At 32.2% G+C, this 72089-nt stretch overlaps 3 protein-coding genes across 3 annotated transcripts; 1 reads left to right on the top strand and 2 right to left on the bottom strand.

The window, feature by feature from the left end:
• The first annotated feature begins 26032 nt into the window (after positions 1-26032).
• LOC139865944 (uncharacterized) lies at positions 26033-28179 on the top strand. The gene is made up of 3 exons (XM_071854068.1): positions 26033-26416; positions 27053-27217; positions 27761-28179. The coding sequence occupies exons 1-3, from the start codon at positions 26069-26071 to the stop codon at positions 27857-27859; spliced, it is 612 nt and encodes a 203-aa protein (XP_071710169.1). The 5' UTR covers positions 26033-26068; the 3' UTR covers positions 27860-28179.
• Positions 28180-31059: 2880 nt separating this feature from the next.
• On the bottom strand, positions 31060-32538 carry LOC139865943 (putative ribosome biogenesis protein C8F11.04). The gene has a single exon (XM_071854067.1). The coding sequence runs from the start codon at positions 32497-32499 to the stop codon at positions 31243-31245; it is 1257 nt and encodes a 418-aa protein (XP_071710168.1). The 5' UTR covers positions 32500-32538; the 3' UTR covers positions 31060-31242.
• Positions 32539-38979: 6441 nt separating this feature from the next.
• Positions 38980-46479, bottom strand: LOC139867018 (protein PIGMENT DEFECTIVE 338, chloroplastic). The gene is made up of 6 exons (XM_071855327.1): positions 45556-46479; positions 39754-39828; positions 39609-39680; positions 39407-39487; positions 39201-39298; positions 38980-39109 (listed from the first exon to the last, which is right to left on the bottom strand). Exons 1-6 carry the CDS (start codon positions 46420-46422, stop codon positions 38980-38982), a joined length of 1323 nt encoding a protein of 440 aa, XP_071711428.1. The 5' UTR covers positions 46423-46479.
• Between the last annotated feature and the right edge of the window lie 25610 nt (positions 46480-72089).

Here is a 72089-nt window from a genome sequence, read left to right as displayed (position 1 = left end):
TCAACTTTATAGCCAACTTTTGATTTCGAATGATTTTGAAAAATCTAAAAGTGCAGCCTTGTTAGTAATCACATACGTGAACTACCTGCAAATTTTCAATCTCTAATTCTTCCAATCAAACTCGAATTTCGAAGTCAAAGTTTAAAACAAAAAGGTCAACTTTTTCTATAAAATTCAAATTCGTAATTTGGTTAATTTGTCTAGTTGAATTGATGAGTTATAAAGTTTTTAGTAGGGATTTGTAACCTAGTTTATGTTGAAAATTTTATCTAAAAACATCTAAAATTCAAAAATTGATTTATAGTTCATGGTCGACTTACAACGAGCTGTTCTTCATCTTAATTTTTTTTTTTAATTCCACTGATTTAAAATCCAAACGTATGTACAAGTGGTTTATGTTTCAGTTATAATGATAAAACAAATACAATTTGATGTTAACACAAATTCCTCTGGTCGACTGAGTAATTTCATGAAAGTGATGATATTATAATACGGGTTTTAATTAAACCGATTGGTTTTAAATCAGGAAAAACAAGAGTGGTGTGGTGGTCTGAGTGTTTGATGGGTTTTCAAGAGGTTGCGGGTTCGAGCCCGGCTCGGCACGTTTTGTTTTTTTAGAAAAGCTTTGAGGTAGTTTCTTTTTCTTTTAATTGTTATTATTATTATTATTATGTTATTAATATTACTTATTATTATTATTATTATTATTATTATTGTTATTATTATTTATTTATTATATTTATTATTATTATTACTAAGTATTATGTAATTTTATCAAAAATATTACTTTCATTATCCCTATTATTAAACTTTTCGTTTCATTTAAAAACTACTGTTACTATCAATATTATTAAGACAAGTTCTAGCATTAAGCATTATTTGTATTATTATTATTATCTTTAAACTTAAATTTGAAGATATTAGAATATTAGGAATAGCGTTAGGAAATAAAAATATTATAAAAAAGTTATGAATTAAGTATAATATAATTAAGATTAAGTAAAGATCATGATTTAAAAAGTATTGTTGTAAACGTTAATTCAAAACTTCGAATATAAAAAAAAATATATATATATATTTTTCTATAAATAATGTAAAGTAATATGTACAAATTTATGAATTTGAAACTATGGATAAGGTTATGATTTAAGTAAGTTATTAATAATTATTATCATTATCATCAATACTAATTACTAACACTACCGTTAATAATAATTAGTATTATCATTCTTAATATTACTAGTATCATTAGTATTATTAAAATAATTATTAATTATGTAAAACCATATCTAATATATATAACACAACACTATTATTATATTAATTAATTATTTAAAATATATAAAATAAATATTTTTAAGTTATTAATGAAACACATAATTTATTAAAATAACAATTATATTACTAATAATAATATATTTATGTTCAATTACAAATATGTGTATTGATATATGCACAAATGATATAGGTTCGTGAATCCGAGGCCAACCCTGCTTTATTCAGTTGTTCAATATCGTCAATGTATTTTTACTACAAAATACAGTAGAGTGAGTTTCATTACTCCCTTTTTAAATGGTTTTGCAATATATATTTTTGGGACTGAGAATTCATGCGCTGCTTTTATAAATGTTTTACGAAATGGACACAAGTGATCGAAACTACATTCTATGGTTGGATTATCTAATCGAATATGCCCTTTTTATTAAGTCTGGTAATCTAAGAATTAGGGAACAGACACCCTAATTGACGCGAACTCTAAAGATAGATCTATCGGGCCCAACAAGCCCCATCCAAAGTACCGGATACTTTAGTACTTCGAAATTTATATCATGTCCGAAGGAGGATCCCGGAATGATGGGGATATTCTTATATGCATATTGTGAATGTCGGTTACCAGGTGTTCAATCCATATGAATGATATTTTTGTCTCTATGCATGGGACGTATGTTTACGAGAAATGGAAATATGAAATCTTGTGGTCTATTAAAATTATGAAATGATTATTTATGTTAAACTAATGAACTCACCAACCTTTTGGTTGACACTTGAAAGCATGTTTATTCTCAGGTATGAAAGAAGTCTTCCGCTGTGCAATTGCTCATTTTAAAGATATTACTTGGGGTCATTCGTGACGTATTTCAAAAGACGTTGCATTCGAGTCGTTGAGTACATCAAGATTATTATTAAGTCATTTATAGTTAGATATATTATAAAATGGTATGCACGCCGTCAACTTTTGATGTAATGAAAGATTGTCTTTTCAAAAACGAATGCAATGTTTGTAAAATGTATCATATAGAGGTCAAGAACCTCGCGATGTAATCAACTGTTGTGAATCGTTTATAATCGATATGGACTTCGTCCGGATGGATTTGGACAGGTCTTGACACCTTAAGTGGTTTTACCAAAATGCCCTCAAAATATCTTGATTAAAAACAAAGTGAGCTGTCAGCCCGTAATGGCGCGGCGCGCCATAAGGCCGCGCGGCGCGCCAAATGCCCAGTTCAGCTTCTTTTTGCCTTTTAATTAAATACTACCTAAACCCCACAACTTGAATAACTTATACACACATATGTACAATAAAATATTCGGGTCTTATACTCAATAAACTCTTCATCAAGAAGTGCACCGCAAAGGAGCATTGTTATACCATTAACACTTAAGGAAGATGAAGAATAGAGGGATAGTTGATTTGTGTTGTTCTCATTATGTAATTGGTGATGGTACTTTTCTTCGTGATGTTCAGGGTCACAACAAGTATAGATTTGTAATCACAACTGACAACTCCACTCATCCGGTCAAAAAAAACAATGAAACCCAATTCCACATATGTAGGGTATGAGGGAGGTGAGACGTAGACAATTCTTCCTCTATCCTAGAATAAAGAGAAATCATTTCTACACTTGATAATGCTAAAAACGAACATATATTTCATAGCATTATTCCTCAAGAAAGACAAGCTTTTAGTTGCAACTGTTCTATTTACAAGTGATATTCGTTTAAATAATAAAAGGTGAAGACAAAAGACAGATTCGACGAATTGAAGACGCAAACGACCAAAAAGCTCAAAAGTATAAAATACAATCAATGAGGTTCCAATTATTGATAAGAAACGTCTCAAAATTACAAGAGTACAAGATTCAAAACGCAAAGTATAAGATATTAAATTGTACGCAAGGACGTTCAAAAATCCGGAACCGGGACCAGAGTCAACTCTCAACGCTCGACGCAACGGACTAAAAATTACAAGTCAACTATGCACATGAATATAATATAATATATAATTAATTCTTAAAATTAATATATATATTATATTATATTATAAAACCGTCGGCAGAAGAAAACAACCAAATGTGAGCCTCCCCAGCTGGCCATGCGATCGCATGGCCTTGAAGAGCAAAGCTCATGCGATCGCATGAGCTCCTTTTTCAGTTCACAGGCCTATAAATTCGCAGTTTAGTGAACGTAATATCCATCCTTTAATCTCTCTCTCAATATATACGTAATATATATATATATTTATATTTTAATTTTAATTTTAATTTTAATTTCTAATAATAAGGGTATGTTAGCGAATGTTGTAAGGGTGTAAGTCGAAATTCTGTCCGTGTAACGCTACGCTATTTTTAATCATTGTAAGTTATGTTCAACCTTTTTACATTAATGTCTCGTAGCTAAGTTATTATTATGCTTATTTAATCCGAAGTAATCATGATGTTGGGCTAAAAATATTAAAATTGGATAATTGGGCTTTGTACCATAATTGGGGTTTGGACAAAAGAACGACACTTGTGGAAATTAGACTATGGGCTATTAATGGGCTTTATATTTGTTTAACTAAATGGTAGTTTGTTAATGTTAATATAAAGATTTACAATTGGGCGTTCCTATAAATAACCATTTACACTCGATCGGACACGATGGGCGGGGTATTTATATGTACGAATAATCGTTCATTTAACCGGACACGGGAATGGATTAATAGCCACTAGAATTATTAAAACAGGGGTGAAATTATGTACAAGGACACTTGGCATAATTGATAACAAAGTATTAAAACCTTGGGTTACACTCAGTCGACATCCTGGTGTAATTATTAAACAAAGTATTAAAATCTTGTTACAGTTTAAGTCCCCAATTAGTTGGAATATTTAACTTCGGGTATAAGGATAATTTGACGAGGACACTCGCACTTTATATTTATGACTGATGGACTGTTATGGACAAAAACCAGACGGACATATTAAATAATCCAGGACAAAGGACAATTAACCCATGGGCATAAAACTAAAATCAACACGTCAAACATCATGATTACGGAAGTTTAAATAAGCATAATTCTTTTATTTCATATTTAATTTCCTTTATTTTATATTTAATTGCACTTCTAATTATAGCACTTTTATTTATTGTTATTGTATTTAATTGCACTTTTAATTATCGTACTTTTTAATTATCGCAAGTTTATTTTATCGCACTTTTATATATCGCAATTTCATTATCGTTATTTACTTTACGCTTTAAATTAAGTCTTTTATTTATTTAATATTTTACATTTTGTTTTAACTGCGACTAAAGTTTTAAAATCGACAAACCGGTCATTAAATGGTAAAAACCCCCCTTTAAAATAATAATATTACTTATATATATATATATATATTCGTATTTTTATAAATTAAACTAATATAGCGTTAAGCTTTGATTAAAAGATTCCCTGTGGAACGAACCGAACTTACTAAAAACTACACTACTGTACGATTAGGTACACTGTCTATAAGTGTTGTAGCAAGGTTTTAAGTATATCCATTCAATAAATAAATAAATATCTTGTATAAAATTGTATCGTATTTAATAGTATTTCCTGCTAAAATTTAATAGTATTTTATACCCCTTAGCTTACACTATCAAGTATTTTTGGCGCCGCTGCCGGGGAACCATCTAGCTTAAAAGCCGAAAGCGCAACGCTAAAAAGAAAAAAACAAAAAGATTTTTATTTTTAGTTTACTTTTATTAAAATACGCTTTTGTAAAAAATACGTTTTAATATATTCGAAAATATAAAAAGAAAACAAAAATATAAATATTTTTAAGAGTTTGTTAAATATTTAAGTTCTATAAAAGTTTATTTATCTTTATTTTATAAAAATATAAGTTTTATTTAATTTATATAAATATATTACATAAATATATAAAATAAAAAAAATAAAAAATAAAAAAAAACACTCGGAGCCTGGTACTGTAGCAGCCCACTCTGTGGCCCGAAACCCTAGCCCATGCGATCGCATGGCTGGATAACTTAGGACTCATGCGATCGCATGAGCCCGTCTGACACGCCACAGTTGACTGAGTACTGCATTAATTACAGTTTATAATTATTATTATTATATTTAAACCCTAATTAGGTTAGATTAGATAAATATTTAATTTAGTTATTTATTTAATTTGTATTTTTAAGTTTAATTAGTTTTATAAAATATAAAATTAATACTTTTATAAAATAAATAATATAAAAATAATATTTTTATAAAAATTGTATTTTCATAAACTTTAGTTTTATTTTTATATTTTGTACCTTTTTAATTGTTTTAGCGTAATATTTGTATTTTTCGCTCGTATTTAGTTATTAATTCATAGTTTTTGCCATAGTTATTTTTATTTCTAAATTTTTAGGCTCTGTCGTAAAATCTCTTAAGTGCTTTTTCTTTAGACTAAGATTTAGGTGCTTTAGAATTTTGCGACGCCTTTTTAAGTTTTAGTACCTTTTTAAGTTATTGCCATTTGGGATATAGTTCTACTTGTAAGCTTTAATATTTTTAGACGCCTTTTACCTATGTATCAATTATCATTCCAATTAGTAATCGCAATTTGCGATTATAATTTTAAGTTAGTGATAGTAATAAGGTTGGGTTAGTCAAGTATTTTTAAGTTTTATAAGTCACTCTTTTATTTTTCGACGCCTTTTTCAATTTTTTTTCTTTTTCGACTTTTTTCGACGCGCTCTTTTTCTTTCTTATTTCTCGCCATTCTAGTTTTAGGACATAGATTTTTATTTTACTTCTTATCTAAATTTCTTAAAATTACGAAAATTTATTTTAAGTGGTTAAATTGATAGACATCAAAATTTTCTGGTTCGTAGTAATAGTTGGATTTGTACGTGGACCGGGTTATTGGAGCCAAACAATCCTCAATTATATTGAGACCAAATGAATCCTGCCCCTCTGCTGCATCTTTTGGCTATTCGAAACGTGGGCAAAATCAGAAAAGTCTATTAATTGGATAACTTATATAATTTTTCTTTCCTTTTTAAAAACTAATAGGATATTAAGTGAATGCACCGAGCAAGACGTTCACCACCTTTTGTACGTTCACCACCTGTAACTAGATCAAGACATCTAGCAAATATTACCACCGTTGATTTTTCTTTAGAATCGTCATCCAGTCGACCAAGTACTCCAATTCAAATTTCCGATAATCCATTTTTTGAACCCGACCTCACAATTGAGAATCCGGAGAATATTCAGGGACGATTCATAGATCCTGAACCATTAAATTTTCCTCCGGAACCACCAATCATTCAAACAGAGATTGTTGAGGAACGAACCATTAAATCAGAATCCTCTAGTGATTCCGATTTAACAAATTCAATTATGGAGAATCTGGAACCTTTAAGTATGGAAGACCGAATGAGAGCTAAACGCACTGGCCAAGGTCACGCAATTACTCATCCTGACATTAATGCGCCAGATTATGAAATCAAAGGACAAATTCTACACATGGTGACTAATCAATGCCAATTTAGTGGTGCGCCGAAGGAAGATCCAAATGAACATCTTCGTACCTTTAATAGGATCTGCACTCTATTTAAAATCCGAGAAGTGGAGGATGAACAGGTATATCTCATGTTATTTCCCTGGACTTTAAAGGGAGAAGCCAAAGATTGGTTGGAATCATTACCTGAAGGGGCGATCGATACATGGGACGTTTTAGTTGAAAAATTTCTTAAACAATTCTTTCCGGCATCTAAAGCCGTAAGACTTCAAGGAGAAATTGTTACGTTTACACAGAAGCCAAATGAAACTCTATATGAGGCGTGGACAAGATTTGGAAAGTTATTAAGAGGATGTCCGCAACATGGTTTAGACACCTGTCAAATAGTACAAATATTCTACCAAGGATGCGACATCACTACAAGGAAAGACATCGACATAGCAGCTGGTGGTTCTATTATGAAGAAAACCGAAACTGATGCTTATAAAATTATTGATAACACTGCTTCCCACTCACATGAGTGGCACCAAGAAAAAGATATCGTTAGATCATCTAAAGCAGCTAGAGCCGATTCTAGCCATGACTTAGATTCCATTTCCGCAAAGATAGATGCTGTCGAGAGACGAATGGAAAAGATGACTAAAGATATCCCCTCAATACGAATTAGTTGTGAGCAGTGTGGAGGACCACATTTGACAAAAGATTGTCTCAGTATTGAATTAACAATGGAACAAAGAGAGAATGTTTCATATCTAAACCAAAGGCCTGGAAATAATTATCAGAATAATTATCAACCGCCAAGACCGATTTACAATCAAAACCAGAATTATAACCGAAATATTCCATACAACAACCAACAAGGTCCTAGCAATCAACAAGTATCCAATAATACTTACAATCAGCAAAGACCTAATTTTCAAAACAAACCACCACAAACCGATGATAAAAAGCCGAATTTAGAAGATATGATGACGAAGCTAGTTGAAACTCAAACGCAGTTTTTCACATCTCAGAAACAAACGAACGAACAAAATGCTCAAGCATTTAGAAATCAACAAGCTTCTATTCAAAATTTGGAACAATAAGTATGTAGTGACCCGAACTTTTCCATGTTTATATATATATATATTAAATGAAATTGATATTTACATGATTAAATGTTTCCAACATGTTAAGCAATCAAACTTGTTAAGACTTGATTAATTGAAATAGGTTTCATATAGACAATTGACCACCCAAGTTGACCGGTGATTCACGAACGTTAAAACTTGTAAAAACTATATGATGACATATATATGGATATATATATATATATATATATATATATATATATATATATATATATATATATATATATATATATATATATATATATATATATATATATAGTTAACATGATATTATGATAAGTAAACATATCATTAAGTATATTAACAATGAACTACATATGTAAAAACAAGACTACTAACTTAATGATTTTTAAACGAGACATATATGTAACGATTATCGTTGTAAAGACATTTAATGTATATATATCATATTAAGAGATATTCATACATGATAATATCATGATAATATAATAATTTAAAATCTCATTTGATATTATAAACATTGGGTTAACAACATTTAACAAGATCGTTAACCTAAAGGTTTCAAAACAACACTTACATGTAACGACTAACGATGACTTAACGACTCAGTTAAAATGTATATACATGTAGTGTTTTAATATGTATTTATACACTTTTGAAATACTTCCATACACTTATCAAAATACTTCTACTTAACAAAAATGCTTACAATTACATCATCGTTCAGTTTCATCAACAATTCTACTCATATGCACCCGTATTCGTACTCGTACAATACACAGCTTTTAGATGTATGTACTATTGGTATATACACTCCAATTATCAGCTCTTAGCAGCCCATGTGAGTCACCTAACACATGTGGAAACCATCATTTGGCAACTAGCATGAAATATCTCATAAAATTACAAAAATATGAGTAATCATTCATGACTTATTTACATGAAAACAAAATTACATATCCTTTATATCTAATCCATACACCAACGACCAAAAACACCTACGAACACTTTCATTCTTCAATTTTCTTCATCTAATTGATCTCTCTCAAGTTCTATCTTCAAGTTCTAAGTGTTCTTCATAAATTCTACAAGTTCTAGTTACATAAAAATCAAGAATACTTTCAAGTTTGCTAGCTCACTTCCAATCTTGTAAGGTGATCATCCAACCTCAAGAAATCTTTGTTTCTTACACTAGGTTATCATTCTAATACAAGGTAATAATCATATTCAACCTTTGGTTCAATTTCTATAACTATAACAATCTTATTTCAAGTGATGATCTTACTTGAACTTGTTTTCGTGTCATGATTCTGCTTCAAGAACTTCGAGCCATCCAAGGATCCGTTGAAACTAGATCCATTCTTCACTTTTCCAGTAGGTTTATCCAAGGAACTTGAGGTAGTAATGATGTTCATAACATCATTCTATTCATACATATAAAGCTATCTTATTCGAAGGTTTAAACTTGTAATCACTAGAACATAGTTTAGTTAATTCTAAACTTGTTCGCAAATAAAAGTTAATTCTTCTAACTTGACTTTTAAAATCAACTAAACACATGTTCTATATCTATATGATATGCTAACTTAATGATTTAAAACCTGGAAATACAAAAAACACCGTAAAACCGAATTTACGCCGTCGTAGTAACACTGCGGGCTGTTTTGGGTTAGTTAATTAAAAAATATGATAAACTTTGATTTAAAAGTTGTTATTCTGGGAAAATTATTTTTATTATGAACATGAAACTATATCCAAAAATTATGGTTAAACTCAAAGTGGAAGTATGTTTTCTAAAATGGTCATCTAGACGTCGTTCTTTCGACTGAAATGACTACCTTTACAAAAATGACTTGTAACTTATTTTTCTGACTATAAACCTATACTTTTTCTATTTAGATTCATAAAATATAGTTCAATATGAAACCATAGCAATTTGATTCACTCAAAACGGATTTAAAATGAAGAAGTTATGGGTAAAACAAGATTGGATAATTTTTCTCATTTTAGCTACGTGAAAATTGATAACAAATCTATTCCAACCATAACTTAATCAACTTGTATTGTATATTATGTAATCTTGAGATACCATAGACTCGTATACAATGTTTCGACCTATCATGTCGACACATCTATATATATTTCGGAACAACCATAGACACTCTATATGTGAATGTTGGAGTTAGCTATACAGGGTTGAGGTTGATTCCAAAATATATATAGTTTGAGTTGTGATCAATACTAGTATACGTATACACTGGTCGTGGATTGATTCAAGATAATATATATCGATTTATTTCTGTACATCTAACTGTGGACAACTAGTTGTAGGTTACTAACGAGGACAGCTGACTTAATAAACTTAAAACATCAAAATGTATTAAAAGTGTTGTAAATATATTTTGAACATACTTTGATATATATGTACATATTTGTTATAGGTTCGTGAATCAACCAGTGACCAAGTCTTATTTCCCAACGAAGTAAAAATCTGTGAAAGTGAGTTATAGTCCCACTTTTAAAATCTAATATTTTTGGGATGAGAATACATGCAGGTTTTATAAATGATTTACAAAATAGACACAAGTAAGTGAAACTACATTCTATGGTTGAATTATCGAAATCGAATATGCCCCTTTTTATTAAGTCTGGTAATCTAAGAATTAGGGAACAGACACCCTAATTGATACGAATTCTAAAGATAGATCTATTGGGCCTAACAAACCTCATCCAAAGTACCAGATGCTTTAGTACTTCGAAATTTATATCATATCCGAAGGGTGTCCCGGAATGATGGGGATATTCTTATATATGCATCTTGTTAATGTCGGTTACCAGGTGTTCACCATATGAATGATTTTTATCTCTATGTATGGGATGTGTATTGAAATGTGAAATCTTGTGGTCTATTGTTACGATTTGATATATATAGGTTAAACCTATAACTCACCAACATTTTTGTTGACGTTTAAAGCATCTTTATTCTCAGGTGAATACTAAGAGCTTCCGCTGTTGCATACTAAAATAAGGACAAGATTTGGAGTCCATGTTTGTATGATATTGTGTAAAAACTGCATTCAAGAAACTGATTTCGATGTAACATATTTGTATTGTAAACCATTATGTAATGGTCGTGTGTAAACATGATATTTTAGATTATCATTATTTGATAATCTACGTAAAGCTTTTTAAACCTTTATTTATGAAATAAAGGTTATGGTTTGTTTTAAAAATGAATGCAGTCTTTGAAAAACGTCTCATATAGAGGTCAAAACCTCGCAACGAAATCAATTAATATGGAACGTTTTTAATCAATAAGAACGGGACATTTCAGTTTGAAGTAACCTAGCAAGGTTAATAGGTGAAAGAAAACCGGGAAGTTTACCTAGTGATACAAATGCTAACCCCCGGAATGAAACAGCTAAAGCTATCACCACAAGAAGTGGTACAACACTTAAACCACCTGAAACACCTGTAACTTCTGATGAAGCTATTCCTACTCCACAAGAACCACAACCTGATCAAGATAAGGAAAAAGAACCGGTAGTTGAAAAGGTTAATGAATATAACACAGTTAAGACTAAACCATATGTTAAACCATACCAACCACCACTTCCTTACCCGAGTAAAATGAAAAAAGAGAAACTTGAAGCCGAGCAATCCAAATTCTTGGATATGTTTAAACAGATAAATGTAAATCTTTCTTTCATTGATGTGATTTCAGGAATGCCTAGATATGCTAAATTTCTGAAAGATCTAATCTCGAATAGAAAGAAAATGGAAGAACTCTCGGCTGTTACTATGAATGCTAATTGTTCAGCAGTGCTGTTGAATAAGATACCAGAAAAACTATCTGATCCAGGAAGTTTCACAATTCCATGTTTTCTGGGTAGTCTTAGTTCAATAAAAGCATTGGCAGACTTAGGTGCTAGTATAAATTTAATGCCGTATTCACTATACGCTAAACTAGACCTTGGAGAATTGAAACCAACAAGAATAAGCATACAACTAGCCGATCGATCAATAAAATATCCTAGAGGGATAATGGAGAACATGCTAGTTAAAGTTGGTACTTCAGCATTTCTAGTAGATTTTGTTGTTCTGGACATGGAAGAAGATTCTCAAGTTCCTCTCATATTAGGAAGACCATTCTTAAACACGGCTAAAGCAATGATAGACGTGTTCGGTAAGAAATTGACCCTAAGTATAGAGGACGAGAGTGTTACCTTTTCAGTTGATAGAGCAATGCAACAACCGCAATCTGCAGATGATACATGTTATTATATTCAAACTATAGATTCACATGCAGAGTTATTAGAAGAATTTCCAGAATTACAAGGAACAGGAGAATGTTCTTTAGGAGAAGGAACTGAACCAATTGATGAAGCTGAAATGTTAGCTACACTAATAGCTAATGGATATGAACCAACAACAGAAGAAATTCAAATGCTAAAAGAAGAAGACAGATATCGATATAAATCATCGATAGAAGAACCACCGACATTAGAGTTAAAGCCACTTCCAAACCATTTGGAATACGCTTATTTACATGGTGAATCTGAATTACCTGTAATAATATCGTCTTCTCTTACTGAAAATGAAAAATCACAACTCATTTCTGTGTTGAAAGCTCATAAACCAGCCATTGCATGGAAAATTCATGATATTAAAGGAATAAGTCCTTCGTATTGCACACATAAAATCCTTATGGAAGAAGGTCATAAAACGTATGTGCAACGCCAACGAAGACTAAATCCTAATATGCAAGATGTAGTTAAAAAAGAAATTATTAAACTGCTAGATGCAGGTCTAATTTATCCAATTTTTGATAGTCCATGGGTAAGCCCAGTTCAATGCGTGCCTAAGAAGGGTGGCATGACTGTCATTACAAATGAAAAAAATGAGCTTATTCCTACTAGGACTGTAACAGGATGGCGTGTATGTATTGATTATAGAAAATTAAATGGCGCCACCAGAAAAGATCACTTTCCCTTACCTTTTATTGATCAAATGTTGGAAAGATTAGCCGGAAATAGTTACTATTGTTTTCTTGATGGTTTTTCCGGATATTTTCAAATTCCAATAGCACCCGAAGATCAAGAGAAAACCACATTCACGTGCCCTTATGGTACTTTTGCTTACAAACGAATGCCATTTGGACTTTGCAACGCCCCTGCAACCTTTCAAAGGTGTATGATGGCGATTTTTCACGACATGATAGAAGAATGCATGGAAGTTTTCATGGATGACTTTTCAGTCTTCGGTGATACATTTGAATCATGTCTAGTTAAATCTAGTTCTTAATTGGGAGAAATGTCATTTCATGGTTAAAGAAGGCATCGTTCTTGGACATAAAATTTCAAAAGAAGGAATTGAAGTGGATAGAGCTAAAGTAGATGTAATTGCTAAACTTCCACATCCCACTAATGTTAGAGGAGTTAGGAGTTTTCTAGGGCATGCCGGTTTTTACCGACGTTTCATAAAAGATTTTTCTAAAATTGCCACTCCTATGAATAAACTCCTAGAAAAGGATGCTACATTCATCTTTTCAGATGAATGCATCAAATCTTTTAATATTCTTAAAGAGAAACTCACTAATGCGCCGATCATGATAACACCGAATTGGAATTTACCGTTTGAACTAATGTGCGATGCAAGTGATTTTGCAATGGGAGCCGTTTTAGGACAAAGAATTGAAAAACGATTTCAACCTATATATTATGCTAGTAAGACGTTACAAGGAGCACAAACGAATTATACAACTACTGAAAAAGAACTCCTTGCTATTGTCTTTGCTTTTGACAAATTTCGTTCATATCTCGTTCTAGTAAAAACGGTGGTCTATACCGACCATTCTGCTCTTAGAAACCTATTTTCGAAACAAGATGCCAAACCAAGATTAATCTGTTGGATCTTACTCTTACAAGAGTTCGATATTGAAATCCGAGATAAAAAAGGAGCAGAAAATCTCGCCGCTGATCATCTTTCTCGTCTTGAAAATCCCGAATTAGAAGTTCTAAATGAATCGGCCATACAAGACAACTTTCCTGATGAATATCTATTGAAGATAGATTATACTGAAATTCCATGGTTTGCAGACTATGCAAACTACTTAGTATGTGGATTCCTTGAAAAAGGATTATCGTACCAAAAACGAAAGAAATTCTTCAATGATATAAAACACTATTTCTGGAAAGATCCACATTTGTTTAAAAGTTGTCCAGATGGAATAATACGCCGATGTGTATTCGGAGATGAAGCTAGTAAAATTTTAAACCATTGTCACACAGGACCAACAGGAGGGCATTATGGGTCTAAACTAACAGCAAGAAAAGTTTATGATGCTGGATTCTATTGGCCTACAATTTACAAAGACGCACACCTTCTTTGCAAATCATGTGATGCTTGTCAAAGGGCCGGAAAAATAAGTCAACGTGATGAAATGCCACAAAATGTCATTCAAGTATGTGAAGTATTTGACATTTGGGGTATTGACTTTATGGGTCCATTTTCAAAATCTCATAATAATCTCTATATTCTCGTAGCCATTGATTATGTATCTAAATGGGCGGAAGCACAAGCTCTCCCAACTAACGATGCACGAGTTGTAGTCAACTTTTTAAAATGTCTTTTTGCAAGGTTTGGAACACCGAAAGCTTTAATAAGTGATCGGGGTACTCATTTTTGTAATAATCAACTTGAGAAAGTTCTCAAAAGATATGGAGTAACTCATAAAATCTCCACTGCTTATCATCCACAAACAAGTGGACAAGTTGAAAATACCAACCGAGCTTTAAAACATATTCTAGAAAAAACCGTAGGATCAAATCCGAAGGAATGGTCCATTAAATTGGAGGATGCACTCTGGGCTTTTAGAACAGCCTACAAAACTCCAATTGGAACCACACCTTTTAGACTCATTTATGGAAAAGCATGTCATCTTCCAGTAGAAATTGAACACAAAGCATTTTGGGCTTTGAAGACATGTAATCTTGATTTACATGAAGCTGGACGTCTACGATTAAGTCAACTAAACGAATTAGAAGAATTAAGACATGAAGCATACGAAAATTCGTTAATCTATAAAGAAAGAACGAAGAAATGGCATGATAAAAGAATCAGAAGTTCAAAAGAATTTAAAGAAGGAGACAGAGTTCTTCTTTTCAATTCACGATTCAAGCTATTTTCTGGAAAATTGAAATCAAGATGGTCTGGACCATTCATAGTCAAAAGAGTTTTCCCATATGGAACAATAGAATTAATAAATTCAAATGGAATTGAATTTAAAGTTAATGGTCACAGAGTTAAACATTACATAGATAGTCCGATGGAAGTCGACAACGAAGTTAATCACAATTTCGATACCACAGCTAACTAAGTGTGGGGAGAATCAAGTCTTTTAAGGATTTTATGTATTTCTGTTAGAGTTAGATTGTCTGTTTTCGTGTAGTTCTCGAAAATGGAACCCGAATGGTCTTTCCCTAGCAGACCCTAAAGAACTAGTCTTCTCCCCCCATTCTGAATTTTTATTTTTTTAGGAAATAAAGACTGCCTGTGAACTAAACCATGCTCTAATGCTACACGCTTTGATCACTAAACGTAATAATGACACACTTCCGAGTGAAATAGTATCAGTAATCAGAGAAAGATTGGACGGAGTAAGAAAAGAATCCAGATGCGAAGATAATAAGTTACAATTTGGTAAAGGAAAATCAAAATCCGCAGCGAAAAGAAGAGCACGACACCTTGAAAGATGTCACAAATGCGGAAAATGGTCACATGGAGGTAAATGTTCAAATAATCAAACCTATTCAAACACCGAATTTGTTACTTTATGCAGAGACGGACCGTTCATATGTTTAGAAGAAAAAAAACTGAATGCTCGAGGTTACGCCTATGTAGCTATGGAAAACCAATTAAACCGACTATCTTATGAATGGGATAGATCATATAACTAAGAATACTATCTCACAGGTAAGTCTGTACAGTTTTTATTTTTTATTTTTATTTTTAACCTTTTGATAATAAACGCTAATTTGTTCGTTATAAAGTATTAAATTGGTATTGAATAAAATTAGGTTTGGCGACCGAAATTATTTTACCGAGTTAAATATTTCAAAAATTTGTCATGAGTTAAATTAGGTCATGGAACCGAAATTACTTTACCGAAAAAAGGGGCGCATATTTTTGATAATATTTGATTGATTAAAGTGGGATAAAAGCCAAAAAGATTTTTAATTTTATTTTTTATCATGTTTTTAAAATTAATATATAAATATTAAATTAATATTTTGAACTTTGTAAAATTAATATATTTAAAATTATAAAATATTTGAAAAATTAATCTTTTTAATATAATTTTGTATGTATAAAAATAAAAATATAATATAAGTTTGGTGTGAATTTATAATATGAATTTTTATTTAAGTTTGGTGTGAATTTTTAATTTTATGCATTTTTAAATTTAAGTTGTGCGAATTTAAAAACAAAAATTTACTTTATTTCGCTAAGTAAAAAATATGATTTTTAAAATTCGTCGTGAGTTGAATACTAGGTCGTTGAACCGAAATTGCTTTACCCGAGGGAGGGACGAGAACTTTTATTATCATTATTTTTAATCTTATTGAATTAAAGTATGCCAAAAACATTAAAAAACACAAAAATCTTTACTTTTAAAACCGCGCTTTGAATTGACAAATTTTAAAATTTTGTCGAGAGACGGACTAGGATATCGATCCGAAACACCCTCGCTCCTAAAGGAAAACAAATTTTTAAAATTTAATTAATTATAAGTTTTATAAACTATAAGGTTTTATATATATATATATATATATATATATATATATATATATATATATATATATATATATATATATATATATATATATATATATATATATATATATATATATATATATAAAGCCCAAAACACTGTAGCCGGGTACCCATGCGATCGCATGGGAATCACCCTATCCCTCCATGCGATCGCATGGAGGCAAAAATCTGGCCTGATACATACAGACAGCGAGTCTGTCTTCTTCACCACAACACATACACAAACACGAAACTCTCTCAAATCTTCACCAAATTTCATCAATTTTCCACCGTAATTCGTCATTTTTCTTGCTCTAATCATGCCTAGATTCTCATTCTTCAGCAAAATGATAAAAATTACACCCCTAAACTCTATAAATTCCTAGTTTTTGTGATAATTACCAATTTTTTACCTAATGCAATTTTGTTAATTTCTAGTGTAATTAGTGTTAAATTGTTAGTATTTTATGCATGTATAACCTAGATTGATGCTATTTAACATGATTTGAAGCCAAAAACTTCAAAATTTTTAGAAATCTAGGGTTTGTGTTCTTGAGCAATTTGGGACTTTTTGATATAAACAGGTTATGGCCGATTTTTGTCATGAATTATTGTTAAATTGAGTAGTGTAACATGTTTAGATAGTTAAATGATCCAAACATTGATCCTAAACATGATTTTTGGAGATTAAAGTGGACTTTTTAAGTCTAAAATTCATGAACTTGATTAATTTGATGTAATTGCCATTTGAGACTTGTTTAATTATTAGTAATGAATATTTTGACATGTTATTTGAGTTAAAAGCTTATGAACTTTGTATACATTTTCATATGTGCTTATTTGAAAAGTGTAGAATTGTGAAAAATTATGAAAATGTGTATAAGTTTAATTTTGATTTAACATGTTATAGTGATTGTTTTAAGTTGTTATTTTGCTAACACTAATGCATATTTGGATGCACAAATTTTGTGTTTAATGTGTTTTGCAGAAAGCCGATACTGGAGGTTCAGGAGCATCATCATCTAGACGACCAGCACCAGCACCAGAACCAGAACCAGAAATGCAACACGAACAGGAACAACAACAACAGCCTGATCAGCACGTACCTTATTATGATCTGGTACAGTTTGTTGATGAATTCATAGTATTCCCAATGAGGCCGCCAGTAGAATTCCCAACGATTCCTGAGCACACTCTGCATCCTAATCTGAGATTTGATAGGAGATGGAGAGATTACGAGACCTATCAAAGGAACAAATTCAAATTGGTAACAAAAAATGTAGAGGTGCCAAGGGTAATCGATTGGGCCCCTTTGGAAACGGTCCATCTAGCTGACCGTGTTAGACAGCTTTTAGTTCAAAGGTATGGCAGTTCTTCTTTTACAGATTGGGAACGTCTTTTCACCATTCGTAAACCTGTATATAAGGAATGGTGTGTTGAGTTGATGAGTACTGTATCACTTGATACAAATATAGTTAGAATAGATGATAGAAGATTTCTTAGGTTTATCCTTGGCGGTAGGATGTACAGAATGTCCATGCTGGACATGGCCAGGGCCTTACAGATATATACTCCTGGTGAGTTGCTATTACTCGATTGTACAAATTTGATTCATTATGGTGAAAGGGTAGATAGTAACTTTGACGCTGACGCCATTTGGAGGTGTATGTCACATTTTGATGTTTTTACACGAGCAGGAGGACACTCCTATACACATATTGACAGAGCTGAGCTTCGTATTATTCATAGATTTTTGGCTAACTCAATTACACAGAGAGGTCACAATAAAGAAAAAATTACCTTACATGATTTATTCTACCTAAAGTGTATTCGGGATCCTAGAAGCTTTGTCAATATCCCTTACTGTGTTGCTTTTTATTTATCTAAAATGGTAGAGGGAATGCAGGAAGGGAGTATAATAGGAGGATGTATTTTTGTTACTCTCATTGGAGAGTATTTAGGTGTTGATAGGAACCAAGGGGGTCCATTGCAGCTTTGTAGAGAACAGGTTGAGCCCTTAGGATTGAAAGTTTATGTGGGTGCTAAGGTATTGAAAAGTAGACGTAACCAGGCAGTACCCTATGAGGGATCTCATCCTCAGGTAGAGAGAGGCTCAGACGAGGAAATGGAGGAGGTGGAAGACATTAGGGATGTCTTTCGAGATGCTATTCTTGATGTCCACGTTCGTATAGATGAGGAAGCAATGACGAACGCGGCCAGACATAGTATGTACGAGCAATGGAACTCCGAGTGAGTATACGAGGATTATAGGCGACGCCAACACGATAGCTGGGTAGTTCATCAGCACCAAATCATGAGCCAGCTATCATATCAGGTACCAAATAATTATGTGCCTACTCGACCTGCTCATTTTCTGCCACACAGCCCCGATATCCGACCACCCTTTAACCGGTATGACTATAACCAAGCCTATCAGAACACTTATAACCAACAATGGAACCCACCTGACGAGATGAACTGGAACTCATATCCAGACTGATTTGGTTCCATTTGGTTATTTATATGATTTTTATGTTTTTATCTTTTTACTTATTCATGTTTAAACTTATGTTATTGAATATACTTATGTAATCTTTATCATTTTTATTATTATTGTGTACTAATATTTCACATTTAGGATTTGAAAGTGGGATATTAAGTCCCATTTCAAATTGCCATGCATGTTTATATTTGTATGTATGTATATTGTAAATTGTACAAAACAGGGTAAAACAGCGCATTTTCAAAGACTGGCATTAAGTTCAGCAAAAGCTACTAATTTTGACGACAAGATGACAGATAAATGTGATGTAACAACAGACGGAATGAACAAATGATATGCACCATTTATCATTCAGCAAACAAACGCCAATATGTTTGAAAACTTTGGTAAAATTTAATCATTTTTCTACGCTAATCACCCTCAATAATTTAAATTGTTACTGATTTCTTGCAAATAAGGGCATTGCAAGATCTTAAGTGTGGGAAGAGGTTAAATTCTTTCGGATTTTAAAATTTTTACTTTATACACTTGGTTACCATTAGAAATACTAGTAAAGTAGTAGTTGTATTAGAATCTAGTGCTCTCTGATAATAAAGAACAGCCCTAGTCTTATATACCGACTACCCAATTCTAGTAAAATTTTTCAAAATTTTCAAATAAATGAACTCAAAATCATGTTTATACATATTTATGAACGATAAAACTAGGTGTTAACACCGAAATTATTGTTACCTCGGAAAGGACATAAATTGAGAAACAAACCAAAATGTTAGAATTCATTTAAAATGGAATAGAGGACAATAAAAAGGAAAATAAAAGCCAAGTGTGGGAAAAATTACCAAGTTATCTTAAATATATGTCACATATTTCTGTAACAAATAATTGAAGATACTTTTGCTTTGGACTAAACTAAACTGTTTTACCCGATGAAAGAAAAGAAGAGATGGATCTACACGATGAATCAATTCCATCATTTAAAGGAAGTAAAGTCTTCCGAAAAAGACACGCGCTTCTTGATTTAGGTCATGAAGTTGTCGTCCAGACCAGCTGTAGGTTGATGAAAAATCTAGAAAAGTCATCTCTAAAATCAGCAGGAAATCCACGGACCTCGGCATAAAACAGGGTCACCAAGTGGTCAGATTTATCCTAACCATGAGAAGGATTTATCTCGTACAATGGGGGGGCACCGTGCAAATTAGCTTGATAAGACTAATAAATCAGATCCCCAGAAAGGATAATCTCCTTAAAAGATCAAAAATAAGCTTTTAAGACTGATATTACTCAATCCTAGAGATTGACCTTAAAGATTGAGAATTACAAACTCATGGAATTCAATGATATCTAAACTCGAGCTTGAACGAGAAAATATTTTGATCAAATTATAAACCGATTTGTTTTCTGAAAACCCATTTTCAATGCGTTCATTACCATTGAACGTAAAATCCTAGGAATTCACCTGGAATTCATTAGGTCACCTGAACCAAATCGGGTGTCAACCGTAAGAACGGTGGTTGCATAGCATGGTCGAAGACAGGACCTTGTGCCAGACCGAAAAATCATAAGGGTGAGCTTTACTATTGCTCCTACAAAGGATAGTAATTGCGTCTGACACGTTATAGACCATAATTAAAAGCATGTCAGGGGACATTGCCTTAACAGTTGCTTGTTCAACGCTTTCCTTTATAACCGGACGGTAGTTTACCGAAAGATAATATACGGAGCAAGTATACTGGACGTGTTGCTTTCCTAATACAAGGTTAGCAAGTGGGTGACACAAAACCACAAGTTTTGAGCTAAAATTTTCAAATCTGAAACCCACCAAGCCCACAAAAATATTTTGCAAACACCGGTGAAGGGTTATTCCGGAAAACTTATCTAGGGTAAAAACTAGATTTAATTTTCAAAAGATCAAATGTTTTCATAAAGATCCAATTTCCTTAATGGATCTAAATTTTATAGTCATGTGGGACTGTAAACCACATCGTTACTACCATTGTTTATACCGCCGTAAAGAAATCACTGATGTACAAAGTGTGAAGAATAAAGAAGTGATTCTAGTATTTCAAGACTATATTGCTTGAGGACAAGCAACGCTCAAGTATGGGAATATTTGATAATGCTAAAAACGAGCATATATTTCATAGAATTATTCCTCAAGAAAGACAAGCTTTTAGTTGCAACTGTTCTATTTACAAGTGATATTTGTTTAAATAATAAAAGGTGAAGACAAAAGACAGATTCGACGAATTGAAGACGCAAACGACCAAAAAGCTCAAAAGTACAAAATACAATCAATGAGGTTCCAATTATTGATAAGAAACGTCTCAAAATTACAAGAGTACAAGATTCAAAACGCAAAGTACAAGATATTAAATTGTACGCAAGGACGTTCGAAAATCCAGAACCGGGACCAAAGTCAACTCTCAACGCTCGACGCAACGGACTAAAAATTACAAGTCAACTATGCACATGAATATAATATAATATATAATTAATTCTTAAAATTAATATATATATTATATTATATTATAAAATCGTCGGCAGAAGAAAACAACCAAATGTGAGCCTCCCCAGCTGGCCATGCGATCGCATGGCCTTGAAGAGCAAAGCTCATGCGATCGCATGAGCTCCTTTTTCAGTTCACAAGCCTATAAATTCGCAGTTTGGTGAACGTAATATCCATCCTTTAATCTCTCTCTCAATATATACGTAATATATATATATTTATATTTTAATTTTAATTTTAATTTTAATTTCTAATAATAAGGGTATGTTAGCGAATGTTGTAAGGGTGTAAGTCGAAATTCTGTCCGTGTAACGCTACGCTATTTTTAATCATTGTAAGTTATGTTCAACCTTTTTACATTAATTTCTTGTAGCTAAGTTATTATTATGCTTATTTAATCCGAAGTAATCATGATGTTGGGCTAAAAATATTAAAATTGGGTAATTGGGCTTTGTACCATAATTAGGGTTTGGACAAAAGAACGACACTTGTGGAAATTAGACTATGGGCTATTAATGGGCTTTATATTTGTTTAACTAAATGATAGTTTGTTAATGTTAATATAAAGATTTACAATTGGGCGTCCCTATAAATAACCATTTACACTCGATCGGACACGATGGACGGGGTATTTATATGTACGAATAATCGTTCATTTAACCGGACACGGGAATGGATTAATAGCCACTAGAATTATTAAAATAGGGGTGAAATTATGTACAAGGACACTTGGCATAATTGATAACAAAGTATTAAAACCTTGGGTTACACTCAGTTGACATCCTGGTGTAATTATTAAACAAAGTATTAAAATCTTGTTACAGTTTAAGTCCCCAATTAGTTGGAATATTTAACTTCGGGTATAAGGATAATTTGACGAGGACACTCGCACTTTATATTTATGACTGATGGACTGTTATGGACAAAAACCAGACGGACATATTAAATAATCCAGGACAAAGGACAATTAACCCATGGGCATAAAACTAAAATCAACACGTCAAACATCATGATTACGGAAGTTTAAATAAGCATAATTCTTTTATTTCATATTTAATTTCCTTTATTTTATATTTAATTGCACTTCTAATTATAGCACTTTTATTTATTGTTATTGTATTTAATTGCACTTTTAATTATCGTACTTTTTAATTATCGCAAGTTTATTTTATCGCACTTTTATATATCGCAATTTCATTATCGTTATTTACTTTACGCTTTAAATTAAGTCTTTTATTTATTTAATATTTTACATTTTGTTTTAACTGCGACTAAAGTTTTAAAATCGACAAACCGGTCATTAAACGGTAAAAACCCCCCCCTTTAAAATAATAATATTACTTATATATATATATATATATATATTCGTATTTTTATAAATTAAACTAATATAGCGTTAAGGTTTGATTAAAAGATTCCCTGTGGAACGAACCGGACTTACTAAAAACTACACTACTGTACGATTAGGTACACTGCCTATAAGTGTTGTAGCAAGGTTTAAGTATATCCATTCAATAAATAAATAAATATCTTGTGTAAAATTGTATCGTATTTAATAGTATTTCCTGCTAAAATTTAATAGTATTTTATACCCCTTAGCTTACACTATCAACACTTAGAGTGAAATACTTCAAGAGTAGAGAAAGTCCTCCCTCTCTTAGTTAAAAAGAAGGTAATGCAATAATAGATGTTGCAATGATTCTATTACTTTTGAAGATGTTTATGTTATTTATTGCTTGGCCAAAAATCTTATTTCGATACCTTAAGTTACCGATTTCAGAACACACTTTCTTCTAGGTCTAAGGCATGTCACAGTTTTGAAGAATGTCAAGACAATTGTTGTTATTGTCCTTGTCACGAAGAAAAAGAAAGGTTTTTTGTTTGTGTTGTCCGCATGTGAATGTTTATGTGAAGAAGACAAGCTAAACCGAAAGTGAAGCTATTTAACGTGCAAGACTCGGCATATAGGATATGTTGCAAAGGATATCCTCGCATAAATTAGTCGATGAGATTCCTCAATTAAAGAATGTTCGAGAAGAGGTAATTTGCCAAAGAAGTCAATATAGAAAGTCACACCATCTTCAATGTAAGAAATACAACGAGTCAGAGACACATGTTGCTTGATTTGGTTCACACATATTGATGGGGCCAACAAGAACACCTAGATATAGTGATCATTTCTATGTTGTGATGTTGATAACTGACGGGTTCACTCAATGACGTTTCTAAAGTAGAAGAATGGAGATTTTTCAAAGTTTGTGAAATTTAAAGAAGCAGTTGAGGCTGAATTTGAGAGAAAACTGTAAGGTCACAAGATTGACAATGGTAGAGAATTCATGATATAGTTGGAGTGTTGTTAATGTTACATACTTTTTGGATTAAAATAAATTATATTAAGAATAAGAATTAGGGTCCGGTTCAAATTGACAACTTTATATTGCGATTAAATTTGTAAAACTACAATATAATATAGACAAAATTTCATTACTTGTTCTTGAACTTTACTTCAAATTTGACTCCATATCATTTTTCTTTTTTTTGTGCATTCCTCATCCCTAATGTATCAAAAATCTACATCCCTCGTCCTCCCGTCTACTTTCTGTCAAAGTCAGCTGTTATCTCTTATCACGTGCTTATCATGTGGGGTATTATTGTCATTGTTTTTCTTCTTCTGTGATATAAACCCCCATTTCTTCACAAACCCAGATCAGGGTTTCCTCCCCCCTTAAATCAAAATTTTTATTTATAATTTTTATCCTTCTCTCTTAACAAAAATCAAAACAAATTTCATCTCTCGCACAGAATTATCATTAGAAATCCTTCTTTACTACTCGTACAAACTAGTTTATGGTCACCAATTTACACAAAAGTTCGTTCATCTTCACTTATTTATTTTTTCTGAGAATTTTGTGGAGTAAGTTTCCAAGTAAATAGTACCAACTGTAAACTAAAATGAAGGCAACTTTTAGGATAAAAAACTCATTTCCTTCACCCCTCTCTTACATTTGCTTCACCCCTTGTTAGATGTTTTTTTTAGAAAAGCTATTCAATGAATAAATCATCAACAAATAATTCCGGCCACAAACAAAATCCGGCCACAATCTGGTAACACTCTCAAATCTTAGATCAGATCTGCTCCAATTTAATTAATACCACATGTAACCGCTGCATCGTGGTGCTCCGCCGCCTCTACGCCGATGCTCTACCGCCTCTTCGCCAACTCTTGGCCGCTGCACTGCCCGCATCACATCTGTTTACGGTACCAATTGAAAATTCAATCGTCGTAGCGTATTTGTTAATTTTGTTAGTAGTAGAAAATTGTGGTAGCGTATTTGTTGATTTGTTATCCAGAATTAGTGATTATAGTTTTTATATGGATTTATAATTTGATTTTGTTGTGATTTATAATTTTGTATTTGTAATCGATTTATAATTTGATTTTGTTATCCAGAATTAGTGAATTTTTAATTGATTTTATATATATTTACTGTATAATTTATTTTGTTGTCATTTATAATTTTGAATACATTTATCATTTGTTTTGTTAATTCTATAAAATATAAAACTAGGGTTTTTCATTTTGGGATGATGAACATGAGAGGAAGAGGATGAGGGTGAAAATATAAGTTATATAAAAAAGAAAAGAAAAAGAATTAAAAGATTAAAGTTTTCACATGACTAAGCAAACAGCTAATTTTGATAGAAAGTAGACGAGAGGACGAGAGATCTAGATTTTTGATACATTAGGGACGAGGAATGTAAAAAGAAAAAGAAAAAAATGACATGAAATCAAATTTGATGTAAAGTTCAGGTATAGGGAATAAAATTTTGTCTATAATATAATTTTGATGTGAAATTTCAATGGTAAATCACAAAATTATTTGATTCGTAGATAAAAATACAGAATTCATTCAACATAATTTCTTACATACAAATATTTAGACAAAATAAATTAAGAAAAATAAAAGGGAGAAAGAGACATGACATTATGATTGATTAATTATCCATATGTAAACTTGTTGATGTGAAATTTGAGTGGCATAGAATATCCATTGAGTGAACTTTTAATGTGAAATTTTAATGGACATACGATACGATAGTGAGATTTTCTCTAGATTTTTACTCACCTGAAGCTACCTTCCCATATTAATTTAATTGCACTTACATAAAAAAAATATACTACCATTTAGAAAAAAATGTCATAAAAATAATTCTATCCATCTACATCTACATTAAAGAACATAATAAAACCTAATCCTTTTATTATTTTATATTTAATATTTATATTTATATTTTATATTTTATATGAAAGTCGATAATAATATGGGATATTCCAAAATAGTACGGTAGATAATAAATTAGGCGACGATTTCAAAAGCCCTAGAAAATGACGATTTCAAAACCCCTCAAGGAAAACAAACAAATGGCGAGCCAATGCATAGACGACGATATACTAACGGTGTTATGGACGCCGGACCAAATTTCACATAAAGTTAACCACTTGGCATCTCAAATATCTCACAATTTCTCCTCACCGGATTCTTCTTCTCCGGTTATTGTCGCTGTTGCCACCGGCGCTTTCCTTTTCGTCGCCGATCTCGTCCGCAACATCAAACTTCCGGTCACCGTTGATTTTGTTCGAGCTGAATCGTACGGCAGTGGAACTGTTTCCTCCGGTGCTCCTAAACTCTCCTGTGATTTGAAACTTGATGTTACCGGAAAACATGTCATTTTGGTACTCTTTTTTTTTTTTTTTTTTTTCTTCTTCTTCTTCTTTCAAATTGTGCTGCATGTAGTCAAATTATGTAGAGTAGTTTCAGTTGCATCATAATTTGATAAGATGATTAGCATATCCACTAAATCATGTTACTAATTTGAATGCTAAAGGAGATATCATATTTTTTGGTTAGTTTGCTTAATTATTTTTTTGAATTGCTGCTATTTTTGCTTAATAGTAGAGATATATAATAGTAATTAGTTCTATCAAGTGAATTGTTGATAACTTAATTATAGTTATTTAAGTTCATTTGCACATTAAACGTACTATAAGTTCAAGTTTGCCTTTAAGACCATTTCCAACCCCGCGTTTATTTACACCGTCAGTCCCTGTTAGCACTAACTGACGATAACTTGATGGATCATATTGGTTTTGTTGCAAGTAGAAAAACTGCAAATTGATTTGATTGAAGAAAATAAAGGACCTACTGGGCAAAACTGAACTTGAACTCTTTTTAGGTCCTTTTAACGTGTAAATGAACTTACATTCCCTGTATCGAGCGTTTTTGGAACTCACATTACCTTTCTATGGAAATTTCCTTTCTGAAAATGGAATTCTAATTGGGGGTTTATTATGCTGATCTGTTTGGGTCAGGTTGAAGATATTGTAGATACAGGGAAGACTGTTTCACGTCTAATTTCTTACTTGGAAGGTAAAGGGGCGACCTCTATTTCTGTGTGCACTCTGCTTGATAAACCAGCAAGAAGAGAGGTTCACTTTAAGCTCTTGGGTGATGGCAACTTCTATTTCGGTTTTCAGGTACTAAAGTACAAACTTGCACTGTGTTAGTTTTTCATTTGGATATGTTTTTTTTTTTTTTTAAATTCTATTGTTGTAATAATCTTCTTCAAATTTTGATTATTGTTCATGAGAGTGACTAGTCTAAAGACCTGTAAACTCAAAATCATCTCATATGGAGTATATGGCAACCACAAAAAGTAGTGCTTTGAAGGCCATTGTAATTTTATTTGTCTAACTAGTTACTAAATAAGATAATAGATAATGACTTGCAACTTGCTACTGAAAGAAACTTATAAACCTTTCTTTTCGTTCAACTTATGTAATGCATTAGTAGAAGTGTGTGCCTAACATTATTACTTTTATATGTGTTTCTGGTTTTCTGCACACTTGTTAATATAGTTATAATGTTGTGACATATAAACAACTTAAGTATACTAAAGAAATTTTTGGTACTAATATAACCAGTAATATGTTATTGTTACGCTGCTCTTTACGTAGTCTAGGATTTAGCATCTTGACTTTAAAACGTGTATTTTCTTTTCTCATTTTGGTTTCTTGCAGTGCCCCGATTCATTCGTCGTGGGATATGGGATGGACTTCAATGAACAGTACAGAAACTTGCCTTACATTGGAGTCTTGAAGCCTGAAATATATGAATGATTATCATAAGACATATATTTCGGGACAGATTTGGCGAGTTCTAAATCATTCTTATATGACGCAAAAAGAAAAAGAAAAAAAAAGTTAGTATATGGCGTTGTTTTTTACTTGTTATTTTCTTTTTTAATTGTCACGATTGGTTGTGTTTTTATGTATCGGATTTAATTATCAAGTATAGACTAGATTTGAATTCGAAGTTATTGATATGAGTTCGAGCATGCATCATGAATACTCATCCAAATAACGAGATGAGCTTATTATAAATGAGTCGAACCGAGCTTGACCTCCTTTGAGTTCAAGCTCAACTCAACTTATTGCATCCCAAGCTAACAGTACTATTTGCAACCGTTAATAATCAATAAAATGGCCTGATGGAAAATCAATGTAAGAGTGTTGTCTAACTGGTTTTGAAGTGTATTATACTAGCTATTCTAAGCCTACTTAACGAGCTTGAGATTTGTTTAACGAGTTCGAGTTTTTGCTTAACAAATCGAGCTCAATTCGAGCTAAAACCCATTAAAGTTTTTTTTTTTTTTTTTTTTTTTTTTTTTTTTTTAAATCAAGCTATTCACGATCCGAGCTCGCGCTTTTAATTTGTATAACGAGCCAAGCTCAGCTAAGTGTTTTATGAAATTTAAATAAGTCAAGCACGAACACTACTAATTTCGGGCTCAGCTCGGCTCGTTTACACCTCTACAAACGACGATAAAATTACACTTTAAAATTATAATCCCTTCATTAACCCATTAACCCATTTATTTATTATTTATTTATTTATTTATTTATTTATTTATTTATTTTTTATTTATTTATTTATTTTTTATTTATTTATTTTTTGTATACTAAATGTGGTGGGAATAAGTGTAGTTTCAATTATATCGGATTGTAGTTTTAAGTTTGCGTTCACATTACAAACGGTCCCTCAACTTCGGATATATTTACACAACGACACTTCAAGTTTACACTTTCTAAAAGTGTAAAAATAAAATATTATTTTTGAATAAAAACTAATTTCACCCGAATTTATAACGGGCCTTATCTTCTCGCTCGGTGCGAGTTAAATTTTTTCGAGACCACCGTTCAATTATGAAAAATCTTACGAACCCAACGGGACTAACTATACGTGAAACGGACAATTTTTTTTAAAAAAAAGCTAAACACAATGATAACCCGTATCTTCCCGCTCGTCACGGGTTAAATTTTTTCGACAGGCAGCGTCAGACTCGAAATAATCTTATGAACAAAACGAAACTAACCACGTTCGAAACGGACACTTTTTAAAAAAACGCTAAACACAACGACAGCCCGTATCTTTCTGCTCGCCAAGAGTTAAATTTTTCCGACAGCACCATTACACTCGAAAAAAATTTATTAAACAAAACTAACTACATACTTTTTAAAAAATGCTTAACACAACGACATATAAAACGTCGCTTAACACATGGGCCGTGTTCCCCTCTGTAAATACACAACGCTACGTTAAATATGAATACGCAGCTCGAAAGCCCCCGCCGTATCGCGCGGGCCGGACCAGACTAGTTTAAATGTAAATCGCTACCCATTATGTTATGCTTATATACGGAGTATATAATATACCTATGATGATGATGATGATGATGATGATGATTCATGGGTCAGCTTAAGTAATTTCGGAAATCATCCATTTTACTCAGGGTCATGTTGGAACATATGTTCAGTTTTAGGTTTCTACCACAATCTAAAAAGCTTTAGCTTTCAATTTAAATAAATATCTTTTATCATCGCCAATGACTTTCTTTTTTTTTTTTTTTTTTTTTTTTTTAGCGAAACACAAGAACCTGTATAAAAACTCGAGAGCATTCATTGAAAAGATGAAGCCTCAAAACAAATACACCCAAAGGCAATAAAGCCAAGCAAAAAAGAACGATAAGAGCCGCGAGACATATCACTAAAATGATTTTTTTCAATATAAAAGGATCCAGATATTTTTTATTAGATCAACAAAGAATAATTACAAGTTACTTTTACTTTTAACTTGTGATATCACTTAATAGTATAATTTTTTTTGGATAATAACATCGGATTGTGTAGTTTTTTTTTTTTTTTTTTTTTTGAGTTTTTAACGAATGGCACCCGTGACTACGGTTCCTAGCCACTGGTCACTAGAACTAATTTAAGAACCAAAAATAACAACCAACAACTACGATTGTTAATACCTAGACTATTAACCAAAATACCATGACGATAAGCAATACTATTTATACTGCAACCATAATCATTCAAATATTCAATCTTCAAATCCCAATCTTCAAATATCTACAACTCTTCCACCCCATTACACCATTACCCAAAACAACACCAGAAACTTTCACAACCACATTACCAACAGTTAGACTTTTTTGCATTGACACAAAGTCAACTTTGACATTGAACTTCTGAAAAAATAGTTATCCATGACCAAACTCCCAAACAAACAACTCTCAAAACAACCATCATTCCAATCATACCCCATATCACCAAAATCACAGCAACTAATCTTAGCACATAAGTGACCAAAATCAGCTTTAGTGGTCAAACAGGACAAGTCAAAAGATTTCCTATTAAAAAAGAATACCCTGTCCATAAAGTCTCATATTTTGCCACAAGGATATTAACATTATACCTTTTCATCCATAAATTTGCAAGACTCCAATTAGTAGAACATATAGGACCAATTCCATCCTCAAAATACACACAAATTGACTTAGAACAGTCAACAAAATGCTTCAGCAGCAGAAAATATAAGGAACAGCAGAGGACCAATTTTCAGTATAACCATCACCCTTATATTAACTCATTGCCAAGGACTTGAGTGCATACACCAAGGCTCGCATAAATAAGACTCTTTCGATAGAGGGACAAGGCTGCTAAATAACTAAATTATATGTCGATAAGTAAGATGGTAATACACAAAATAGATTATTTTCGCAAACGTACCAAAACCCGGCTGAATGAACTTCAAATTGGTCATAAATAAAATGTAGATAGAACAAGCAAAGTACTAATCGTTTTAACCCAAGCATAATAAACTGCAACCACATTCTAGCGAAATCAAAAAAACTTGCAACTTTTAAAGAAATCCAACATGCTTTCAATGACAATTTATCCAACATGATGCATGGGTCAGTTAAGAAAATGCTAATACATCTTCTTGCAACAAATGTATGCATAATCATTGTAAATTTTTAATATCACAAACAGACATTCATTTGTGAATAAAATCTTGCACTAATACAACCACCCAAATAAACTACATAAACCAAAATTTAACATAACAAAAATGAAGAATCCATATTCATTACAAATCGAATTCTCTATCAAGTATCATTAGCATAACTGAAATCAGACTCATCATAACTAAAACCTCAAACTCTTGCTACTGACCTCCCTTTCTTCTTTTCCTTCTTCCCAGTTGAATCACCTTTCTTTTTCTTCGATTTTTTATCACTCGTTTTCGCCACGTCATCCTCTTCAACAACATTCCCCTTCCTTTTCTTCTCTCCTGTTCTTTTCTTCTTACCCGAACCACCATCAACATCCTTTGCACCATTTTTCTCTTTAGATAACTTTTTTTCCGGTTTCGCTACAACCAATTCATCATCTTCAACTTCTTCCTCTGCAACCAATTCATCATTTTGAATTGCTTCATCTTGTTCATCATCAATCACCTCAACAACATTGCCCTTTCTTTTCTTCTTAGCATCCTTTGCTACCTTTTTCTCCTTTTTCGTCGGTTTCGCTACAAACGATTCATCATTTTCGACATCTTCCTTTTCGTCCGATTCATGATTAACCTCATGAATCCTCCCTTTTATCAAACTTTTCTCATTTCCCATTTCCTCAACTTCTTCCTTAACTTTACCTTCAATCTTTAGCTTAATATCAGGCAAACATTGATACAAAGGCAAAGCAACCGAATCCGAAAACTTCAAATGAAAAGACCTAACACCAACCAACTTTTTCGGAACAAACTCAATCGCGCCCTTAATCGCAGCATTCACATTTTCAACAATCTCATCTCTTTCCATCGAAACTTTCGCAACACGAATTACACAACAAGTCCCTGTACTAAAAAACAACAACCCAGATGAACACCCTCTTTCAATTTGTTCTTTCCAATTCTTATGGGTCAAATCAATACCTAAAGGCAGCTTCTTTTTTCTAAAAAACTGTTTTCCTATCAATTTAGGCAAAAGTGGGACCACCCTTTTATCAGCAAAAAACATCTCATAAGAATCACAAAGCTTTCTTTTAGCTTCATGGGGTTTATAATTTGTTTTAAGCTTTGAAAGCTTAATCACTTTAGTAACTGAAACCCCATCAGCTTTAATCTTCTTTTTAGCTATTTCTGACGTCAGCTTCGAATTGGGTCTGTCATCGATGATTAAACATATTTCTGAGAACGAATTTGGGGAAATTAAAGGGTGGGGTAAAGGGATTTTGTTAGGGTTTGTTCTTGCTCCATTGATTCCACCTTTTTGCGGGATTTTTTTGAGTGTGAGGATGAGATAGATGAAATCATCTTGGGGTAATAATTGGGGGTTACCGGAACTCGATTGGGTGTTCTTCCATTTGAGAAGTGCATCGACGGCGTTAGCGGCGGTTGATGGTGTAATGGCCATTTGAGGAAAAACAGCGGCTGTTGATGGTGAAGTATAAGGTTTTAGGAAGAAAGAAGGCAGGGGTTAGGGTTTAGAGACGTATAATTTTATAAAAGTTGGAGTAATTACTAACATGATCCCTCAACTATCACGCATTTTAAAAACTAGACCAGTAATATCGTCATTGTCATACTCATAGTCATAGACATAGTCATACCAGGTTACTACTATATACTCCGAATATATTTATAGACTAGCTATCGAATATGTATCAATTTTTTTTTTTTTTGAAAGGCAAGTAGAATTGAAATAAAAACCAACCGAAGAACAGAAGAATGAGAAGGACCAACAAAAGAAAGGCCCAACTCAAAAAAAAACAAAAACGCAAGAGCTAATTTGCAAAGATTGCAAAAAACCAATACACGAATCTAAGTCATACTAAGATAAACACTAGGATTATTCAACCAAGTCAACCAATCGAAATTTTTTCCTTTTGTTCTTCTCGAAATCCATTCGAAGGATTTAATTTGAATTTCATTTAGAGCCACCGGAGCGGTCCAACTTTTACCGCGGAAGACCATATTGTTCCGATTTTTCCAAATAAAATATGCACAAACCCATTCAATTGCTTGCCAAATTTGTTTCCCAAACTCGGAAGCCATACTCGATAAGTTTCCACGAAGAATTTCCCCAACGCTTAGGTTTGAAAATTGCCCCAAGTTCCACCATCCATATACACGATTCCAAAGCTCCATTGAGTGTTTGCAGAAAATCAGAGAGTGATCAACGGATTCTAAGTCATCATCGCATAGTGGACAACGCACGGTATGTAAATCGACGCCTCTTTTATCAAGTTCACACCTCACCGGTAATCGCCTTTTGAGCGCACGCCAAACAAAGATTTCCAACTTTCTAGGAACTAGTTTATTTCGCAATGTCTCCATGTTCCCAATATGGTTCGCTTGATACTGATCATTGATGAGTTTTGAGAGTTTCTTGACCGTAAACAATCCGGACGAAGCAAGAGACCATTGCCAAGAATCACGTTCCCCCTGATGAAAATTGTGGGCCGAAATAAGAGTGATAAGGTTCGCCAGCTCAGTCTCACTTCTGCCAGTGGGCCTGCGAGCCCAATCCCAAATGAAAACAGGCCCTGCATCTGTGATTTGAATACGAGAATTAACTGTAGCTGCCTTGGTCCTCTCTAGCTGATATAGTCTTGTGAATCTGGAGCTCAGTTTAACATTCCCGATCCACAAGTCGTCCCAAAATGATGTTGAGTTTCCGTTTCCAATTTTTTTGACGAAAGAATTTTTGAAACTAATGCCAAGATCTTCTATTGCTTTTCCTGCAACAATAATGTTATACCAAGTGCCCGGAAATGAAACCCGAAGTGAATCGGGATCCAACTCCAAACCACCATTCGAACCATAAATACTACGAATTATTCTAACCCAGAGTGAATCGGCTTCGGTTTTAAACCTCCACCACCACTTTCCCAATAGAGCAAGATTTTTGTTATTTAAATTCCCAATATTTAACCCCCCATTTTCAAAAGACATAGTGACATGTTCCCATTTAACCCAAGAAATTTTAGAACCCGAATCTGACCCGCCCCAAAAGAAAGAACGACGTAACATCTCCAGAATTTTTAACACGCATTGCGGAGCACGGAAGAGTGAGAAATAATACAATGGGAGACTAGATAAAACCGAGTTAATAAGGACTATTCTTCCCCCAAATGACATCGATCGCATTCTCCAACTTGATAATCTTTTTTTAAACTTGTCAATTACCGGGATCCAGTCACTTGATTTATTCATCCTCGACCCAATTGTTAAACCAAGATAAGAAAACGGAAACTTTCCGACTTGACAACCAATACGATTAGCCACATGATTTACTTCATCAAAATCTACACCAATACCATATAGGCAACTTTTTTGGAGATTAACTTTTAACCCCGAGGCCAACTCAAAGCATTTTAGGAGGTTTCGAATACTGTAGACATTTTCTCTAGACCATTTCCCAAGAAAAATAGTATCATCGGCGTATTGAAGATGCGATAACAATACTTTATCCCTCCCAATTTCCACACCTTTTAATAGGCCCGAGTTCATAGCCGCTTTGACTAAAATGTTCAACCCTTCTGCGGCCAGAATGAATAAAAAAGGAGATAGCGGGTCCCCTTGTCGTACCCCCCGACTTAGGTTAAACTCGTTTGTCGGCGACCCATTGATGAGAATAGAAATGGAAGCCGAACTCAAGCATGCATATATCCACTTCCTCCATTTGACACCGAAACCCATACTTTTCATTACTTCCATAAGAAAATTCCAATTAAGACAATCAAACGCCTTTTCAAAATCGACTTTAAAGAGAACACCTTTTTGTTTGGATGATTTTAAAAAACCGATGCTTTCATTAACAACTAAAGCCCCATCAAGAATAAATCTATCTTTTAAAAAAGCACTTTGTTCCGGACCAATCAAAGACGGAATAGTCTTCCTAAGTCGGTTAGATAGGATCTTTGAAATGATTTTGTAGTAACTACCAATAAGACTGATGGGTCGATAGTCACCAAACCCTAATGCATCAACTCTCTTAGGAATTAAAGAGACAAAAGATGCATTACATCCCCTTGAGAATTCCGACTTATCCCAAAACCACATAATTGCCTCAATTAACTCGACTTTGATAATTTCCCAATATTTTTTAAAAAATCTCATGTTAAAACCATCGGGACCCGGGGCTTTGTTACTTCCACAATCACAAATAGCATTGAAAATTTCTTTTTCATCAAAATGTACCTCTAGAGCATTTGCTTCATCAATTGAGAGCGATGGATATGATAAATCTTCAAGACTCGGTCGTTCAAAATTTGATTCTTTAAAAACATGGCTAAAATGTTTGTGTGCTTCAACTTTAATATCCTTAGGAGAGTCGTTCCAAACACCATTTATTTTCAACCCACGAATATTACTCTTGTTGTTGTTTCTTTTTATTACCGAGTGAAAAAATTTAGTATTTTCGTCCCCTTCAACAACCCAACGGACTCGGGCTTTTTGTTTTAGCATATCAATTTTGATTCTTTCTTTGTCTCCCCATTTCTTTCGCGTCTCCCTCCATAGATCTAGGTCGGGCCCGCTAAGAGGTCCATTTTCAGCTTGTAATTCGAATTCCATTGCCACTGATCTGAGATATTCTATTTCAACATCTAATTTATTGTATTTGCCATTACTCCACATTCTTAAAGCATTTTTTACATTTTTGAGTTTGTTCCGAAACACACAATCTTTACGAACGTTATTTTCCACCGGTAATACCCACGCATCACGAATAACCGACTCAATTTCTTCATCATCTAACCAAGCATCAAAAATCTTGAACGGTTTAGGACCGAAATTCCTATCTTCATCTTTTAAAATAATCGGGCAGTGATCCGAGTGATGCCTATCTAAAGCTAAAGCTGTGAGATCTTTCCACAAATTGACAAAACGTTGGTTAACAAGAAAACGATCAATTTTACTAAATTTAATACCATCATCACTAACCCGAGTGAAATTACGACCTCCAAGAGGGATTTCGATCAAACTAGTATCTGTAATAAAATCATTAAAAAGACGAGCTCTATATTCAATGAATTCACAATTTAGTCTTTCATATTGGTTCCTCACTTCATTGAAATCACCACATAACAACCACGCTTCATCATTACCATCAATTAAGTTGTGTAGGGAGTTCCACAAACGCTTTTTATTAATGTCATCGTGCGGACCATACACGTTAACAATGTTGAAACTAGCACCCGAACTTTTCCAAACCCCTTTAATGCCCATGAAAAAGTCAGAGTTAATCACGTCAATACCTTCAAAATCAATTGTATCCCAAATAAGCAATTGGCCTCCCGATTTTCCCACCATTTCCTTTTGGATGAAATTACAATTAGCCGATCCCCATAGAGATTGAATCCAGTTCAAGTCCACAAGGTGTAGCTTCGTTTCTTGTAACGCCAAAAAGGAAGGTTTTTCTTTAACTATTAAGCGTCTAACCCACCCAACAACATCAACCTTTCCCCCGATTTTAAAACTTCTAATGTTTAAAGATATAGCCTTCATACTGACACTGATTAAGACGAACATAAAGAAAACCAGGCCAAAGGAATTAAAGAGAAGTTTTTTTAACCTTCCACTTTAATCCTATCTTGGACCCATATTCCTTAATACCCATAGAATCCAACGAGTCACTACAATAATCAGAGGAATTATGTTTAGCCGTACCTGATGATAATTTGTCAGATGATACCTTTATTGCACATGAAGAGCAATTCGAACGAATAGGTTGATTATCAGGACGCTTCTTTCTCGCTGAGTTTTTTGCATTCATGAATATGTATCAATTTTAATCGATCTTTGGTTAATTTTATTTTTTATGCCAACAAAAATTATTACAGCTTTGGAGTATGCATATTGTGAGTTTTTCCTATTCGGGAGCTTTGGTACATCTATTTATTTATGTCACTAATTTCAATTTCATTAGACACTTATTAGTTGTTTAAGCCTATACTAGTGAAATGACCCGTGGAAGCACGGAGTTTGTTTAAACGAAACAGTTTAATGATATGTTTTAGGTATTAAGTGAGTTTAATGACCCGTGAAACCACAGAGTCCGACTAAAAAACTCGTCAGCTGAACATTTCATCAAACACCTAAAATGCATATTAAACAATCCACATCCAATTATAAGAGATAATATTGGTTGTCATTTTATTTTAAAATTCGAAATTAAAATATAAATTTAGAATTGGTTTTCTTCTGCCTAGCTTTTATACCTTCTCGTTGCAATTCAAAATAATTAATTAATATAATTCAAAATTATTTAATTTTAATAATTAAAATAATTATTGATAAGATTTAATAATAATAATTAATAATTAATTAATAAGATTTAATTTTAATTCAAAATTATTTAGATTAATGACATCATCCACCATGCTCAGATGTTTTTCTTTTATTTTTTGATTTTTTTAACAAAGAAATTAGCCTAATAATGACATCATCATTATAGGATTTTAATAGAAACTATAGATGAACAAAGGCTACATAGATTTGATGGATGAGCTTGTTGTTCATATACTGTATATACATTAATCATAATCAACAATTAAATGGATGTGAATGAGTTTTTTCTTATTATTCCATTACTACATAACCTACTGGTTGGAGGCCTAACATCCAGCAAATGGTCTGAAATTCGAATCTTGTGATGGTCATGTAAGGATTGGAAACAGAGCATTCAGCAGAGTATGTAGTTGAACTTTTCGCGCTCCCGAGTAACCCGAAGGAATAATCATATACACATAACCTGATATCTCATTATCGTTTTTGACTCTAGTCTCATTCAAAATGTACAACTACTAATGTTTCACCGGTTAATCATTAGAGCACTGGGTGTCCGTGTCCCTTTGCCAAGGTCCATTTCAGTGTCAAATATAGACCTTGAAATTGACTAAAGTGGGGTATCGTTCGGTGTTCATTTTGGTGTCTATTTCAGGGTCGATTTTAGTCGTAGACCAATAAGAAAATAGAATAATTAAAAAAGAAAAAAAAAGTAGAAACATCACCGTCGCAACAGCAACGGTGGGAAGGGGTGGGAAGGGACGGCGAAATTGAAGCTGAGGCGGTATCCATGTCCTTTCATCGTCGGTGATGGACGGCGGAGTTGAAGCCCGGACACCGCATGCTCTTAGACCATCCACAGTCAACAAGTAACTTCCATACATGATTGACATTTAAGAATTAGTAAGGAAATGAAGTTCACAATTAACAATATCAAGTTTGTTTTGATACAAAGATCATAAAAACTGCATGACTCTGACTTACATTGGCTTGCTCCCGGAACACTACAAACAACAGATTTCGTGTTTACACGAACTATCAAGAAGAATCGACAGATACAAACAACATACCAACAAATACCATAACTTGTTAATGAATCCATCAATAAACACGATACAATTTTGGCTTGATCGCCATCACTTTCAAAAAGCCTCCATTTTTTCTTTCTTTTTACATCGATCAGTCAGCAATAAAAAAAAGGTTATAGTCATCAATTTGATTCGTTACCTTGTCCGAATTTAAACCATTTCCAATTTGCATACATTTTTTCTTCATCATTAAACGGCACGTCATCCAATGGAACGTTTTGTAACTTTCTAGTAGCTGAAATGGCTGGTAATTTCTGCCTGTATTTCTTTGCCATTTCTGCAGCTTCCGAAAATACTTTCTGCCATAACGAAAACAATTTCAACGCTTTCAACAAAAATAATGAAAAAAAAAACGCACCTTTGGAAAAAATTAATTATGTAAACAGTGAAGTACCTCCTTGTTTGATAGGAACAAACCGGGTTCACTCTCTAGCTCTGAAGTACTGTGTACGACAAATATCAATATTTAAAATCTCGTTACAATTAAAAAGCATATGTATACTTCAAACGTGCGTTTACCTTAGAGAGATTTTGTCAGGGAACATTGACTTGACGACCAAAACTTTGACCTTTTCATCAACTGATAGTACATCATTGACTGAAACAATCTGTCCTCGAGTAATATTCGATATATGCAACAATCCACTGGATAAAAATAGTAATAGTAAGTGCGATTTTTACCAACATACAAAAAAAAAAAAACATACGTATGAAAAATATCATAGACCTCGCTCACCTGCGGTTACTTTCACCGATCCGTATTTGAGCACCGTACGGGAAAATTTTCCTTACTGTTCCTTCTAAAAGTGTTCCCTCCTTAAGGTGTATAGCATTCTGTAATTATTACATTACATTTATTTTAATAATTTTAATTATTTAAAATAAATTGGTAATAATAAAAAGAAATGTGAAACTAATGATGCGGTTAAATTAAATGCCAACCCAAGCTTCTTTTTCACTGAGAATCAAGTCATTTGTATCTTCACTTATTCGGGTAATTTGCACGTACAAGCGACGTCCAACCTGCATTCATCAAGACTTGCAATTAATTAATCAATTAATGATTAAACTAGAAACGTAAAATTGAGCAAATGATAATTTAATTTTGAGAATAATTAGAGTAAGAAAAGGTGTATTAGCTTACATTTTCTTTCAACTCGGTGAAGTTATTAACACGATTAACGAGTTCAACTTTAGGAAGAAAAGCACGTAATCCCTACAAAGAACAACTCTTAGATTAAAAGTTCAACGAAAATCCATAATTTGAGAGTAATGAAAATAAGTCAAACCTCGATTCTTGTAAGAAGACCGCCTGTATTCCACTCGGTGATTTTGACCTCTATAGGTTCGTTGAATTGCTTAATCTGCAGATAATCAAAGTCTTAGTGCAACAAAACTATGCTATGTTTATTACTTGTAATTATAACGTTTTTAAACAAAGTTTTGTTTATGCACTTTAGTCATCGTGTCGTCGGATTGTTTTTGTCAATATCTGAATCACAAAAGAATGAATTTGTGACTACAGACTGAGGGCCACCAAGGCTGCTAGTGTTCTTTACTTATCGAGTTTAACTACTCTCCATATGTTTTGCTTTGTAAAAACCTGTCTGAAATCTAGTGAAGTACTTCATTATTTTGGGGTCGCGATACACTCTTATTATAATCAGGGAGCTGTGTTATCATTACTTTTAGATAAGTCTCACTATTATTAGGAAAGGATTTAAGAATCTTATTTGATTAAGAAAGTTTTAAGGAACAAGTTAGTTAGTCTTTATCAGAGGGCTTGATAAGTGTAATCTTTTTATGCTGTATATCATCATTAATTTTGGTATATAGATGAGTTGGTTTACCTCTCGAAGGTAAATCGTATGAGAGCAAATCGACCTCTCAAAAGTTGATTATCTATCTCAATTACTGTTTTAGTTTGTTTTTATCATGATACAAGCATCCGATTCATATCAAATTCCCGCTTCTAAATGTAGCAACGCATACAAGAAATACACATTATAGTTTCAGTGAGGTTTAGAGATGACATTAGGCAGGGTTTAGGTCATCCCAGACCCAAACCCGATTAAAAAAACATGTCTCAAACCCGGACCCGCCAGCTTCCCATTTAATTACTAACTAGCGGGTAAGCGGGATTCCGCACGGGTATCCCGGTCCCCACCTATTTACGAACTATCCAGTAAAGGGGTTTTCCCATGGGTATTCGAGTCTTTTTTTCGGGTCACGGGCCGGGTAATTGGGTATAGGGGCCGAGTGATTGGGTTTACGAGTCGGGTATATGGACTCGGGTCTTTTTTCAGGTATACGAGCCAGGTAATCGGGTTTGTGTCTAAAATCATCCCCGGACCCGGACCCGGACCCGGACCCGCAAAAAAATTAAAAACCATTTCCATACCTGGCCCTAGACCCATTTACCCGGCCCAAAAATATCGGGTTTCCCCATCGGGTACAGGTTTTTTGCCAACCCTAGTGAGGTTTTTATTTAACAATCAAGGAATACCGAGTAGCAATTATTCTAACTACATAGAGAAAAAGAAAAACGCATGTATCCGTAACAGCAGGATAACAATTTTGCATACAATAATAATAATCGACTCATTTGAATGAACTTTTTGTTCTCCTCATGCAAACTAATAATCGACTCATGGTAACATAACCAGTAAGCCGATTGATGGAACTCCCTCTAACTTAAAGGAAGAGTCTCATGATATTGATGCCCATAAAATGCCCAGAAGGAAAAAAACAGCCAATTCGTACAAGTCTGATTCATCCAATTGTTGTTGGAAGTCAATGGGTAATTGGAAAGCATCATCGAAAATTCTACACGCCAATAAATCATCAAGAAAAAGATATAGTCAAGAGGCTCATGGTGGCGTTAATTGTGTTACTTGTGGTAGTCGTGCGAGGAGATTCGGAAATTCCAATCAACAGGGCCTCAATTCGAAAAGCAATTCTAGTTCGTCTCGCAACAGTAAGAAGGAAGAGGCTAAACAGTTGATGTCGGAAAGCAGTATAGGGTTGGAGGAATTCGGTGCAAATCTTGGTCTAAAATGGACCAAGAAAGCGCTGTAAGTACTTCATCTTCTTCTATCGTATTTTTTTCTTTTAAATGAATATTTTGTCATTAAATGTTCGTGGGTTTGAGTTCGGGAAAGAAAGTAAATTTGGTGATGTGCGTAAATTATGTATTGCGGAAAGACCTTCCATTTTCGCACTTCAAGAATCAAAATGTCATGCTAAAGACGATAGTTGGTTTTTTGGGCTTTGGGGATCCAAGGATTGTGGTTTTTCTCAAAAAGAAATGGTCGGTAAATCGAGCGGTCAAATTATTATTTGGGACAAAAATGTTTTCGAGGTGAATAGTGAGCTTATAAGTGAGTTTTTTATTGCAATTCGAGGTAAATGGAAAAACTCGGGCCATGAATCTATCATTATAAATGTATATGGACCGCATGATGATTTGAATAAAAAAAGGATGTGGGAATCTCTTGATATGTTGCTAGGTAGTACCAGGGTCTCTTGGGTTATTTGTGGAGACTTTAATGAAGTTAGGAATTGTTCAAAAAGATTAAATTGTGAATTCGTTGAAAACCGGGCCAAAATGTTCAATGACTTCATCGATAGAAATATGCTAGTTGATATTCCAATGGGGGGAAGGAAATTCACTAGAGTTAGTGATGATGGAGTTAAGATGAGCAAGTTAGTTAGATTTCTTGTATCGAGTGACTTCCTTAGTTTGTGGACGGATTTAAAGGTCATTGCTTTAGATAGAAAGGTTTCGGATCATTGTCCTATTATGATGTCGGATGGTGAAGTCAATTTTGGACCTAAACCGTTTAAAATCTTTGATGAATGGTTGTTGGTGGATGGTATTGGAGATGTAATTGCCGAATCATGGAAAGGTACGATGGAAGGTAATCGAAAAGATTGTGTTTTCCGTAACAAGCTAAAAAGGTTAAAAGGGGATCTTAAAGAGTGGAGCAAATCTCATTTTGGGAATCTTGATGTAGAAATTGAAAATGCAAAAAAAGTAGCGATGGATCTTGAACTCAAAGCGGAATCAGGTTTTTTAAGTATTGAGGATCACGAGAATTGGCGTGCGTCGAGAAAAACTTGGCTAGAAAAGGAAAAGGTAAAAACCGGAATGTTGAGACAAAAAGCACGGGTACGTTGGATGACCGATGGTAATGAAAACTCAAAATATTTTCACAGATGAAGCGATTAATCATTTCAAGAAAATATTCGACGAGAGAGATATGGATCGTCCCAGCCTAAAGGGGCTGAATTATTCATCGATCTCAGAATTAGAAGCATCAAGCCTCGAAGTGCCATTCTCGGAAGCCGAAATTTTGGAATCGATAAAGTGTTGTGGAAGTACTAAAGCCCCCGGGCCGGATGGTTTTAACTTGGGTTTTTTCAAAAAAATTTGGCACATCATCAAAGAGGATCTAATCGAGGCTATTAATTGGTTTTTGGGATCACGGTGAGTTTTCCAAGGGGTGCAACGCTTCGTTCGTATCGCTTATCCCTAAGAAAGTGGATCCATTGAATTTTGGAGATTACCGACCGATTAGTCTTATTGGTAGATACTACAAAATAATTGCGAAAATGTTGTCTCATAGGATTCGTAGAGTCGTGCCGCGCCTTGTGGGGATGGAACAAAGTGCCTTCCTCAGTGAGAGATTTATCCTAGATGGTGTCTTAGTGGCGAATGAAGTGGTTGATGATCTCAAGCGTAATAAAAAACATGGTCTTATTTTCAAAGTCGATTTCGAGAAAGCCTTTGATTCGATCAATTGGAACTATCTTCTAGAAGTTATGACTTGTATGGGTTTCGGGGTTAAATGGCGAAAGTGGATGGCATCTTGCTTTCAATCAGCCTCAATTTCGGTCTTAATTAATGGCTCCCCAACAGGTGAATTCCATCTAAGGCGGGGTGTTAGGCAAGGTGATCCCCTATCACCTTTTCTTTTCATTATCGCGTCGGAAGGCCTTAACATTCTTACTAAAGTGGCGGTGGATAAAGGCATGTATAAAGGGGTTGAAGTTGGTAACGAGAAGGTTATTATTTCCCATTTACAATACGCGGATGACACGATTTTTTCGGGGAATGGAGTAAGTGTAATGCTCGAAACTTAATGTATTTACTAGAATGTTTTGAAAGGGCTTCGGGTTTAAAGGTGAACTACAATAAAAGTCACATTTATGGGGTAGGTATTAGCAACTCAGAGGTGGAAGATCTTGCCTCATGGTGTTCTTGTCAAGCGGGTAAGTTACCTTTTATGTATTCGGGTCCACTGGGTAATAAGATGAAGAAATTGAAAGATTGGTCCCCGGTTATCGAAAAGTTCAACAATCGGTTATCGGAGTGGAGAGCTAAAATGATTTCATTCGGTGGTCGTTTGACTCTTGTTAAATCGGTTCTCTCTAGTTTACCACTCTACTATTTCTCGCTTTTTCGTGCCCCTCCTTGTGTGCTAAAATGTCTAGAGAGTGTGTGAGACGTATTTTCTTTTGGGGTGGGTCGGGTTCAAAATCTAAAATGTCTTGGGTCAAATGGGAAACAATCCTTCTTCCTCACGAAGAAGGAGGCTTAAATATCATGTCACTCAAATGTAAAAATCTTGCCCTTCTTTGTAAGTGGTGGTGGAGGTTCAAAACCGAAACCAACACTTTGTGGGTCTCGGTGATTCGTAGCATTTATGGTTCTAATGGAGGACTTGTGTTTGGTAACGGGCCTGCCCGTAACCCATCCGCTAGTCTTTGGTCTTTTATTTGTGATGCAGGAAAACAAGTTGATAGGCTAGGGATCCCCTTCTCTAGTTCATTTACTCGCGCAATTGGCAATGGGGCGGACACAATGTTTTGGGATGACACTTGGATTGGGAACGTTTGCTTCAAGGAAAGATTCAACAGGCTATTTCGACTTTCACTTGACAAAGCAGCAACAGTGCAAGAGATGGTTCACAACTCAAATGGTGGGCTGTTGGTTGGCTGTTCTTGGGCCCGTGAGCCCACTGGGCGAACTGCAGCAGAACTTCAAGAACTGCGTGGGCTAATTCAGCCCATTAAGCTGGTTAGCGAAAAACAAGATGGGTGGCAGTGGGCACTAGACGAAAACAAGGGGTACACGGTTATGGTAATGTCCAAACTCATTGATACTATCACATTGGTTCGTGAAAATTCGGAGGTAGAGACCTTGCGTAAGAGATTAGTTCCAAAAAAAGTGGAGATCTTCATTTGGCAAGCGAGAAGGGGGCGCATTCCGGTTAGACTTGAGCTAGACAAAAGGGGTATTGACTTACATAGCGTGAAATGTCCGGTTTGTGATGGGGGTATAGAGTCAGTTGAACACATTCTTTTTTCTTGCCAATTCGCTCATGAGGTGTGGTTACTAGTTCTAAATTGGTGGGGATACAATACGTCAATTTTTCGGCTTCGACGACATCTTTAATGGGACTTTTGGTTCGCTGGCTACAGACAACAAAAAAATTTTGTGGCAAGCGGTTTGTTGGATTGTTTGTTATTTGCTTTGGAAGAATCGTAATGAAAAGGTTTTCAAGAACAAAATTGGGGCGGTTCCTTCACTAATCTTGGAGATTCAAACCCTATCTTTCGACTAGCTTTCGAGGAGACAAAATCGACATAAGCTCGAGTGGCATAATTGGTTTTCTAACCCCATATCGTGCTAGTTGCAATCTTTGCAACCTAATTCGTGTGTAGTTTTCTGTATTTTCTTGTTGTTTTTTAAGTGGCCACAATGGCACCTTTGTACTTATATCGTTGATTAATATAATTCCTACTTGCTTTTCAAAAAAAAAAAAAAAAAACTAAAGATCATATATTATCATATACGTTTGTCGTTTCAATACTTATAATTCGTCTGAAAACTTTCAAGTAAGAAATCAAGGAGAGACTTTGAACATAGTATGCAATGAAGAAAGGTCAGTCTCCACTTACATTTCCAAAAATTCATCACAACTCTGTATTTTAACAAGAAAAATGTTCTATTTGACAAAACAATTAATCACAATATTTCTAACTTAATAATATCATGAAAATAAAAAGAAAGCTGAGAAAAGAACCTGCCTCACTCGATGCCAAGCCAACCGACGAAAAAGGCGTCGTGTAGATATCAAAGGTCGACCACTAAGCGTTCTACCCAAAACCTCCGCAAATAAAACCGTTCCATGCTCCACAACTGGCTGCCCTGCCACCGGGCCCCCACTTAACGCCTCTTCGTTTTTCACAACTCCCATCTTCCCTTTCATCATAAACTCTTGACCATTATCATCCTCAAAATCACACAACAAAAAATCCAACTCTTTTTCATATAAAGGAAGCACTTCTTTAGTCAACATTGTCCCTAATAAATCAGCCCCAATATTAACATCAAGTTTATACTCATTCCCTGAAACCACAACACCAACCACAAAATCGCCCGGTTGCGGATCATAATACTCTACAAAAACCTTCTTATCTTCTTCTTCTTCAACCTTTTCTTCTTCATTCTCCATTACAATCTCATCTTGTTCTGAATCACTAGTTTCTAATTCTTCCCCAGTAGACTTACCATCTCTAAAAAACTTATAAAATGGCTCTAAAACCTCATCTTTATCAGGCTTATTGTATTCAATTTCAACTTGTGGTGGTGGTGGTTTTGGTACACTAATGGGCTTTGGTGATGGTTTACCTAATAATCCAAGCTCTTCAATTTCATTTTCATTATTTTCGGTCAATTGGTTGTTTGTGAATCCATCAATTAGCTCATTGTTAGAGCAATTTAAAACATGAGTGTTTTTAAAGATTGAAACTTTAGTAAGAAAATGCAGATTATTCATTGGTTTTGGGGTCTTAGGGCATGAAATGAATCTGTTAATGGGGTTTTTGCAGATACTGAATGTTTCTAGAGGGTTAAAAGACTTACAACATGGATGATGAATCAGAGACATATCTTCTTGCTGTTGCTTATCATGTGTGTGATGAAAAGATTCTTGTTATGCAGATTAAATTTTCGAACAAATTTTTTTTTGTTCTATCCAAACATAGAATGACTCCTTATCTAAAAGTTACGGTATTTAAATGGGCTTAAAAATCATGATTGGGCTTACTAATCATAAATTGGCTTTTGAGTCTCAAATACCCATCTTTGAATTGTTCTTTTAGGACACTTTTCTACATTTACATTTCTAACTACATCTTTAAATATGTACTCTTTTTATTCAAAGTGTTAGGACAATATACATTTTTTTTACAAGAAAATAGTAATATGCACTATTCAGTCGAACACTTTCTTGATCTACTACATCATATGGGGGTCTACCATAAAATTTTGCATGTAGTCAACATCAATAAGGAGTTGATCGACTAAAACAAGGAGTTAAGCGACTATTTAGTCGAACAGTGAAACACGGTAGTCGAACATATTTATGTTCAGTTACATAGTCGAACGATGGAACACGATAGTCGAACATATTTTATGTTCGATTATCATATTTTTCTCACTATTTTGAATCAGTTTTTTAGATATGATTTGATGAATTTTGGATCAGTTGGGAATAAATAAATAAAAAAAAAAAAAGATGTGTCAGTTCATGATTTGATATCATTTTATCACATGATGAAAACTTTGATGAATTAAAAGCTGATAAAGAAGCGAAATTTGAAGAATGGTTAGAAGGAGATAATGATGATTCGCATAGACAATGGGCTGATGAATAATGGGCTTGGTTTGGTGCTCTTTATTAAAATTGTAAAGCCTCGAGTTTACATAAAAATAATTACAAACGAAAGAGATAATTTATAGGGTTGAAATTCTATATGAAAACGTCAAGAAAATCGTATCTAAAATAAATCAAATCACATCTAAATATTTGATCTAAAGTAATGTGAAAATTATGATAGTCGAAATATGTTCGACTACCTTGTTTCACTGTTCGACTATGTAGTAGAACAAAAATATGTTCGACTACTGTGTTTCACTGTTCGGCTACATATTCGACCAACTCCCTGTTGATGTTTGGTCGACTACAGACAAAATCATCTGATCGACCACCATATGATGTAGTAGACCAAAAAAGTGTTCGCCTGCATGGTGCATATTATTAATTTTTTTGAAAAAACTTATATTGTTCTAACACTTTGAAAAAAGTGTATATTTGTCAACTTCTCTTAAAAAAAATATCGTACAAACTTTATTAGTATAAATTAAAATTTAGTCTTTAACATATTTCATTTCTTAATTATATCGTACAAACTTTGAGCTGTACAAACTCGAGCATAAACAATCTCAGATTGAACTGAGCTCGGGTTCAACCATAAAACTAGCCATTGTATTCAATCAGCTAATTCCAAAATGCTTAACATATATCATCTTTAAGACCTTTCATAAGTGGATGTGCTTTTCAAAAGCTGTCACTAATAAGCCACATAATTAATAAAAGTTAATAATAAAAGAATATTAATATAAGAAATATAATAATCAAAAGTAAAGACTACATTTTGAAATCTGGATACTCATATTATAAAAGTTGTTCATTGAACAATTTATCGCTAATTTAAATATAGAATCTTCTAACGACAATCTTTAGAACTATAGTTTAAGATGCTTAGAATATTTGTAAATTTTTAATAACTGCAATTAATAAGTCAACATAACCACTACGTACATATATTTTGAGTACTTTAACGACAACTCTAAGAATACCGTAAAAAATCCTTTAAATTTCTAACAATGCGTAAAAGTTGTTGACAACACGAGCCGTGATATAAGGTGATATTTTGAATTTTTAAGGCAAACTCCATAACAACTATACATGGGGTAATGTTAATGATACATGTCATAATTAACCATAGTGACATTTTCCAAAAGATTCTCTTTGTTTATCATAAGTTAGATATTCCCTTCATAAATACGAAACCATGATACAAGTTTAACGCCCAATAATGTTTGCGCCAACTTGGTTTACCCAACCCGACTTAATTAACACCAACTTGATTTAGACCAAACATATGCCCTGTCTGACTATCTCCAGACTGTTAGGTTACAAATGCGCAATGTGAGACAAAACAGTCCACGTGGATTATGTTGACAATGATTATGATCCATTTCAACCACATGATCGAAGATGGCATGGCATGGCAGCTAATTAGTAAGACAACAAACTGTAGAACTTAATCGCTCCTGTGCACTTTGGTCTTGTACAAAATGATGGTGATCCATGCATTTTACATGTCATGTTTCAAATGCTGCATTGCATTGGGTGAATTAGGCAAAGATCGATGTTTATGTGATGAAAATCAGTTTCATTGACCATGGTTAGGTTGGGTTGGGTCATTGACTCATTGGGTTGGGTTGACTCAGTGGCGGAGTCAGAAATTTTTTTTCACCTGGGCAAATTTTTTTTTTAAACTGTTTGGATTTTTTTTTTTTTTGATAAAATATAGAGGTTTTATGGGCAAATATAGAATTTTTTGAGCAAAATTTGGAGGTTTATGGGCAAAATACGAAGGTTTTGAGACAAAATATGAAGGTTTTATCGCAATATATAAAGGATTTGGGGCAAAAAAAAATTCCACTGGGAGCAAAATTGAAAAGCCAAAAAAATTTGCACTAAAAGTTACAAATTCACTGGGGGCGAGCGCTGTGACAACCCGGAAATTTCCAACCAAATTTAAACTTTATCTTTATATTATTCCGACACGATAAGCAAAGTTTGTTAAGTTAAATCTCAAGAATTTTAAATTGTGTTCATACATTCATTATAACCTCGACCAAATTCCGACGATTCACAAACCGTTATATATAAATAAATATGTATATATATATGTATATATATGTATATATATATATTATAACTTGAGAATATTAATAAAGTCTTAAACGTATAATACTTTACATGAATGTATTTGTTTCAATATGTTTATCGATGGAGTTAGAAGATAATATCAAATGATTAATTTATCAGATACATTGTGATATGATTACGGGTCCATGTTATGAGGCCCACTGTGATTTAAGAAATATATTCTTTTTGACAACATTCGCAAAATGGTAAAGTGATTTATAAGTAAGAACGTGGAGTGTAAATAACTTAGATGTTGGTGAAAGGACCCGTTCATATACATTATAAACGATTCACAATAGTTGATTACATCGCGAGGTATTTGACCTCTATATGATACATTTTACAAACATCGCATTCTTTTTTAAAAGATAAACTTTCTTTACAACGAAAGTTGACGGCATGCACACCATTTCATAATACATCTAACTATAATTGGCTTAATAATAATCTTGATGAACTCAATGACTCGAATGCAACGTCTTTCAAAATATGCCATGAATGACTTCAAGTAATGTCCTTAAAATGAGCTAATGCACAGCGGAAGATTTCTTTAATACCTGAGAATAAACATGTTTTAAAGGGTCAACCAAAAGGTTGGTGAGTTCATAGGTTTATCATAACAATCATTTCAATATATTAATAGACCACAAGATTTCCGTTTATAAATATATGTACACTCGCAAGTGTATAAAAGTATTCTATAAGTTGTAGGCACCCGGTAACAAGCCTTAACGTTCATGTTTTACCCTCTGAAGTACACCAGATCAGGTGTGTTTAAAATAACCTCGAAGTACTAAAGCATCCCATAGTCAGGATGGGGTTTGTCAGGCCCAATAGATCTATCTTTAGGATTCGCGCCTACCGTACATAGACAAGTAGTTTAATGTTACCAAGCTAAGGGTATATTTCTGGTTTAAACCCACGTAGAATTAGTTTTAGTACTTGTGTCTATTTTGTAAATCATTTATAAAAACAGCGCATGTATTCTCAGTCCCAAAAATATATATAAAAGGGAGCAAATGAAACTCACCATACTGTATTTCGTAGTAAAAATACATATAACGTCATTTAACAAGTGCAAGGTTGGCCTCGGATTCACGAACGTATCAATATTGAGATTCAATATTGCAGGAAAGTACGTAGACGTAACGGAGATGATAAACACTAGATTGACCTCACGAGCATACCCATGAACCATACCCATCACCTCCATAGCTATAACCCATAATTTCCTTAGCTTCGACTCATTCAAAAAAAACTATTTTGAAATCACTCGGACAGCACTCCGTCGTAATATTTTATGTATACTAATAATATCTTGAAATAATACAGAGCAAATATATATATATATATATATATATATATATATATATATATATATATATATATATATATATATATATATATATATATATAAATCGATTGAGAGAGTTTAGACAAATATATTTTTAGGTTTCTATGAAATAATGAAACCTATTGAATTCTATTTATAATAGATTTTTGAATTATTAAAGTAAATTATTAAAGTATGAATTATTAAAGTGAATTATTAAAGTATGAATTATTAAAGTAAATTATTAAAGTATGAATTATTAAAGTGAATTATTAAAGTATGAATTATTAAAGTAAATTATTAAAGTATGAATTATTAAAGTGAATTATTAAAGTATGAATTATTAAAGTGAATTATTAAAGTATGAATTATTAAAGTGAATTATTAAAGTTAAAGTAAAGTAAAGGTAAAGTTAAAGTATAGTAAAAGTATAAAAACTATGTATGTATAATACGCGTATAAATATATATAATATTAATTTAAATCGTTATATATATTTAATGAAATAAAATATAAATATCGTTATATTTATTATACTGGTTAAGTAATGAGTTGTCAAAAGTGATTCCAGATATTTATAAAAGTTATATACGTTTTAATAATAAAGTTCTTTTTAAACTGAAAACGTCTTTGTACGTTTGAAAATAGATTAATAGAATATTATGGAAACCAATTCTCCACTAACTTTTGTTTAACTTTCGTAAATGACACTTTTTGTTTTTATTTATAAATAGCTTTACAAATTATTCTAAATATCGTTAAGAGGAATAGATTTTCTCAAATCATAGTGGACCTCTCAACAGAGACTTGTAATCATAATTCAATGTTTCTGATAATTCAATCATTTAATATATATTTTTTTAATTTCGTCAAAAATCATATTGAAACAAATACGTTCGTGTAAAGTATTATACGTTTAATATTTTATTAATATTCTCAAGTTATAATATATATATACATATACATATCTATTTATATATAACGGTTCGTGAATCGTCGAAATTTGGTCGAGGTTATAATGAATGTATGAACACAGTTTAAAATTCTTGAGATTTAACTTAACAAACTTTGCTTATCGTGTCGGAATAATATAAAGATTAAAGTTTAAATTTGGTCGGAAATTTCCGGGTCATCACAGTACCTACCCGTTAAAGAAATTTCGTCCCCAAAATTTGATAGAGGTCATCATGACTAACAATGAGAATGTTATTATAACGATTATAGAGTTTTATCATGTTCAAGAAGCATGGATAAAATAATTCGATTACTCGAAGCATGTGAGTGAAGTTATCGTAAATGAATGAAATAAGATAATAGTGATTCGTCGTATCTTTTGACGTTATCATGATTGATCTTCGAAAAGAAAATCTTTGTAATCTATATTGGATTTGATTATTCGGTGATTAAGGAAATTATGATCCTCTTCGAATTAATGCGATAATCCATTTTGATTTCTCTGTCAGATATTTCACTATAAATCCACCTCCTTTGTTTTTATTACAACTCACACCTTCTCAACTCATATTTTTAAGTATTTGTCAATATGCTTCATCCAGTGCTGATTCTTGATATACTCCTCACTTTCATATCTGTCGCTCTTCTTTTTCATCTGCATCCGGAAGAATCTATTTACTTCTACAATACTCTTGGTTTTATAGTGTTTTTAGTTCTCCCGTGTCTTTATATTGCTATATGCATTGATATATACGGTTTGTGATTTCTGGATTGTTGTTGGGTTTTATATCTTCCCTTATATTTCAAAGTCCTTGCTTCTTCTATAATCATTGTCATTCACAGTTAATGCTCTCTTCTATTTGCTATGATTTATACTCCCATTTCTAGTTCGGAACTTTGTCCTTTCGTTTCTTCTTCTTGCGATTAAGCACCGCTTGTAATGGTCCAGAATTCGTAGATATAAATTTCGGAATGAACATTGTTAATGTTCTAGGAAGGAAATTGTAATGGCACGATCTTGACTTGTCAACTTACCAGAATACCTCGGAAAAGGCCGAATCATCAAGAAATATTTTCTTGATATTTAGAGATCAAAGAGAATACAAGAGTCGTGTAACATAGCACATGATGACGTTATGATCTGTGAATCATCATGTTCCATTTAGAAACTCAGCATGAATTACTGTAATATAATCACGTTGATCAAGTGTCATTATATTATACTAACTCATGCTTCAGCCCCCAACACTTCTTCAAGAATATTCCTATTTTAAACTCGAATGTTTCAGAATTTAGAAACTAAAATAGTTTCTTTTATGATATAATACAGATAGCGCGAAGAGGTAAATGATTTCAGATAAGAATAATTATAAAAATATCTTCAGAAGTATGGATGATATTTATAATGAAAGATACGATGATATCTTAGAATGTCTAATATCAGAGGATGATGAAGGATATTGTCCACAGGGGTTTAGAGTCAGGAGCTAGGTATTCGTTAATGACTTCAGCAAGTACTGAATCATTTGGATTCTTTGAAGGCAGGTTCAGCCTTTATGATTTGTCCACAGCCTCCTTCATACTTTGCTCAATCCGTTTTCCAGTTCCAAAGCTTCTCTTTTTCTGAGCTTTTCCAATATACTATCCTTTATCATCCAACTTTTTACTGTTAAGGTCGTTTACAGTTTTTGCTGCTTCATCAGCATTTTTCAAAATTTTGAGAACTGGTTCGCAGTTTAGGGTGTTTTTCAGAAATTTCTCATTCAAAGAATGTAAGTCTCGGAGGTAGACATTGTGTGTATATGTAATTGTTGATGTAGACATGCTGCGAGGTTTCAAAATACTGATTGCTGATTCTCAATAATTGGTATGGCAATTCTTGTTATAAGGTATGAATGAGTATATGATAGGGTTTCGATAATTATAATGATTTTTTTTTTTGGGAAGTCAAAGATCAGTGAAGTTGTTGGTAAGTTTATTGCTAATGTGGTGAATATAAACGATTCCCCGGTAACGTTGGCGAAAGGGCAACGTATCTATCGAGGTTATAATAAGACTGTTTTGATTGAGAAGTCGAAGTTGACTTGCTGGAGCTGTGATAAAACTGTCTATTTTGAAACGGAATTGAAAAGTTATTTTAGCTAGTAAATGCCAAAGGGTCTAACACGGATACGTGTCGAACTATGACTTGGGTTTTGAGAGTTTTTCAGGTATATAACTGTGGGTAACATGTGGTTGGATCATCATCTCGATTGTTCCTTAGTTGAAGTGTCTTCAGGAATTTCGAAGGGTTTGAGCACATATTGTAATCGTTAATACATATGATGTTCTAACACGGTTTTGAAGTCAAAGTATAGCTTTGAAAGATATAGGAATCTAAGAGTGATGATACTGGTTATATTTCAAATTGAATTATGCGATTTCAAAATCAGAATATGTAATTGAATTTGAATGAGTATGATTGTTTTGATTTATATGAAAGAATGGATATTGTTGTGAAAAGTAGGGAGTATAGTTGATGATTGCTGAATCAGTTTCGAAAAATGTAATATATTAATTGTGAATTTATATATCTCTCGGGTATTACCTACCCGTTAAAAAAAATTTCACAATTAATATTTTGTACAAAAGAAGTTTATTACAATCTTTATGAAAATATATGTGTATATTTTCTTTAGATGTAATATAGATTTAATGAGTTAATATTAAATTAAACTCATTTGTTTTATGATTGGAACTAGAATTGAGTAATCCCTAAAACTTTATAAATTGCATAAGTATTTCTTCAATAATATTGAAATTATGAATCATTACTTTGTTATTTGTTGGTTTTCGTGAAATTCTCGTGAACTTCGCAAGGTACGAATGATGTTATTTGAAAAGTTTCGAGTACATCGATGATAAAAGTGTAAAATCAAACATATATTCGAATAATACACTTGATTTATTATGAATTGAAATTTTATTGAATTGAGACAGAGATTGTAATTAACGATGGTTAAGTTACGGACGAAGGACATACATCATTGCATATTTGTAATATGAATTAACTGAGTAGTTAAGATTCACACATAATAGCTTAGTACGAGAAGATTTATTATGGTTTAAAAATTTATACATATAAAATATACATATAAATCTTTCGATTGGATATGAGTTAATACTTCATAACTCGTTGATACAATATATTTGTTGTTGATTCGTAATGATGTCCACAATGATTCTTGAACTGATAGAGTTTGTGATGTTACAGGTGCTGTTGATTCTGACGATACTGACGGCACTGACTGTGTTGATGATGCTACGGTCCTGTTGATGCTGTTGGTAAAACAATTCTAGCTTGTAAATCGTATTTCTACTCTACCATCTCCGTTCACTCATCCGATTTACGGTCAGAACTAAATAATCTCTAAGATTTTGGAGATTACATAACTGCCGCAGAGATATCTCTTTAATGAAGTTTATGAATTAATACTTCATCGTTTGTTGTTGTTGATATTCCTGGATATTTACAGGGCGTATGACATTGATGTTTGAGATACAGATTGTGATATTGCGGTGTGGGATGTGGATGTTGTTGTTGGTGGTGGTGATGGTACTGTTGGTGTTGCTGATGGTGGTACTGTTTATGCTGCTGGTGCTGCTGCTGGTGTTTGTAACCTTTGCACCATATTCTCCAAAGCCACTATCCGAGCGCGAAGCTCGTTGACTTCTTCACACCGGGGTGATTGTCAGTTCGGACGAGCGGATAAATAAAATCTAGAATTTGGTGTAGTATGTAATCGTGACGTGATACTCTAGAAATAAGAGAGAAAATGGTGTTTCGGATAGGTTCGCCGGTAAGTGCTTCAGGTTCTTCGCCAAGAGGGCAATGTGGTAGATGGAAGGGATTACCTTCTTCTTGTCTCCAATGATTAAGGAGGCTACGAAACCATCCCCAATTCATCCAGAATAGATGATGACTAATTGGTTGATCCATTCCGGTCACACTGCTTTCGGAACTTGAGTGGGATTCCATTTCGGAATCCGAGGGACTTGAACTAATGACGAATTCCATTTTGTACGATTGAATAAAGAATTTTTCGATATGAAATGATTTTCCGACTATCGGGTGGTATTCTAATTATATAGAGCAAAAGGTTTCGTAGATTACGGAGGAATTTACGGAATATGTCTGGCAAAGTTTACAGTAACAGATACGCTAAGATATGAATTAGCAGATACGCTAAGATATGAATTTTGTCTATACACTATTCATGCAATCAATGCAATAAGATGTGTCTAGACTAAGAATGATAAGCAGGTAATTTCTGACAAAAATGATGAGCAAAACTTTTGACATGCAGACACGGTCGAAGTCCAGACTCACTAATGCATCCTAACGACTATCAGTTAGACACACTAATGCAGACCTGGTTCGCTAAGACCACCGCTCTGATACCAACTGAAAGGACCCGTTCATATACATTATAAACGATTCACAATAGTTGATTACATCGCGAGGTATTTGACCTCTATATGATACATTTTACAAACATTGCATTCTTTTTTTAAAAGATAAACTTTCTTTACAACGAAAGTTGACGGCATGCACACCATTTCATAATACATCTAACTATAATTGGCTTAATAATAATCTTGATGAACTCAATGACTCGAATGCAACGTCTTTCAAAATATGCCATGAATGACTCCAAGTAATGTCCTTAAAATGAGCTAATGCACAGCGAAAGATTTCTTTAATACCTGAGAATAAACATGTTTTAAAGTGTCAACCAAAAGGTTGGTGAGTTCATAGGTTTATCATAACAATCATTTCAATATATTAATCGACCACAAAATTTCCGTTTATAAATATATGTACACTCGCAAGTGTATAAAAGTATTCTATAAGTTGTAGGCACCCGGTAACAAGCCTTAACGTTCATGTTTTACCCTCTGAAGTACACCAGATCAGGTGTGTTTAAAATAACCTCGAAGTACTAAAGCATCCCATAGTCAGGATGGGGTTTGTCAGGCCCAATAGATCTATCTTTAGGATTCGCGCCTACCGTACATAGACAAGTAGTTTAATGTTACCAAGCTAAGGGTATATTTCTGGTTTAAACCCACGTAGAATTAGTTTTAGTACTTGTGTCTATTTTGTAAATCATTTATAAAAACAGCGCATGTATTCTCAGTCCCAAAAATATATATAAAAGGGAGCAAATGAAACTCACCATACTGTATTTCGTAGTAAAAATACATATAACGTCATTTAACAAGTGCAAGGTTGGCCTCGGATTCACGAACGTATCAATATTGAGATTCAATATTGCAGGAAAGTACGTAGACGTAACGGAGATGATAAACACTAGATTGACCTCACGAGCATACCCATGAACCATACCCATCACCTCCATAGCTATAACCCATAATTTCCTTAGCTTCGACTCATTCAAAAAAAACTATTTTGAAATCACTCGGACAGCACTCCGTCGTAATATTTTATGTATACTAATAATATCTTGAAATAATACAGAGCAAATATATATATATATATATATATATATATATATATATATATATATATATAAATTGATTGAGAGAGTTTAGACAAATATATTTTTAGGTTTCTATGAAATAATGAAACCTATTGAATTCTATTTATAATAGATTTTTGAATTATTAAAGTAAATTATTAAAGTATGAATTATTAAAGTAAATTATTAAAGTATGAATTATTAAAGTAAATTATTAAAGTATGAATTATTAAAGTAAATTATTAAAGTATGAATTATTAAAGTGAATTATTAAAGTATAAATTATTAAAGTGAATTATTAAAGTATGAATTATTAAAGTGAATTATTAAAGTATGAATTATTAAAGTGAATTATTAAAGTTAAAGTAAAGTAAAGGTAAAGTTAAAGTATAGTAAAAGTATAAAAACTATGTATGTATAATACGCGTATAAATATATATAATATTAATTTAAATCGTTATATATATTTAATGAAATAAAATATAAATATCGTTATATTTATTATACTGGTTAAGTAATGAGTTGTCAAAAGTGATTCCAGATATTTATAAAAGTTATATACGTTTTAATAATAAAGTTCTTTTTAAACTAAAAACGTCTTTGTACGTTTGAAAATAGATTAATAGAATATTATGGAAACCAATTCTCCACTAACTTTTGTTTAACTTTCGTAAATGACACTTTTTGTTTTTATTTATAAATAGCTTTACAAATTATTCTAAATATCGTTAAGAGGAATAGATTTTCTCAAATCATAGTGGACCTCTCAACAGAGACTTGTAATCATAATTCAATGTTTCTGATAATTCAATCATTTAATATATATTTTTTTAATTTCGTCGAAAATCATATTGATACAAATACGTTCGTGTAAAGTATTATACGTTTAATATTTTATTAATATTCTCAAGTTATAATATATATATACATATACATATCTATTTATATATAACGGTTCGTGAATCGTCGGAATTTGGTCGAGGTTATAATGAATGTATGAACACAGTTTAAAATTCTTGAGATTTAACTTAACAAACTTTGCTTATCGTGTCGGGATAATATAAAGATTAAAGTTTAAATTTGGTCGGAAATTTCCGGGTCGTCACAGTTGGATATCGACAAGTTATGTAACTCGACATTTTTCATTAAAATAATTTCATACGTTTATTTAACCTTTGGACTTTATCGCATACTTCACCAACAGACTGTAATTTAAAAAACTTGAAACCTATTATGAATATATATGATTCTACTTTTCTAAAACGTTTTATAATATAACGATTTCCATTATTTTAACCTTTAAACAAAATGATTCTTAAATATATTTAGTTTTGGAAAACAAAATTATCATATTTATTTGATTTAGTTTCAAACGTACAAAAACATTTTCAGTTTAAAAAGAACTTTATTATTAAAACGTATATAACTTTTATAAATATCTAGAACCACTTTTGACAACTCATTACTTAACCAGTATGATAAAGATAACGATATTTATATTTTGTTTTATTAAATATATATAACGATTTAAATTAATATTATATATATTTATACGCGTATTATATGTACATAGTTTTCTACTTTTACTATACTTAAACTTTACCTTTATTTTATTTTTACTTTACTTTAACTTTAATAATTCACTTTAATAATTCATACTTTAATAATTCACTTTAATAATTCATACTTTAATAATTCACTTTAATAATTCATACTTTAATAATTCACATTAATAATTTATACTTTAATAATTCACTTTAATAATTCATACTTTAATAATTTACTTTAATAATTTAAAAGTCTATTATAAATAGAATTCAATAGGTTTCATTATTTCATAGAAACTTGAAAATATTTTTCTCTAAACTCTCTCAATCGATTTACATATATATATTTACTCCGTATTATTTCAAGATATTATTAGTATACATAAAATATTACGACGGAGTGCTGTCCGAGTGATTTCAAAATTGTTTTTCGAACGGGATAGAGCTAAGGAAATTATGGGTTATAGCTATGGAGGTTATGGGTATGGTTCGGGAGTATTGCTCGTGAGTCAAACTAGTGTTTATCATCTCTGTTGCGTCTACGTACCTTTCCTGCAATATTGAATCTCAATATTGATACGTGAGCACTCATAACTTAACTTTTATATATTATTAGTATATTCCTGACTAGTGCTCGAGAATATAGGATTATGCATGCTTGTACTTTTGATATTGCCATTAGATAGGATATGTTGAATCCTGAATTAGTTACGTATGCGGTTGAGATAAGGTATAAGATATGCATGTCGTTGGAAAGCTAGCGAAAAATTAAGAACTTTTCATTTAGAACTCGAATGATTTAGATGAACAGATTAAAAATTATAGTCAACTGAATTTTAGTATTATTGTTAAAATGATTATTATTACTATCGTCGTTATTATCGTCGTTACTATTTTTTATCTATTAATTATTATTATTATTATGATTAATAATATTATCATTTTTAATATAAGTATAATTAGTAAAAGAATTTTTATTGTTATTATTATTATTAATATTATTCTCATTATTAATATTCTCATTATGATTAATATTTTTATTATTATTATCATTAAAATAATTATTAGTATTATCATTAATGTTATTATTATAATAATTATTATTAGTATTAATATCATTAAAAATTGATATTAGTATCATCTAACTATTATGACTAATATTATTATCATTATTATGAATGCGATATAAAAGACGACTAAAAGATATTGTACAAATTGATTAGGAAATAATGAGTATAAGTATCATGATGAAATTAAAATATTGTAAGATATTGAATTAGATAAAATTATCGTTCTTATTATTTTTATCATTTTTTTATTATTAAAAGAATTATTAATATTAAAACTATCATTTTTACTAAAATTATTATTTTTAATAGAAATATCATTGTTATTATAAATATCATTATTATTATCAGCTTAGTACTATTATTAATAAAAATTATCATTTTAATATCATTTTTAGTAAATATAAATATAGATATTTTATTAGCAGAATAAGAATAACTATTATTACAAAATAATACAACTTATAATTATTATTGTTATTATCGAAATTATTTTATCAAATAAAAATGTAATACAAAGATATTTTATTACACGTAATATAATTACATAAATAATACCTATTATTATATTTCTATGATATTAAATGAACTTTATAAATTTATTTACTTAAGATATATAAAAGTATATTTTTATCATATACAAATTTTAAATATAAATTTTATTAACAAATGACTTTTAAAAATATTAAATATATAAACGACGATATTCAAGTTATATTATAATCATGTATAAATTTTGGAAATCATTTTGAGTCAAATTGATTTTTGTGACCTTTGCATATTAGTCTCGAGCATTAGGGTTGTGATACACTATGACTTGACCTAATTTGTTAGACAAATATTGACCAACATATGAATATATATATAATTAATTTAGGTTCGTGAATCCGAGGCCAACCCTGCACTTGTTCAATGACGTTATATGTATTTTTACTACGAAATACAATATGGTGAGTTTCATTTACCTTTTTACCCTTTATATTTTTAGGCTGAGAATACATGCGCAATTTTTATAAATGTTTTACAAAATAGACACAAGTAATTGAAACTACATTATATGGGTGAATGATCGAAGCCGAATATGCCCCTTGTGCTTGGTAGCCTAAGAATTAGTAAACCGATCTACTAATTGACGCGAATCCTAAAGATAGATCTATTGGGCCTAACAAACCCCATCCCAAGTACCGGATGCTTTAGTACTTCGAATTCGTTTATATCATGTCCGAAGGATTTCCCGGAATGATAGGGGATATTCTTATATGCATCTTATTAATGTCGGTTACCAGGTGTTCAATCCATATGAATGATATTTTTGTCTCTATGCATAAGACGTATATTTATGAGAACTGAAAATGAAATTCTTGTGGTCTATTAAAATGATGAAAATAATCGAGTATGATAAACTAATGAACTCACCAACTTTTTGGTTGACACTTTAAAGCATGTTTATTCTCAAGTGTTAAAGAAATCTTCCGCTGTTCATTTGCTCATTTTTAAGATATTATTTGGAGTCTTTCATGGCATTATCGAAGAACGTTGCATTCGAGTCATTGAGTTCATCAAATATTATTATTAAGTCAATTTATAGTTGGATAGTGGATATTATGAAAAGGTATGCATGCCTGTCAATTTTCGATGTAAAGAAAGTTTGTTTTTTAAAAACGAATGCAATGTTTGTAAAATGTATCATATAGAGGTCAAATACCTCGCGATGTAATCAACTATTGTGAATCGTTTATAATGTATATGAACGGGTCCTTTCAGTTGGTATTAGAGCGGTGGTCTTAGCGAACCAGGTCTGCATTAGTGTGTCTAACTGATAAGTCGTTAGGATGCATTAGTGGGTCTGGACTTCGACCGTGTCTGCATTTTAAAAGTTTTGCTTATCATTTCTAGTCGGAAATCATCTGCTTATCATCCTTAGGAAATTACCGGCTTATCGTTATTAGTCTAGACACGTCTTGCTACATTAATTACATGAGTAGTGTATAGACAAAATTCATATCTTAGCGTATCTGCTAAATCATATCTTATCGTATCTGTTACTTTAAACTTTGCCTGACATATCCCGCAAATTCCTCCGTAATCTACGAAATCTTTTGGTCTCTATATATGGATATTCTATGTAATTAGAATATCATCCGTTAGCCAAAATCATTTCATATTGAAAAATCCTTTATCCAATTGTACGAAATGGAATTCGTCATCAGTTCAAGTCACTCGGATTCCGAAATGGAATCTCATTCAAGCTCCGAAAGCAGTGTGACCGGAATGGATCAACCAATCAGCCATCATCTATTTTGGATGAATTGGGGATGGGTTCGTAGCCTTCTCAATCATTGGAGACAAGAAGAAGGTGATCCCTTCCATCCACCACATTGCCCTCTTGGCGAAGAACCTGAAGCACTTACCGGCGAACCAATCCGAAACACCATTTTCTCTCTCATTTACAGAGTATCTCGTCACGATTATATACTACATCAAATTCTAGATTTTATTTATCCGCTCGTCCGAACCGACAATCACCCCGGTGTAATAGAAGAAGTCAACGAACTTCGCGCTCGGGTACTGGCTTTGGAGAATATGGTGCAAGGATTACAAACACCAGCAGCAGCACCAGCAGCATAACCAGTACCACCATCATCAACGCCAACAGTACCATTACCACCCCCAACCACAATCACATCGTAAACTTCAACTTTACAATCTGTCCCACGAGCACCAATGTCATACGCCCTGTAAATACCAAGGAATACCAACAACAACAAACGATGAAGTGTTGATTCATAACTTCATTGGAGAAACATTCTGCGATGATTATGTAGTCTCAAAAGTCTTAGAGATTATCTATTATAACCCTAACCAGAAATCAGATGAGTGAACCAAAATGATAGAAGGAAGAGTAGAAACCCTGACAAGAATGATACGTGATTTATAAGCTAGACTTGTTTTACCAACAGCATCAACAGTACCGTAGCATCACCATCATAGTCAGTGCCGTCAGTGTCATCAGAATCAGCAGCACCTATAACATCACAAACTCCGTCAGTTCAAGAATCACCGTGGACATCATTACGAATCAATAACGTGTATATTGCATCAACGAGTTATGAAGTATTAACTCATTCCCTCTGAAGAAATTATATGTATATTATATATATATATATATATATATATATATATATATATATATATATATATATATATATATATATATATATATATATATATATATATAAAAATTTTGAGATCAAAATAAATCTTTCGTACTAAGCTATTATGTATGAATTAAATAAGGGTAATTACTACTCGATTAAATTCATATTACTAATATGCTAAGATGTACATCCTTCCTTAACAACTTAACCATCGTTAACTACAATCTCTGTCGCAATTCAACAAATTCCAATTCATAATAAATCAAGTATATATTTGATTTTACACTTTCATCATCGATGTACCCGAAACTTTTTAGATAACATCATTCGTACTTTGCGAAGTTCACAAGAATTTAACGAAAACCAACATCACATCTCAACAAATAACGAAGTATTGATTCATAATTTCAATATTATTGAAGAAATACTTATGTAATCTCTAAAGCCTTCAAGGGAGTATTCAATTCTGGTTTCAACCATAAATCGAATGAGTTTAATTTAGTAATGACTCCTTGAAATCTATGTTACATCTGAAGAGAATATATACATATATATTTTCATAAAGACTGTAATAAAAATTCTTTTGTACAAAATATTAATTGTGAATTTTTTTTAACGGGTAGGTAATACCTGATATATATATATATATATATATATATATATATATATATATATATATATATATATTCACAATTAATATGGTACATTCTTCGAATCTGATTAAGCAAATTATCAACTATACTTCTTACTTTCTCAATAATATACATTCTTTTATAGCAATCAAAACAACAATACTCATTCAAACCCAATTACATATTCTGATTTTGAAACCTCAGAATTCAATACGAAATATAACCGGTACCATCACTTTTAGATTTTTACATCTTTCAAAGCTATACTTTGACTTCAAAACTGTGTTAGAACATCAAATGTATATTAACGATTACAATCTGTGTTCAAACCCTTCGAAAATTTCTGAAGACACTTCAAATAATGAGCAATCGAGATGATGATTTAACCACATATTACCCACAGTTATGTACTTAAAAAGCTCTCAAAACCAAAGTCATAATTCAACACAGATCTGTGTCAAATCCTTTGACATTTATTAGCAAAAATGACTTTTCAATTCCTTTCCAAAGTAGTCAGTTTTGCTACAGCTCCAGCAAGTCAACTTAGACTCTTCATTCGACATAACCTTATTATAACCCTGATATATATGCGTGCTCTTTTATTGTTACTGGGGAACCTTTCATATTCCACCACATTAGCAATAAACTTATTCACAATTTCACTGATCTTTGACCTTCCGAAGAATCATTATATCTATCAAAACCCCATCATTTACTCATTCGCATCTTGTAACAAGAATTGCTATACGAATCATCGGGAATTAGCAATCAGTATTTTGAATCTCGTAGCATGTCTACACCAACAGTTATATGTGTACGTACAACGTCTATCTCCTGGACTTACATACTTTGAATGAGAAGTTTCTGAAAAACACCTTGAACTGCGAACTAGTTCTTGAAATGTTGATGAAGCAGCAAAAACTATAAAACGACCTTAACAGTAAAAAGTTTGATAATGATGAATAGTATGCTGGCAAAGCGCAGAAAAAGAGAAGTTTTGGAACTGGAAAACGGATTGAGCAAAGTATGAAGGAGGCTGTGGACAAATCACAAAGACTGAACCTGACTTCAAAGGATCCAAATGATTCAGTACCTGTTGAAGTCATTAACGAATACCTTGCTCCTGACTCTAAACCCCTGCGGACAATATTCTTCATCATCCTCTGATATTAGAAATTCTAAGATATCATCGTATCTTTCATTATAAATATCCTCCATATTTCTGAAGATATTTTCTTAATTATTCTTATCTGAAATCATTTAACTCTTCGCGCTATCTATATTACATCATAAAAGAAACTATTTTAGTTTCTAATTTCTGAAACATTCGAGTTTAAAATAGGAATATTTTTTTTGAAGTAGTGTTGGGAGCTGAAGCATGAGTTAGTATAATATAATGACACTTGATCAACGTGATTATATTACAGTAAGTCATGCTGAGTTTCTAAATGGAATGTGATGATTCACAGATCATAACATCATCATGTGTCATGTTATACGACTCTTGTATTCTATTTAACCTCTAAAATATCAAGAAAATATTTCTTGATGATTCGGCTTTTTCCAAGGTATTCTGGTAATTTGACAAGTCAAGATCGTGCCATTACAATTTCCTTCCTAAAACATTAACAATGTTCATTCCAAAATTTATATCTGCGAATTCTGGACCATTTCAAGCGGTGCTTAATCGCAAGAAGAAGAAACGAAAGGACAAAACTCTGAAATAGAAATTGGGGTATAAATTGCAGCAAATAAAAGAGAGCATTAACTGTGGATAACAATGATTATAGAAGACAGAAGCAGAGACTTTGAAATATAAGGGAAGATATAAAGCCCAACGACAAACCAGAAACTATAAACCATATATATCGATACATATAGCAATATAAAGACACGGGAGAACTAGAAACATTATAAACCCAAGAGTATATTAGAAATAAATAGATTCTTCCGGCGGTAGATGAAAAAGAAGAATGACCAATATGAAAGTTTGAAGCATATCGAGAATTAGAACTGGATGGAGCATATTGATGAATACTTTAAAATATGAGTTGGGGGGAAAGAATAGAAGGCGATGAAACATGACTAGGAACTTAGAAATCAACAGATTTAACTCACACAATGATGGAATAAGTGAATCAAACCCTCTAGTGAATAGGTTAAGCTTTTTGGATTAATTTAGTCAAACCACAACTAAATCAAGTGTGATTAGATCAACACCTAGAGCTATTATTCACCACTTGGGTGATTTGGGTTAAGAGAGAATCGGAGGAGCTCACCAGATCTGAGTGTGTGTAACAAATGAGAGGTTTAACCTAAAATGAAGAACATAAGACTTATATACCCCTGCTGTTGACTCACCCATACGATTCATCCATCACACGTACGAGTTGGCTTCATCAGCCGTACAGGTGATCACTCACTCGTGTCTTCTCATTTAGGTTGTAATTGTGACTTAGTGATAAGGCTAAAAATGAACACATATTTCATTGCATTATCCCCCAAGAAAGACAAGATTTTAGTTGCAATTGTTCCATTTTCAAGTAATATTCGTTTATATTAAATAAGTGCGAAGACAAAAGGCGAAAACGACGAATTGAAGACAGAAAGGTCCAAAAAGCTAAAAAGTACAAGATTCAATTAAAAAGGTTCAAATTATTGATAAAGAACGTCTAAAAATGACAAGAGTACAAGTTACAAAACGCAAAGTACACGATATAAAATTGTACGAAAGGACGTTCAAAAATCCGAAACCGGGACATGAGTCAACTCTCAACGCTCGAAGCAACGGTGTAAAAATTACGAGTCAACTATGCACAAGAATAAAATATAATATTTAAATAATTCATAATAAGAATAATATTAAATAATAAAAAGTTGTTAATTGAGCATAGTTCAGGGGTCGTAAATGAAAATTCAATTTCAAAATTCGCCTATAAAAGGCAGTGTATTCGATCAATTTTAGGGACACCCTTTTCTACCTTTTTTCTATCATATTTCTATATATATCGATCCATCTATCTATTATCAATATCAATTATCAATATCTATATTCTATATCTCTATCATAATGTTAACTTAATAAGATATAACAATAATCTTAATTTTAATTTTAAATTATGATAATAATAAGATTTATGATAGAGATCGTTTGAGTGTGTAAGTCGAAATTCTGTCCGTGTAACGCTACGCTATTTTTAATCATTGTAAGTTATGTTCAACCTTTTTACATTAATGTCTCGTAGCTAAGTTATTATTATGCTTATTTAATCCGAAGTAATCATGATGTTGGGCTAATTACTAAAATTGGGTAATTGGGCTTTGTACCATAATTGGGGTTTGGACAAAAGAACGACACTTGTGGAAATTAGACTATGGGCTATTAATGGGCTTTATATTTGTTTAACTAAATGATAGTTTGTTAATGTTAATATAAAGATTTACAATTGGGCGTCCCTATAAATTACCATATACACTCAATCGGACACGATGGGCGGGGTATTTATATGTACGAATAATCGTTCATTTAACCGGACACGGGAATGGATTAATAGCCACTAGAATAATTAAAACAGGGGTGAAATTATGTACAAGGACACTTGGTATAATTGATAACAAAATATTAAAATCTTGGGTTACACTCAGTCGACATCCTGGTGTAATTATTAAACAAAGTATTAAAATCTTGTTACAGTTTAAATCCCTAATTAGTTGGAATATTTAACTTCGGGTATAAGGATAATTTGACGAGGACACTCGCACTTTATATTTATGATTGATGGACTGTTATGGACAAAAACCAGACGGACATATTAAATAATCCAGGACAAAGGACAATTAACCCATGGGCATAAAACTAAAATCAACACGTCAAACATCATGATTACGGAAGTTTAAATAAGCATAATTCTTTTATTTCATATTTAATTTCCTTTATTTTATATTTAATTGCACTTCTAATTATCGCATTTTTATTGTTATTGTATTTAATTGCACTTTTAATTATCGTACTTTTTAATTATCGCAAGTTTATTTTATCGCACTTTTATTATTCGCAATTTCATTATCGTTATTTACTTTACGCTTTAATTTAAGTCTTGTATTTATTTTTTTTATATTTTACATTTGGTTTTAACTGCGACTAAAGTTTTAAAATCGACAAACCGGTCGTTAAACGGTAAAAAAAAAACCCCCCTTTTATATAATAATACTACTAGTACATATATATATTTTTCTATTTTTCTATTTTGTGTGCGTTAAACTTCTCGAGCTTTCCCTGTGGAACGAACCGGACTTACTAAAAACTATACTATAATACGATTAGGTACACTGCCTATAAGTGTTGTAGCAAGGTTTAAGTATATCCCACTCGATAAATAAATAAATAACTTGTGTAAAATTGTAGCATATTTAATAGTATTTCGCACTAAAAATAATACTATTTTGTATACACCCCCTACAACATCACTTAGCTCATCATCAACCGTGCGTATGATCCCGTTAGCCGTACGAGTGAGGCTTCACTCGTACGTCTGACTAAGTCTAACATAGTCAAACATCCAAATCTCGTTCCTGCAGTTCATGTAACCACATACAAACACGGATAGGATAATAACAAGCGATCATGGTGGTCTGTAAACTGTTGTACCTGCAATGGACGTGGGTAGATGTCTAGGGACTTGCATAAAATGCATCAACAGAAGGTGTGAGTTGTAAGGAAATGAAGGAGGTGAATTTATAAGAAAATCTCCGACAGAACAATTAAAATGGACGATCGCATTTAAAGCGGATCCTAATTCCCTTGGTTACCGGAGAATCAAATCTTATTACGAATATTTTCTCTAAATTCCTTGAATTCCGGAAATCAACCGTGACTATGTCATTGGTTAAAAAGAACGTACATTTACTCATTTCATTCTTTTGTGATAACTTCACTCGTACTCTTCACAAAAATCAAATTGCTTTATCTATATTACTTGATGATAATAAAACTCTAATTTCCAACTCGTATACGTCATGAAAACATACTTATTGTCAGCCATGACCATCCCATTTAAATTTCGGGACGAAATTTCTTTAACGGGTAGGTACTGTGACAACCCATAAATTTTCAACCAAATTTAAACTTTATCTTTATATTATTCCGACACGATAAGCAAAGTTTGTTAAGTTAAATCTCAAGAATTTTAAATTGTGTTCATACATTCATTATAACCTCGACCAAATTCCGACGATTCACAAACCGTTATATATAAATAAATATGTATATATATGTATATATATGTATATATATGTATATATATATTATAACTTGAGAATATTAATAAAGTCTTAAACGTATAATACTTTACATGAATGTATTTGTTTCAATATGTTTATCGATGGAGTTAGAAGATAATATCAAATGATTGATTTATCAGATACATTGTGATATGATTACGGGTCCATGTTATGAGGCCCACTGTGATTTAAGAAATATATTCTTTTTGACAACATTCGCAAAATGGTAAAGTGATTTATAAGTAAGAACGTGGAGTGTAAATAACTTAGATGTTGGATATCGACAAGTTATGTAACTCGACATTTTTCATTAAAATGATTTCATACGTTTATTTAACCTTTGGACTTTATCGCATACTTCACCAACAGACTGTAATTTAAAAAACTTGAAACCTATTATGAATATATATGATTCTACTTTTCTAAAATGTTTTATGATATAACGATTTCTATTATTTTAACCTTTAAACAAAATGATTCTTAAATATATTTAGTTTTGGAAAACAAAATTATCATATTTATTTGATTTAGTTTCAAACGTACAAAAACATTTTCAGTTTAAAAAGAACTTTATTATTAAAACGTATATAACTTTTATAAATATCTAGAACCACTTTTGACAACTTATTACTTAACCAGTATGATAAAGATAACGATATTTATATTTTATTTTATTAAATATATATAACGATTTAAATTAATATTATATATATTTATACGCGTATTATACGTACATAGTTTTCTACTTTTACTATACTTAAACTTTAACATTACTTTATTTTTGCTTTACTTTAACTTTAATAATTCACTTTAATAATTCATACTTTAATAATTCACTTTAATAATTCATACTTTAATAATTCACTTTAATAATTCATACTTTAATAATTCACTTTAATAATTTATACTTTAATAATTCACTTTAATAATTCACTTTAATAATTCACTTTAATAATTCATACTTTAATAATTTACTTTAATAATTCAAAAGTCTATTATAAATAGAATTCAATAGGTTTCATTATTTCATAGAAACTTGAAAATATTTTTCTCTAAACTCTCTCAATCGATTTACATATATATATTTACTCCGTATTATTTCAAGATATTATTAGTATACATAAAATATTACGACGGAGTGCTGTCCGAGTGATTTCGAAATTATTTTTTGAACGGGATAGAGCTAAGGAAATTATGGGTTATAGCTATGGAGGTTATGGGTATGGTTCAGGAGTATTGCTCGTGAGTCAAACTAGTGTTTATCATCTCCGTTGCGTCTACGTACTTTTCCTGCAATATTGAATCTCAATATTGATACGTGAGCACTCATAACTTAACTTTTATATATTATTAGTGTATTCCTAACTAGTGCTCGAGAATATAGGATTATGCATGCTTGTACTTTTGATATTGCCATTAGATAGGATATGTTGAATCCTGAATTAGTTACGTATGCGGTTGAGATAAGGTATAAGATATGCATGTCGTTGGAAAGCTAGCGAAAAATTAAGAACTTTTCATTTAGAACTCGAATGATTTCGATGAACAGATTAAAAATTATAGTCAACTGAATTTTAGTATTATTGTTAAAATGATTATTATTACTATCGTCGTTATTATCGTCGTTACTATTTTTTATCTATTAATTATTATTATTATTATGATTAATAATATTATCATTTTTAATATAAGTATAATTAGTAAAAGAATTTTTATTGTTATTATTATTATTAATATTATTCTCATTATTAATATTCTCATTATGATTAATATTTTTATTATTATTATCATTAAAATAATTATTAGTATTATCATTAATGTTATTATAATAATAATAATTATTAGTATTAATATCATTAAAATTGATATTAGTATCATCTAACTATTATGACTAATATTATTATCATTATTATGAATGCGATATAAAAGACGACTAAAAGATATTGTACAAATTGATTAGGAAATAATGAGTATGAGTATCATGATGAAATTAAAATATTGTAAGATATTGAATTAGATAAAATTATCGTTCTTATTATTTTTATCATTTTTTTATTATTAAAAGAATTATTAATATTAAAACTATCATTTTTACTAAAATTATCATTTTTAATAGAAATATTATTGTTATTATAAATATCATTATTATTATTATTATCAGCTTAGTACTATTATTAATAAAAATTATCATTCTAATATCATTTTTAGTAAATATAAATATAGATATTTTATTAGCAGAATAATAATAACTATTATTACAAAATAATACAACTTATAATTATTATTGTTATTATTGATATTATTTTATCAAATAAAAATGTAATACAAAGATATTTTATTACACAAAATATAATTACATAAATAATACATATTATTATATTTCTATGATATTAAATGAACTTTATAAATTTATTTACTTAAGATATATAAAAGTATATTTTTATCATATACAGATTTTAAATATGTAACGACCCAACCCGTTAACCAACCAAAAACGCGGAATAAAAAAAAAAAATTTAAAACTGATCTGGAGGGTGCGCGGCGCGTACCACTGCCTATGCGCGGCGCGCACAAGGCCTGAGACTGTTCTGACCAAAATGTCCATTTTTCGCGAAAAGATCTTCGACTTCCCGACACTTTTAGACCGAACGCTTTTCACAACAAACTCATATATGTAAAACTCACACGAATCAAACATAAAAATGATGTTTTACAAGCGGGGCCCACATCGGCCGTTTTACGAGTTTAATACAATTTACGAGTTTCGACCACCAAAAAGTTTAAGTTCCAAACTACACAATGAGCATTGCGTTTGGGATTAAACTACCCAACTATCGGTCAAACTCCAAGAGCTACTAAAGCCGAAAGCGTCCCCTAGCATCAAGCGGGATCTCTAGTCCAATACGATGCCCTTACCCTTGTCCAAAACCGAACCTATAAAAATGGTAAACAACGAGAGGGTAAGTAAAGCTTAGTGAATGCAATAATTATACGAATACATATATAATTATACCTACTTGCATACACTTACACAAATCGCAAACATGCTAGCAACACAATTAGCTTATCGTCACATTAACAAGCTATAATCTCCAATGCCACAAGCTAGCAACAACCGCATAATAATATAACTCGAAATGATATAATATGCTTACAACACAAGTAACCATGGTTAACCAATAGTACAAGGGAACGGCGCTCGCGAAAACGCCATCGGTGTTCACAACATCCGTTAGGGCACTTAACACCTCGCACCACTAACCCCTAGGGTGGCACCTT

This window comes from Rutidosis leptorrhynchoides, chromosome 9 (assembly GCF_046630445.1).
Source record: "Rutidosis leptorrhynchoides isolate AG116_Rl617_1_P2 chromosome 9, CSIRO_AGI_Rlap_v1, whole genome shotgun sequence".
Taxonomy (NCBI): Eukaryota; Viridiplantae; Streptophyta; class Magnoliopsida; order Asterales; family Asteraceae; genus Rutidosis; species Rutidosis leptorrhynchoides.
This window is presented reverse-complemented; position numbering and strand designations above follow the sequence as displayed.

Coding starts and splice junctions, on each gene's coding strand:
- LOC139865944 (XM_071854068.1), top strand. CDS start 26,069: ATGACGATTTCAAAACCCCTCAAGGAAAACAAACAAATGGCGAGCCAA. Junction 26,417..27,052: donor CCGGAAAACATGTCATTTTG/GTACTCTTTTTT, acceptor TGTTTGGGTCAG/GTTGAAGATATTGTAGATAC. Junction 27,218..27,760: donor ACTTCTATTTCGGTTTTCAG/GTACTAAAGTAC, acceptor GGTTTCTTGCAG/TGCCCCGATTCATTCGTCGT.
- LOC139865943 (XM_071854067.1), bottom strand. CDS start 32,499: ATGGCCATTACACCATCAACCGCCGCTAACGCCGTCGATGCACTTCTC.
- LOC139867018 (XM_071855327.1), bottom strand. CDS start 46,422: ATGTCTCTGATTCATCATCCATGTTGTAAGTCTTTTAACCCTCTAGAA. Junction 39,681..39,753: donor GTCTTCTTACAAGAATCGAG/GTTTGACTTATT, acceptor TGTTCTTTGTAG/GGATTACGTGCTTTTCTTCC. Junction 39,299..39,406: donor TCAGTGAAAAAGAAGCTTGG/GTTGGCATTTAA, acceptor TAATAATTACAG/AATGCTATACACCTTAAGGA.